Source organism: Papaver somniferum, unplaced genomic scaffold (assembly GCF_003573695.1).
Source record: "Papaver somniferum cultivar HN1 unplaced genomic scaffold, ASM357369v1 unplaced-scaffold_132, whole genome shotgun sequence".
Taxonomy (NCBI): Eukaryota; Viridiplantae; Streptophyta; class Magnoliopsida; order Ranunculales; family Papaveraceae; genus Papaver; species Papaver somniferum.
The window spans coordinates 3,423,334-3,495,422 of NW_020622381.1; the positions used below are offsets into that span (position 1 = coordinate 3,423,334).

The window sequence follows — 72,089 nt, forward strand, 5'->3', positions numbered from 1 at the left end:
GTCTTATTAATCGAATATGTAGTCATTTCAAAATTGTTCATTTTGGGACATGTATTGGTACTCCATCTCCCTCATGTCAGACGGACATAAACAATATGAAGAAACCTGCCAATCCTGAAGTTACTCTTATTCAACAAATAATTGAGTGCATGGATAGGCAGTTGACTTATGCCGTGACGGCTCATCCAAATCTGGTTGAACCAATATCCAAGATTGCTAAGGATTTCTATCGCAATCCGGCTTAGAGTTTTTTCTTTATTGCTTATGTTATGTCTGTTTTTATATTGGTTCTGTTGAACTAAACCGGAACTCCTTCCTAATGGTTGCAATAACTTTGATGTTATTTTTATCTTTGAACGATTTTCTCTTCATTTGTTGTGCTAAATGTGTCAAATTCATATAAAGTTCATAAAACTCCGAAAGATAGAGTTCATTTTGAATTCTCTTAATGTCTAGGAAACTTCTTATGAGAATTTATTCTTATGTTTAAGAATGATAACTAGGGTTTGGTATAGCAATTATTGTGATTACACATAGCTATTTCCAATGTTTGTAATGTTTTTAGATTTATTTATTTAAATTCTAAGTTATTTGGAAGATGAACTTGCAGTATTTAATCTTATTGGTTTTATATATTGCAATTATCTCATATAAGCTCAAAAGTTAAGTCTATTATATCTATTATGTATTTATGCAAATATTGATAAAAGATAGAATGAACTTTGTGAGAAATTCCACAGTATTGATCTTTCCCTGATCCACTATATTGTGAAAGTACTGTATTTACTCTGTAAGTTTTCTTATGTTGAGTGTTTCCGGTTTAATTAATCATCAAGGTTCTCTTTTGATTAGTTTACTCGATGATACTTTAAACATTAACAAATCGCGTCCAAAGAAATCCTTTTTTTCTCGTAAAAGTAAGGTCGCTCATGTTGTTCTCTTGGGAATGATATCAAATGGGGTAGAGTTCTTAATGAACTTGTGCTTAATTGCCATATCTTTGTGGGGAGAGTGGTTGTGGAATTTGAATGGGTTAACTTGTATCTTAATAAACTCCTTGATGAATACACTAAGTTTCGACTATGTGAGATCATCGAAGAAAGTTGATATGTTTCTTTTTAGTCATGAATTATCTTTCGTGAATTCATTATGATCCCTAGTTTTCGTACCTTTGGTAATTTATATTGAAAAAAATGGGGAGAATTATTTAGTAGTTCACACTACATACATAATGGTTTACGGATCATTATGTAAGGGGGAGTGGATTCCATTCTAAGATGGAAGTATTAACTAAGGGGGAGTGATACATATCACCGTAGTATTATTTCAAAGTTGTGATGCAATTGGACTTTTATTCTATATAATAATACTATGACACTGAATATCAATGATTGAGAACTTTCATTTTTATACTGTTATTAATACGGATCTTCAACAACAATGATGCTGAGTTGAACACATTCAGAATCGATGGAGAACTTGAAGTAACGAAAAATTCAAGGAAGTTGAAGATCCAAGGAAATCAAGCATGATGGATCAGAAGCTACAAAGTTTATTTATTTTGTAATCCATATGTATTGATAGTTTTGTCACTAAAATTGACAAAGGGGGAGATTGTTAGAGCACTGCTCGATCGAACTCGCAAGCGTTGCTATCTCAATCTTGTTTGTCAAGTTTAGTTGATTAAAACTATTTACTTGATTTCTAGTATACTTATAGCTATATCTTGGATTAGGATAGAAGTGTGTAGTTGAGCAGTATACTTCACGGTGTTCACCATTTGAAGAAGAAGATCTACTGAAGAGCTTGGAAGAACTTCATCAACAAAAGGTATGTGCAGACTAAAACTTATCTATTACTCAGAAGTCTATTCTGTTCTATGTTCTAAAGAGACTAAGTCGTATAGCTATAAAGACTTTTACATTACACACATTTGAAATTACGAGTCGAGTTTATCTCGTTTATATATTTCTCGAAATACGTGTTGGAAGCTTTTTACCTTTAGCTAAAGTTCATCATTTACTTGACGAGTTTAGTTGTAGATAATTTATTTGTTGGAAAGTAAATATTAAGTCAGGATGATCATGCGAAAATTACGTTGAACATCTTACATGGTTTGTGTGAGACAATCATTTGATGTTAACTTGGGAAGTTTCGTATTGATCGATTAATCACTTGAAAATTACTTGAATCTAGTGGTACGTGTAGGATTACAATTGTTGTCTTCTAAGGATGTTTCAATGAGTAAATGAGATTTTTAGAATTACTACCAATGTCTGGATATAGCACGGAATGCGTACCTTGTATGCGAACTGCGAATACTAGTTCAAGTCCGAAACTCTTGTTTTCGAACTGTGTTTGCGAACGGTGAAAAGGCGAGGGTACTCAAATATATCTCAAGATAAAACTTTTCCTACCTATAAGTCCTTTATCCGAAAGTGATTGTATATGGACTGAGTCGAGACAATGCAACTAATCGGTTCACACTTCGTGTGATCGTCTATGGATACGGGATCGAGACAATACAACAACGAAGTATGTTTACTTGATAAAAAGGTTCAGACTTAACCAAACACAATAGGATTGCTTATCAAGTAAATAGGAATTAACGTTTGTGTAATTTACTTTAATTATAATAAAACAATTATAATGTGGAAATATAAAGTAAATGACACATCAAGATTTTTTTAACGAGGAAACCGCAAATGCAGAACACCCCCGGGACCTTGTCCAGAATTGAATACTCTCAGGATTAAGCCGCTACACAAAATTAAACCAACTTCGTATAGTTGAGACCAAACAACTAAACCTATAGTTCACCTAGTTCCGCCTATATTCCCACGCCTCCAACATATGAATAAGTCACGTACTTGGAGCAATTCCTTTGGTTCGTACTCCAAACAGTAAAGGAACAACAAATCTGTTTGGTATCAACTCTCTTCAACCAAGTGATATGATTCGGACAAAGGCTCTTTTGTTTATCTCAATGAACTCCTTCGTCAGGTTCTTAGATCTATCTTATTATCAACTACCAAAGTAATTGTTAAGATTTTGCAATCAAATACTTTTAATCACAAAGAATTTAATTGATGCCGATCTACACAACTAATCAATTTAATCTACCACAAGGATAAACCGATTATAGTTGGATCCTCTATACCAAAACAAGTATTATGCACACCAAAGATTATGAACCCCAAATCAGAAATCTTCAATATATTTTTTGTCTTCAAATCTTCTTAGATCTTCAATAAACACCTGCACGCAACAACTTGAATCTCTTGTAATCAATCACGCACAGAACGGAGTCTGTAAACAATAGATTATCACAAGATCGTCTTTAGCACTAACAACAGTCTAAAGATCCCTGTCGAAACTTTGATCTAGTTTGAGTGAATCTTATATCAGAAGAGAAGATTCTCAAGCATAAACAAACTAGGTGCAATCAAAGTTCAACCACCGTTAGTCAATCAAATCAATCGAAAACACAAGATAAACCGCAATTATCTAGTTTCCCACCAACGGTACTCGTAGAGCTTCTCAATCCCAAAGAAGACTTTAAACTGAGCGTCTGTAAGAGATTTCGCCTAATTAGGTTACTCTCATATCCGAATAGGCGGCTTCACCAGTAACAATACAACCGAGGAAGTTTGTTGTCACGAACGATTAGTTTGCTAGAAATGCAAACTTCAAGTATTTATAGACAAGGAAGTTTGGACACCAAGGAATTTACAAAACCGAAAATATTCTCAAAGATATTCAATATATTCCAAATTCGGTTCCCATAATTCCTGGAAATGCTCTGTCCAAAATAATGACCGAAAATCTCTTTGGAAAATCTCAACTAGTAAATGCACATTACTAATTCTCATTTTCCTAAAATAAAATTAAGACCTTAATTAAAAGATTCTTAACTTATTTATGTTTCGATCCTGGGATTTTTTTCCTATAGCTATTAAGGAATAACTTTGAACAATAAAAGATAAACAATATTGCATGTGTTCAAAGTGTGTTGACATCCTTACTTTGTAAGTCCTCTTTCATACTTACACACTTCCAAACAAGTTTAGAATTGGTTCATCTGACTTTCAAGAACTATGTGATTGATCAAGAACACTCAATCACAAATCATGGGTTTAACGGTTCTACCAAAACAAGTTTCGGTTCTACCTCCATGTGAGTACTGTGCATAGTCACACTAGCTTTCCAAAATTCAGTTGACTAGGTACTAGGATCGGTTCCCCACATATATATGGTATCTAACTTATATGTGTTGCACATGTCTATAGGATCGGTTCCCCTATGCCTAAAAACGTGTTGCACATGTCCATAGGATCAGTTCCCCTTTCTGCTATAAACCTTGCCGCACCTCATACACGGATCGATTCCCCTTGTGATGTGTTACACCTATTACTGGGATCGGTTCCCCTTTACCCAGATTCGGTCAACCACAAATCACAAACTCGATCATGCCATCTCAAGTGATTACTTAAGATCGGTTTCACTAATAAAAGTCATACCAATACATAAGTCAGGCCTTTGTGAATAGTTTTACCAAGAACACAAACAAGTCGTGAGTGGTTATACTAAATCACACATATTGGATGTTCACAAGATATGCAATGAATAACAATTCCAATAACTCCTGGCGATTTCCTTTTCGATTCATAAACAAGTTTATGAACTTACTTCCTTAAAACACATGTAAAACATTGTTTCCTAGGATGAAATCCTCACCTCATACCCATACATAATCACAATAGCATTTAAACGATTATGTCGATGTCTTATCTACAAAGTTTAATGGTTAAGCAATAAACCTCGTATTGTCTTCCTTAATACTATGTCTATCTAGAGTGCAAACATGCTTCACAGTTTTGTTTTCAATATGCACGACTTGAAAGATACATTAGGGAATGAAATAGTTCAAGTCAAATATCACTAACCTCAAGAGGAATGATGATGTTGTCGTTGTAGCTTCTTACTTCTTCACTTCTTCAAGTCTTCGCAGTACTTGTAATGTCTCATATCCTAATACTTTCAAGCTAATCTATACGAAATTGACTTTAGTACATAATTAAGCGACTCTTAAAATGAGTTTTGATTCACTAAAATATGACAACCAAACTTGACATACCAACGCTTGGTGGGTTCAACCGAGCTATGCTCTAACAATCTCCCCCTTTGTCAATTTTAGTGACAAAACTCTTACAATCATATGGATAAACAAATTAGAAGAATTCATTACACATACTCTTGATTCCCGAATTCAACAACACAATAACCTGCATTCATTCAATCCTTAAATGCCACTGTTGACATTATAATAACAAAGCTAATATTCCCCCTAAAGGTGAGATAGGTAGATTTCATCAATCCGCACGTCTTTGTTATACCAATCAATATGATATGCTACTCCCCCTTAGTATATGCTTCCACTCTTTCGTTAGATAAACGTTTAAGCACAATTGTTCTTTTTCTTAGTGATACCAATCAATATAAAATCAATGTCAGTATCACTTGTTTACTTCATATATTTCTCCCCCTTTTTGTCACAAAATGACAAAGAAACGAAAAATAAAGGACAACATGAAAAGAATCTTACAGATCTCAAAATAGACTTGCAAACCCATAGAGTTAAGCACGAGGGTTCCACACACCATTTTTGATAACCAACATCAAAACCGAAACTATAAAGTAATTTGTTTTGATATGTTATCAAGGAAATAATTGCCTGAAGCAATTTTCCCAATTTAGCTTAGCAAACCAAAAATCAACTAAACACTTTAGTTCCTTTGCTAAACCGATTGTACAAATACAATCGCTTCATTCGATAAGACCAAAATAAAGATAACTCTATTTTTCTCATCAGGTTATAATTATCCACATAACTTAGACCTTTAAATTTTAAACAAGATAAGTACTAGGTTAGTTAACTAGCATTTCTTGTTAAGGCATTCGAGTAGATTTGAATAACCGAAACCTCCACTTTGATAAGTTTGACTCAGATAAACTTAGCTTCTCTTATCCGGAATCGAATTGGACTAAACAATCCATCCCGTAGACTTTTTCTTTCGTTAAGCCATAAATAATTTATACAAACCATATAAATCAACTTGCATAATTGTTCACCTCAATCGGAAGCAATTGAATAGACATAAGCATTAAAACACCGCAATTGCACCGAAATTTTGTAAGCCTAAACAATTGATACCATACAATAAAGCAAGATAACAATAGTTTTTCTTAACCGGAACCAATTGAATCACACACACATCCATACACACATAATGGAATAAAATCATCAATTGTACCGAAATTTTGTTAAGAAAAAGCAAAATATATATGAAATAAAATCAGGCTTTTCTTAAACAGGAAAACAATTAACTAACAAAATTGTTACTTCAAATTTCGCATCCACTTCTCCAAAATGTTTGTATCTTCTTCCATGAAGAATTGATATCGAAATATCATTATGTTATCATCCTCATACAAAACAAAAGAATAACAACAACCAACCTTTACCAGAGAAAGGTTGAAAACCGGTTTTTAACTATTGCAAGCAAAAGTTGAAAACCATCGAAACACATACGCTTTTATGCTAAACCAAAACCGATTCAACATATTGTGACTTTTTCACATATTGTTTCTATCAAAACCCCTCATGATCCTTTGATAAAGCCTACCAACATGGGCTAGAACTTAATCCTGCTAAATCAAAAAGTAACCAAAACCATAAGGGTTCACAACATTATAAGATCGAATATCAAGGTAATAAAACCAAAATCAAACATCCCATAAACATCAATAACAATAATAAAGCATTCAAGCATAGGTTATGTAAATCAAAAACCATCATAAGAAAAATTACAAATCAAATAATTTTATTCATAATAGTTTTATTCATAATATACCTATTACAATCATTGAAAGAAATCAAAAATTGAAGTCTATTTTTCTTGATTAAGCATTACAGCAAATAACTTAATATCTAGTGGTGCCCTTATTGTTAACTGAAGTTTCATCAGTATACATACTATTTAAAGTATGTCTCAAGGATTTTGTTGGCAACCACTTTCTGTTGTCCAAGATTTTCAATTTGAAGCTTCAAATCGGCTAGTTCACTTTTTGCTTCATCCGTTCTATCTTTCAGACTGTCTCGATCTTGTATTAAAGAAAAAAGATTTCCTATGAGTTCTTCAAACCCATGCATAGGTTCATGCATACCATCTGTGGGAAACCACTTGGTAGAATCTGAATCATCGATCGCAAATAGTCTTACTTCATCTTGAGATATATCAGAGTTGTGATCAGGAACGATTCTTGAGACAATTTTCCTGGTTCTTCGTTTTGAGAGAAAACCTGGACAGTTTCTAACTATTCGAGCTTCCCTTTTACTACTCCTGGTAACTCTTCGAGTTATAGGAGACATGATTTAGTTCAAGACCTTTTAGGGAAGATCTAATTCTTATGAGAAGATTTTTCTTATAAGATAAGAATATATTCGGTTTACGAAAATAGGGTTTCCAACAATAGGCTATTTTACAGAACTTTTTTTTTATTCAAGGACAATATCCCTTATTACCGATCAAACAAATCAGTACCCACTTGTGCTCTTGATTTTTATGTGTTTTTCTCATCCAGGGTTACGAGCACAAAACGGATGAGTTAGCACACTCTCCTTTCAACTATGTTGAAAAGGAGTAAGCCTTTTTTGGCTTACTTTGAATACCAGAAACATAGTTCATGTTTTTCTCAGGGAATTTTTGCCCAAAATATTTTCTCTCAAGACGATGATCTTTTCTAGCTCTAGAGATATGATCATGTGGAGAAACTGTACTGACGTGAGAATTTTCGGAGATAGATAAATCTCTCTTAATTCTTTCAATGAGATTTTCATAATATTTTCTCATTCTAAGGACTTCCTTATGATTCACATCAGTGTGATTATCTGAAACAATTATCGGAAACTCCCGATTGTTTCTTTTGGCAGAGATTCTCTCTTTCCCTTTCTTATGGAGTCGTTCTTCATCAAAACAAGGATTGTTTCGATAAGGGTGAGGAGGAACCTTTTTCCAGAAGCGATTATTAACTCTTTCCTATGATTCTTTTGAGTTGATCTTATCAGGTAGTGGTATAATCTGTCTTTCTACTGAGGAATGGTCTTTCAGTTTTTTAAGACAAGAAACTTCCTTCAATATTTTTACCACAGTATGTTCAAGAAGTATAAGTTTCCTGTCAAGTGACTGAAAGTTGTATTCCTTAAGATCACCCTCACGGAATCGGTTCAAAGTTTCCTTTGTACAAGATTTCGTTTGATCATCAGTAGATCTAGAAGCTGGTTTTTCATCCTCTTCTGACTTGATGTAGTTACGAAAACTACCATCATCTTGATCTATCTCAGATGTGACTAAACCGGTTTTATTACAGTCTGTAAAAGTCGAGCAAGGACTTTTAGTTTCCTCAGCATCAGAAGAAATCTGATAAGAATAGAATTCTATCACGGCCAGCAGAAGCGTTTGCTGTTGCAGACAATGAAGAAAGCAAGTAATAACCAAGGTATTATAAATTTCGATAATCAAATACAGGACCTGACCTCTCTTTTTATAGACCTGGAAACAAAGCAATCCTAATAAAACTCTTAAACAGACTCATAAACCTATTGAACTCCCTATGGATTAAAAAACTCAGTGAGAAAAACCTTACAAGGAATTCTAGATAAACCAAAAGACTGAAATTTAAACCTGCAGAAACTCTAACCCAAACAGATGACATCAACTTATGCTTCCATGACTGAATTTGATCCTATCATTCCATCCCCTTTGAAACTGCCTTGTCCTCAAGGCATAGTAAAGATACGTTCATTTCCGCTTCGTCATCGCCTGTTGGCTCCGGTAATTTACTATGAATCTTCACATTAGAGGATAGCGTTTTCTTGAGATAGGAGACATGAAATACTGGGTGTATTCGGGACTCGCTTGGTAATTCTAGCTCATAAGCAACCTTACCAATCCTTTGCAGTACTTTAAATGGCCCACAAAACTTTGGTGCAAGTTTCTGATTACCTCTGCGAGATGTAGATTGTTGTCGGTAGGATTGCAACTTCAGATACACATAGTCTCCAACCTTAAATTCTCGGTAAGTATACCTTGCATCCCCTTTTTGCTTCATCCTATTCTGGGCTATACTTAAATTCTCCTTAAGGGACATCAGGACTTGGTCTCTTCGCTCTAATGCTTCCTCAACTGGCGTACTTCTGGCCTCTCCTGGAGTGTAATGGTGCATAACAGGAGGAGGTATTCCATATAATGCCTCAAAATGAGTCATCCGGGCTGATGTGTGGTACGTTGAGTTATACCAATATTCTGCCCAATGAATCCATCCAGACCAACTTTTTGGTTTATCCCCAACAAAGCAACGCAAATAAGACTCTAGGCACCGGTTCACCACTTCCGTTTGACCGTCCGTTTGAGGGTGATAAGAAGAGCTCATTCTCAGTTCGGTACCTTGTAGTCGAAATAGTTCCTGCCAAAATTTACTAGTGACACAACATCTCGGTCTGATACAATCAATCGTGGCAACCCATGCAGCTTCACAACAAACTCTACAAAAACCCTTGCCACTGACGTTGCTGTGTACAGATGTTTTAACGCCATGAAATGTGCATATTTGGTTAGGCGATCCACAAAAACAAAGATAAATCTTACCATATGAGTTTGGAAGTCCATTAATAAAATCCATGGATATGTCTACCCAAATAGTCTTAGGGATAGGTAACGGTTGCATTAGTCCAGCCGGCGACAATGTCTCATATTTGTTCTTTTGACATGCGTCACAATGTGATATGTAGTCTTTAACGTCTTGTCTCATTCCCTTCCAATAAAATAATTTTGAGAGTCTCTTTACTGTTTTCAAGTAACCTGAATGTCTGGCTGCAGGCGACGAATGAAACTCCTGCAATATCAATTCCTTCCAATGAGACTTAAGATTTAACACCCACTGTTGGTGGTATTTAAGTAACCCATCATGAGTGCGAAAGGCTGTTTTGAGTATGTCTTTATCCACCATGCGAATTTGATGATAACCGGAACGCAAGTCTAACTTGGAAAATAACGAGACCCATGCAATTCGTCAAGAAGTTCATCAATAACAGGAATGGGAAACTTATCTTTAACCGTCACTTGATTAAGAGAACGATAGTCGATGCACATCCGCCACGTTCAGTCTTTCTTCTTGACCAAGAGGACTAGTGATGAGAAGGGGCTTGTGCTTGGTCTAATTATGCCCGCATCCAAAAGTTCCCTGACAAGTCTCTCAATTTCAGACTTTTGACAATGTGCATAAAGATATGGACGTACATTCACCGGTGTAGTTCCTGGAAGTAGTGGAATACTATGGTCGTGAGCTCGTACTGGCGGTAGCTTGGTGGGTGTTGCGAATATTGGAGTATAGCAATCAATTAATTGTTTGATCTCTGTAGGTAGTACTGACGTACCACTTGGCTCCATACCTTGGACCTTCAATATTAAACCTCGTGCTCCTCCTCGATTAGCTTCTTCATAGTGCATATAGATGCTAACTGGGGAAGTTGTGATTGATTTCCAAGCAGATGTATCTTCTGATTGTTAACATTAAATTCCATCGTCAAATTTTTCAAAATCCCACAATATTGTCCCTAGCGTTTCTAGCCATTGAGCCCCTAATACCATGTCGCAGCCACCTAATGCTAGCACATGAAAATCACTAATAAAAGGGGTGCTTTGAACACGAAACTCCAGCTGTATGCAACGCCCTAAACATGGGATTCGACTCCCATTAGCGATCATAACCTCAAACTGTTCATCCTTAACCATATCAATGCCCAGCTGTTTTGGTATGGATGGGTCTAGAAAATTATGAGTACTTCCTGAATCCACAAGAATGGTGACTTTCGCCTTCTTAATCTCACCCATTATACACATAGTTTGTGGCGATGTCGATCCTGCCAATGCATGCATGTAAATTTCAGCTGTGGGTTTTCCTTCTGTATCTTGTGTATCATATTCAACTTCTTCGTTAATGTCTTATTCACCTTCAATAAGGAATAACGTCTTTGACTTACATCGATGACCTCGAAACCATATTTCATCGCAGTTATAACATAACTGTTTCTTCCGCCTTTCCTTCGCCTCTTCCGTAGTAAGTCGTTTGATTTAAGGAGTAAGATTGGGTTTAACTGTTGGTGCTGCAGTTGTAGTATTAGGTCGTACAGCTGGTCTTGAACCTTGTCATCTTAAGTTAACTTTTCATCTTGCAAACGAGCCAACCCTATAGTCTCAACTAAGGAATCCGGACTTAGAGCTTGTACTTCTAATCTGACCTCAGGTTTCAACCCACCAATATAACAACTAACCAAAAAATTCTCTGGAATATCACTTACCAAGTTTGAAAGTCGCTCAAATTCTTCTTGATATTCTCCAATGCAATTAAAACTAGTTTGACTGATCTTGGCTAAGGCTGCAGCCGGGTCATCATATTTTGTGCGTCCAAACCGCTTCAAAAAGGATGCAGAGAACCCTTCCCAATTAGGGTTAGGTGATATTTTCTTCATCCACTTATACCACTGTAACGCCTTCCCATCAAGATTAATACCCGCCAATTGCACCTGTTTTGCAGCCGGTATTTCATAAAATTCAAAGTACAATTCAGCGCATTATAACCAACCTTCAGGATCCGTACCTTCAAATCGCGGAAAAATCACCTTTCCATCGTTTTTAGGTGTGTTACGAGCTCCACTGGTTGATTTTTCTTTCTCCAACAACTTCTCCAATTGTTCAGTCAAACGAAGGCTTGATGTAGCCATGGCGGTAACTTGTGCTATTAACTACTCCATTCTTATCATTGGTATCACGGGTAGCAGAAGCGTTTGCTGTTGCAGACAATGAAGAAAGCAAGTAATAACCAAGGTATTATAAATTTCGATAATCAAATACAGGACCTGACCTCTCTTTTTATAGACCTAGAAACAAAGCAATCCTAATAAAACTCTTAAACAGACTCCTGAACCTATTGAACTCTCCGTGGATTAAAAAACTGTCATGTACTTGACTATTGAGAGAAGGGTGCCCCTTATCAGATTCAGTGTCAGTGTTTAGTATTAGCCTTACTAATAGTAATTAGCTTATTGATGGGTGTGTTTATCATTTGTAATTAGTGGTTTAAATGTAACCAGCTGGGGGACTACTAGCCATAGATTCTAGGTCAGTCTGAGTCAGGCTTATAAGCTGATAAGTCTGTAATGAACATGGGGTTAGTCGTGGGAGAGTTTGAGAGATTTTAATGGAGTTAGCAAATCCTATGTTAGTCGTGAGAGAGTTTGTCAAAATCTTTTAAAATCTCTATTAGTGGTGAGAGATTTATAGGGAGTTTCTAAAACTACCTCAAAATCCCTTAAACTCCCTGTTAGTGGTGAGAGATTTGATTAGAATCTTTTAAACTCCCTATTAGTCGTAAAACACTAGAGTCATAGGGAGTTTATAATTTGGGGGAGTTTGAGGGAGTTTGAGGGAGTTTCATGATGTTTTTGTGCTTGGACAAAATCTCTCAAAAAACAAGAGATTTTTGGGAAGTTTGGGTTAAACCCCCAAATTGCATAGACTTTCTCACACTCCCTCTAAATCCCTAGAGATTTAAATATATTAAAATCTTTCAAACTCTCCCATGACTAACAGCTGGAAATGTTTTTATCAAATTATTAATGTAAGAATCTTTTATTCGATTAGACTGAGCTCGTAAGAACCAGAGAGGTTTGATGCTCACGAATCAAGAGAGGTCTATCCTCAAATTATCCCCAACCTTGTCATCGTACTCAGGTACATGACAATTGTTATCTAGAGCCGTTCGATTCTGCTATTTTCTTCAATGGAGGTTGCAGATATGGACGAAATTTATCCAAGAGAATTCACTGAAATGGAATTCTTATCACAGAAGATTTATTGCTCGGGAAGATATCAAGCTCCAGTAACAGAGAAGCTGGAGGGTGAATTTATTCGACCTCGTAGGCAAGTAACTGCCTGGATGAACTTCGTTTCAACAGAAATAAAAGATATCCTGGCGATGGAGCGAAGGCTTTGTGATGAGAATTCGGAAGAAAGTCTTGGATTACTCCAATCAGTGGTTCAACAAATGAAGACGATGAAGAAATACATCGTTGAACACATGGAACCAAATCCTGTTTATTCAGAGTCAGTAAGTGATTCAACTCAGAAATCCTCAATTCCGTTAGCTGAAGAAGAAGATGAATATCTCGATTGCAAGTTGATTCCGCCGTATTTCTTTGAAGAAAATGAGAATTCAACAGTTCTAGACTCACATGAACAATTTTTTTCCCCTAATTGGAGTATTATGATGGATACTTTCCAAATAAAAAATGTTCCAGGTAAAGCGATCCTGAATTTCTGTGAGTGTTTCTCTATTTTTCTTAATTCTTCTCATTGCATATTTGACCGTGGAAAAGAGTTCGATATTAGGAAGGTTTTTTCTGATTGTGTTGGAGATTATACATTAGGTTCTGTCACAACTATTTTTGGTTCCTTTCTACTTAATGTGTGCTCGATTTTAATAGATAAATATGATCGGAATTTTGTTCAACAGCTGCTTTATAAACATGGGTACTGGTCAGATTCATTACCCAGTGGTGTTACTACTGCTGCTTGGTGTATGTTTGATAAAAAGCTTGAGACTGCAGATTGGAATTCGCGTGGTATTAAAAATTATTCTCTCTCGCAACGTAAAGTAGATAAGGTGAGTTACAAATTGATTGTCGACGAATGTCTCTTCCTTATCTTGGATTCTTTTCGTAGGATATTTGATCGCGGAAAAGAAGGAAAACTCATTAAGGGGTATTTGTTAATTGATAGTGATTATAGATTCTGTTTTGAGGTGTTTGCTTCTGTTTCATTCGTTCTTAATGTGGGTTCAGTTTCGATGGCTTACGACAAAGAAAAATTTGTTCATGAGATTCTCACTAAGCATGGGTTCGAAGCTGATTCATGGTTTAGAGTTTGTATGTTAGCTAATCCAATGGATATTTTATGTTTTGAGCACAAGTTTTTTTTCAACCACACAGTGCCTACTGGGATATTTTGTTGTCATTGTTTGAAGTTTACTGATAAGGTATTTGATCGTCGAAAAGAGTTCGAAGCTATTAACTGGATTTCTTATATTCTTGTTGTTTATGTATTTTTTTTTGACAAAACTACTTCTGGGATGTTGGTATTCTCTGTGTGTTCAATATTAAGGGTTAAATTTCATGGAAATTCAGTTTGTAAGCCAATTCTTAAACATGGGTATGGATTAAATTTGTTGCTTATGCAAATGGTTGGAGTCGTGAAACATGAAAGTGATATGCTGCCCATACATTCGAGGGAATCAGTAGTTAAGTTATGGAGTATGGGGGATGGTTGGATTACTATGTGGCTTTTCATTAAGATACCTGAAGCACCTGTAACTATTGGTTGTGGTCGTTGGTTGTTCGATAGAGGAAAAATACATGAACCCATATTATGGAATTTTCATTGTAAGAGTTTTTGTGGTGCAGAGGATATTATATTCCAGCTTCAACTTGGCTTATCTGCTGCTACAAGGGTCCTTTATGATGAACTGTTGAAGGAAATTGTTGGTTGGCATGAATGTAGAGATGTATCACTAACTTTCTTACTGAAATTTAAACCTCTAATCATGCTTCTTTTGCCTATTCTCACAGTTGTCAGCAGGGTTGTTTATCTTTTGAGATGGGTCTGTCCAAGTACTTTACATGGGTTCTACCAAACTATTCAAGCTCATGTTAGACAAAATTGTACTAACATGCTGTAGTCGATTGTTAGGGGCTTGTACAGGGTAAGAATACTTGGAAAAGACTACATATATTAGAAAGGCTGACGGTGTTGTGCAGATAATTATTTGCTGGAGTCTAACTATATTTTGATACTTGAATTCTCAGTTTTCTTGGTTGTCGTCACTCAGTTTTATCTCTCAAAAATCAGTTCATCAATGCATTTTCTATTAATTACTTCTGAAGTTTATGAAAGACTGACGATTGAAGAGAGGGTTCTAATGACAGTTCAGCATTCCAGGAGGTATTGTCTGCACGCTTTTTACTATACCTGGTATTTAACTTCTTGTTACAATCATGAGGTGGGTGTATATTATTTTCTTTCATCTGGCTACTTACTTCCTGGTTTTGGTTACTTGTGGGGTTCCCGGAGTATGGTTAACATTGGTTTCACCTCAGTGGGGGGTTATGATACGAACTGGCATTCGGGAAACAATCTGTTACTCGAAACTGAAGCCCTTCGACATTTTGCAGTATTTTTCATGAGTAAACACCGTTGGAACTTGTGTCATGCTATTGGAGTTCGCTGTAGAGGTTTGTACTTCTTATCTCCATCTCTCACTAGTACTTCTTTACCACTAAGGGTCTCAAGCACTTTTCCCGAATTTCTGGGGATATCTAGTTCAATTGCTTTTGAAAGAGAGGGAATTATTTTAAGTTTGCAATGGAGCTTGCTGTACCAACCAACAAAAAGTGCTAGCTGGACAAATCTTTGGATCAGTATTCTTGTTCATGGGGTTCTCTACACAGATGACGACATGGAGATTAATATTCCTGCCTCAGCAACCACGACTGATACTTCAAGCGGTGTTTTTATTCGTGCTTACCAAGCTGTGCGTGGTGAAGATAGTGTGTGCCCTGGAGAGTTAACTTTACAGATTGATTTGGAGGGAGGACCTGCGATTTTATATGATCATTGCATCTCTTAGGGAAATGGTCAGATGACTATGGCATCTCAGCATTGTTACCCAGCAATGGCAAAAAGGCATGCGGAAATGTCAGTGGGTGTGATGAGTATCCAGGATGGTATTTTCGAGCAGCTAAAGTTGATACATGTGCCTGATATTGATCCTTGTAAAGGTCTGACATGGGTACTCGGTAGCATAGTGGCGGCTAGTCTTCTTGGCATGTTAGCGAGTAGTACATGATACGGAGGCATCACTACATTCTGACGCCTATGAGTATTCCATCTTCAAGTTACAGGCATATAACAAGGTGGTTAAAGACAACCAGTTCAGACATAATCCCATCCTTGAGGACAAGGATGTTTTTCGAGGGATCCGTAATGTCATGTACCTGACTATTGAGAGAAGGGTGTCCCTTATCAGATTCAGTGTCAGTGTTTAATATTAGCCTTACTAGTAGTAATTAGCTTATTGATGGGTGTGTTTATCATTTGTAATTAGTGGTTTAGATGTAACCAGCTGGGGGTCTACTAGCCGTAGATTCTAGGTCAGTCTGAGTAAGGCTTATAAGCTGGTAAGTCTGTAATGAAATGTTTTTATCAAATTATTAATCTAAGAATCGTTTATTCAATTAGGCTGAGTTCGTAAGAACCAGAGATTACCAGAGAGGCTTGATTCTCACGATTCAAGAGAGGTTTATCCTCAAATTATCCCCCAACCTTGTCACCGTACTCAGCTACATGACAAGCTCAGTGAGAAAAACCTTACAAGGAATTCTAGATAAACCAAAAGACTGAAATTTAAACCTACAGAAACTCTAACCCAAACAGATGACATCAGCTTATGCTTCCATGACAGAATTTGATCCTATCAAAATCACAACAGCGTCATTAGTCAGAGTCATAGGACGTGTCTCTTTATCAGTAAGAGGTTTACCAAGAGCTTCTACTTTGACAATGAGATCCACATTCTCTTTAGACAGACAACTCAGTTGAATGCCTTTATCTCTGATCTCCTGTTTAAGAAGATTTGTCTCTGTCTTTAATAACACTACTTTAGAAGACAGATTTTATAGGCTTTAGGAGTTTTACCAACTCTTTATCAGCATCTTCCTTTCCATCAAAGATGGACACAGATTTTTGCGCAACTCCTGGATCATGAGTCAAGAACATCTTCAACTTTTGAGTATTCAAACTCTTGCATAACTTTAACTGAATCAGACATTGGATTCAATTTCTTATAGGCGCACCAAACACATATTATTAGATCTTTTCGTGTTTGCCTGCTCTGATACCAATTGAAAAGGCGAGGGTACCCAAATATACCTCAAGCTAAAACTTTTCCTACCTATAAGTCCTTTCTCCGAAAGTGATTGTCTATGGACTGAGTCGAGACAATGCAACTAATCGGTTCACACTTCGTGTGATCGTCTATGGATACGAGATCGAGACAATATAACAACGAAGTATGTTTACTTGATAAAAAGGTTCGGACTTAACCAAACACAATAGGATTGCTTATCAAGTAAATAGGAATTAACGTTTGTGTAATTTACTTTAATTATAAAAAAACAATTATAATACGGAAATATAAAGTAAATGACACGACAAATGCAGAAAAACCCCGGAACTTTGATAAGTATAACACTTATCTTCGCAGATATGGCATCGATATAATCTTGTATATACTGTTATGATTATTTGAATGGGTTATGGTGAAGATTTCATCCTAGGAAACAGTGTTTAAATTAGTATAAAGGAAGTACATTCATGAACTTGGTTCGTGAATCGAAAGAGAAATCATTAGGCTTATCGGTTCGGCTATTCATTGCAAATCTTTGGATGACCAATATGTGTGAGATGGTAAAACCGATCGTAACTATGTTACTTATGTATCTTGGTGAGATTTGATATCTCGAATTCTGCTTATTTTTTTTTAATGAATTTAGAGTTAAATAAGAGAAACGCATTATCAATATATTAGCTCCAAATTCGTTGTTGTTTGAATTCTAAACAAACATTATACACAAATCTTATAAGATAGTGCTCATATAATATAAGATTGTCTACAAGTCCTCTCTCAATTTTAATTACTGGACAACTTGGCTAGTACTAAATTAGTAATTTCTTTACGCGTGAAAAAGGCAAACTCAATCTCATCTGATGATATATGGATCAAAAACGATTCAAAGACCTTGAAACTTGTAAATGGGGTCAAACGGAATCTTCTTCAATCCAAAATTTAACCCTTTGGAAGATTCAAAGGAAGCTAGTCCTTTGGAAGTTTCTTTTACTTTGAAAGCAAACAAAGAAAGCACCCAAAGGAACGATTTAAAACCCGCTAATTGAAGTCAAACGGAATCTTTTCTGGTACTACCGTTCACCGATCCTTTTCCTAGAAGCTTAAATTGTCCATTTATAGAAGTCGTCTCGTCCATGTTATATCGTTCAGTGTATAGGTTACATCATGCATAATGGTAATGCGAGAACAGATTTTAGGTACAATCTAAAAAAAGATTTGTCCAGTGAATAGAAATTTCAAACCAAGAATACTTGTTTAAGCAAATACATTACTCCTAATAGGACTGCTATCTAAATAATCCATTGATTCAACATCAACAAAATTAACATTCACAATTATTCCTCCATAGTTTAAGAATATGTTCCGTTTCATGACATTATAGATATATGTAAATGTTTCCTCACTTCAGCCCTCGGGGAGACATTTACTCAACCTGCAACAACATAAAAATCAGAACAAAAATGTAATTCATCAAAAACAAATAGAAGAGTACATTGAAAAAATGAATAAAAGGTTACTGTAATGAGATCTCACAAGGCTATTTCCACCGGAAGTACAAGCGGGTCTTCGAGGGGGAAGCTGCTGGTGCGGTGTCCGCTGTAAATTTATTTTTGTCAAGTGAGAAAACGATCGAAGAACATAACAACCAAACTCTGCATGACATTAAACACATCCGGTTTTGCTTATCTAGCTACCTTTAATTTTGGACGCAGTGGTTCTACAACAGCTTTCGTTTTCTGACCCAATCCTTCTGTTTGCTGTGAATAAAATGAAGTCACACATAAATAAAAAGGAAAAAGGAAGGCAAAACAACCCCTTCAAACTTCACTCATTTCAAATCCATGCAGACGCAAGTGTACCAATATTACCTTCCCTAGAGCCCAATCGGCTGAATCAAAGAACGCCCGCTGATTATCCTGTCAACAAGAGTAGAGATTTTTTTTGGTATACACCAGGTCGAAATTTTAGATAAATAGCACAACGATTTCGAGCTTTTAAAATTTGGATGGATTAGAAATGAAGTGAATGGTACCTTTGAGATCAGTGGCTTCTTCTTTGGTACAAGTGCCCCATATTTCTTCCCCAAATCAGTTGCCTGTAATAAGGTGGACGCAAATAAATTACTGGGTCATTTGCAAACCAGAACAACCGTGCTTGGTAATAACTTAAACCAAGACACTGCTGCCGACAGTTCCATGTGCTAAGAACAAAATGTGTCAATCCCCAAGGACCTTAAATTCTCCAAGTAGGACATTCTACACTGGCTTGTAAATTTTCAAAGGGACCACGTTAACATAGGGATCACTCATTTTCTTGAACCCTAAACAAGATTTTGTTGTCAGTATTGGCTGGAAGCTCCCAAGATTTTTAATGTATACATCGAATCTGTCAGACAACCCATCATGATACCCATATGATAAATCCAATACTGGCCGTTCGATCCGAGATCAACCACTGTTGGCCCCACAAACCATCTAGTCTAGAATCTGCAAGGAATATTTAAGAGAGACTAGTAGAGATTCTGACAAAACTTGTAGATGGGTCAGGCATATGGTGTGGTTGGTGGGACCCACAGTTTGTTAACCATCTGATTCTTATGAATAAAAGAGAAAGGTTGCTCAAGGCTTCAACAAGATAAAACTATCTCCATTGAAGCACAATTTTTCTTAAAATAATTAATGCCTAAATTAATCTTTAGATTTTGATTATGAATAAGTAACAAATGGAAAGATTAGAATTTGTTGTGCAAGAATTCTACTGAATTTCTTGGTTAATCTTTTAGTTAGATAATTACCTGATTTTCTTGGGAATCCATGTAATCTTCTTCACCTTTATTGTTGTAACTCTCCATTTCTTCTCTTTTGTTTCTCCTCCTATTGAGAGAAGTGAAAACAAAATTATAAATAAATAAATTAAGATCAAATTAATTGGTGGTATAGATATTTAGAATTCTATCAAAAAAAAAAAACTATGAAGAGAAAGAAAATGTGGTTAACGCTTACTTGCTAGGGTTTGCAGACACAAGAAGAGAAGAAAGAAGGGATGAGAAGCAAACAAGGGATGTTGTGTGGGAGAACAAGAGAGTGAATGGAAATTGCGTATTTATAAGTATGAAAGAAACTGAAAAAATAAGGGCTGTGTGGGGGAAGGTTAGGAAGTTACAAAAGAGTTGGAGTGAGTTAGTGAGATAAGAATAATATTCATTGCACTTGTTTATTCAAATACATGACTTGGTCCTTGGGTGAGGGAGAAAAACGGGAGAAACTAGTCTCACTCATAAAACTAAAATGAAACAGTAGCCTAAAAGACCAATGATGTATATGAGACAAAAGGTCAATGGGAGAGTGTGGTTTGTTGTTTTCGTTTCTTGAGCATGTACCTTGAAAAGATTTTGACCATCCGGTTCTTTAAAAAGAAAAAATCTAGTGATTTTTTTTCTGCAGTTTATGCTATCACGCAGTCTTATGCATACAGACATTTAAATTGACGAAAGGAGTCCAATTTCACATATGACAAATAGATTTTAATTGGTCGTGATTATTGGATCACTCAAACAATATTCCTATTAATCTTGGTATTTGCACATATAAGTTGTAAGGAATATAATGGATATATATAACGGATATATATTTTTAAACATGATTTTCTATAATAACAAATTTGACGGTTTAAGAATGCGTGTTCGTTATGGATTCGACTATTAGAATGCATGACAACGGTAATCCTTTTTGGTGTCCTACCCCTCTATGGTTGTTGGAGATTTTTTCAATAAGATGTAACTTGTAACAGATGAATTCGCATTTGGAAAATAACAATAACTTGCAATTAATGGTATAAATGTGTCTACCAAGAAAAGTGCATATTAATTTCACATTTGTCATTTTGCTTAAATATGGCATTCACACAGAAATCTAAGTGGATCCTCAATCTTATCCTTTCTCTGTTCCAAATTGGGAGGCTTTTTATATTTTTCAATCTTTCCTCGTTCCAGCAATTGACGCATATGCTGAAATCTTGTGGACTTTTGGAGTTGCCAAGATGGAGTATTAATTCTGAAAAAACAAAGTTGGAATTTGTGTTTACACCTTCAAAAGGATTAGGTGTAGCATAACACACACGAGAGAAAAGTGGAGTAGCGAGAGGCGGATATAAATAAGATATACCAGTAGATGAATGTTGTTAAATTCTCGGTTATAGTTTACATATCAGCATCACCAGCAGTTAATGAAATTAGGTCACCACAAACGGAAAAATGGTTTGCACCTGTCTCGGTTCTGTAACGTCACATACATGTATAATATGTATTGCACCTAACCATCTCACTCAGACCCTTTAAGTGCATGGGCCTTGCTTTTATTAAATACTTCCTACTCTTTCATTTTCTTCTACTCCTTCCGATTCAATTCTTTCTCTCTCGATATACTTCCTTATCCATACATCCTTAAAAATAATCTGATTTTTTGGACATAACACTGTCAAGACTAATCCCCTGCATACCTACATGATTTTTGCACTAGAAAAAAACTTGAGATTTGACTTATTTTATAATTTTCCCATATCAAAATTTTCGTGTTCGGAGATAAGCTTGTTTTGATGAGTCCAGATAATCCACGGGATTGTTGCTGGAAGGATCTTCCAAAGCACTTTGGCCAGTTGCCAACAAGTGTCTAAACCTTTTTTTTTTCTTTTTAAGAGAAACTTAGGCATAGCCTAAAGGAATAGTTTGATAGAAGAACTAGTGGTGTCATCGTTTAGAAAAACATCAGACCCACTGCTAAGGTTTTTACAAGTAATAGCCAAGTTTAGAGCTTGGAGGTTTTGGGTTCTATAAAGAAGTTTAAGACCCAATAAAACAAAAGATACAGGTTTAACATTTAAGACTGTTTCTTCACTCAATGTATGTTTTTCCTTGTGATAGTTCCTGCTGAATCTTCCCTTTATAGCTTTGATGTAGAGAGCATTGAAATGTTCCAGAATTTCATTGGTTTCAGCATGTATTCCAATGTTCATGTGTTGCTTTTCCTCTGCCCACCCAAACGCTAAATTTGCTCCTCCTATGGCTCCTCTTGCTCTTCATTGACCTGTGTCTCCTCTGCTATCAACATAGTTGCCTGCAAAATCTGTGATAGTTAGTGTTGAGAAGAACTGATAAGTGTTAGGATCCTGAATAGTGCAGATTTTGATTAAGAAACCAAAAGTATGCTTTTGAGTAGGAATTCCAACATGAATTCCTGTTGTTGTTATATGGGGATCAGTATCATAAGTATGCCCCTGTGTATTCAGAGCATAGTGGGGCAAATTGTGGATTATGTTATGATCACATATATGTTGTTGTATGCTGAGAGTTGTATTCTTAGCATTTGGAGTAATGTTTGGAATACTAGATCACATCTAGTCTTCCATATAAACCAGCAAGTGGTTGCATAAGTGCAGGTATTGTCACTGCTGCTTCCATTGTGAAACCAACTATTGAACCAATCCATGAAAGAATTTTGATGGCTAAAAAGACCATGATTTCCACCTAACACGTGCTTCCAAACCTCAGTGGAAGCAGGGCAGTTGAGGAACTTATGTGTCATTGTCTCCTCCCCACTATTGCATATTTTGCATATGGTGGAGAATGCTTGCAGTTTTAGTATTAGTTGGGAGAATTTCATGAGCACATTTCCAGAGAAAGATTTTAATGGCTGGTGCCACTTCCAAGTTCCACATAGCTCCCCAGTTTCTTGTTGTATGATCATTTCTATACAGGTTCTCTATTTTGGCTTTGTACAAAGCTTTAACAGAGAATTTTCCTGTGTTGTTAAGATTCCAGTGCATGACGTCTTCTTCTCTGGAGTGGATAACAAGATCAGTGATGACTTGAGCAGTGTCAGGATTGAAGATTTGCTGAATGAGTTGGAAATTCCATTCCTTTTGATCTGTGATTAAGTGAGCTAGCAGCTGTAAATCATTGGGGCAGTTTGCAGGTTTTGTGAGCTTGTCAGTTGAGTCAGGTATCCATAAGTCCTCCCAGATTTTGATTTTGTTACCATTGCCTATTCTCCATACACAGTGTTGTTGAATATTCTGAATTCCTTCTAGAACCCATTTCCAAATCCAGGAGTCTCCATCTTTGGCTTTGGTATTCATGTTTAGAACATTTCTCCCCAATAAGTATTTGGCATCCATCATTTTGTACCAGAGAGAGTCCTTATCCTGTTCTAGCCTCCATCCTATTTTTGTTATCATTGCACTATTGAAAAGTTCCATATTCATGAACCCAAATCCACCAAGATCCTTTGGTTTGCATATAGCTGTCCAAGATTTTGGGTAATATTCAGTGGGGTGTTCCAGATTCCCCCCCCCCCCCAAAAAAAAGAAATCTCTTTGTAAATTGTTCATATCTTGACAGGTTTGCTTTGGTATTATGAAGCAGTTCATTTGATAAATGCTGGATGTGGAAGTGACATATTTTATTATAACTTCTCTTCCAGCTGGATTTAGAGGGGAATTCTTCCAACTTGACAGATTCTCTTCATCTTATCCACTCCTGGTTTGAAAGATTGGATTTTGCTTCTGTGAGTAAATAGAGGAGAGCCTAAGTACTTGTCATTTAGAGGTAGAGCTTGAACTCCTAGTAGATTGCAGATATGAAGCATTAGAGCTGGGTCAGTGTCCTTGCTGAAGAAGATACCAGATTTGTTGAAGTTGATGAGTTGACCAGAAGTATCTCCAAAGATGTTGAGGATGTTCTTGAGGTTTTGGGCTTCAGTAGGATTGGCTTTGCAGAAGACCATACAGTCATCAACAAAAATAAGATGGTTTATAGATAGAGCATTCTTGCAGATTTGTACTCCAGAGATAATGCCCAAGTCTTTAGCATGAGACAAAGTTCTGGACAGAGCTTCCATGCAGAAAAGAAATAAGCATGGCGATAGAGTATCCCCTTGTCTGAGACCTCTAGAAGGATTAAATAATTTATCAGGGGAGCCATTTATCAGGACAGCTGAAGAAGTAGTGGAGATGCACTGCATAATCTTGTTACACCATTCAGAATCAAAGCCAATTTTTGTCATAATGGTATGAAGGAATTTCCAATCCACTCTATCAAATACTTTAGCCATATCAATCTTGATCCTCATGCTTCCTTTATTGCCCTTGAGACCTCCTCTGGTTCTCATGTAGTGAATAATTTTATGGGCAATAGCTATATTATCAGCAATTTGTCTTCCAGATATGAAGGCAGACTGGTAGGGAGATATGATTTTGTTGAGGAGAGGTTTCATTCTTTGAGCTAAAAGTTTTGATATTATTTTGTAGGTGGTGTTGCAGAGACTAATGGGTCTGAAGTGGCTTGGGCAAGTTGGGTTTTCAATTTTTGGTATCAGAGATATAAAAGTGGAATTCATTTCTTTGAGGAGATGCCCAAACTTGAAGAAATGATGTACCATTTTAACTAAGTCTTCTTCTACAATATCCCAGTTTGCTTGGAAGAAATTTGGTGGAAAACCATCTAGACCTGGAGCTATATCTTTGGCCATGCTAAAAAGAATAGCCTTGACCTCATGATCTTCAGGAATTATGTTGAGAATGTTGTTATCAACAGTGGTGATAATTGTAGGGATGAGGTTAATGATTTTAGAGTTCATGTCAGGTGATTCAGCAGTAGCCATCTTAGAAAAATGATTTGTGAAACATTGTTTTATTTCTTGGTAATCCTCAATCCAATTTCCAGCACTGTCTTGTATAAAATCTATCTTGTTTCTTCTTATTCTGCATTTTGTAGTTCTATGGAAATAACTTGTATTCTTATCCCCCAATTTGATGAATTGATATCTGCTTTTGGTCTTCCAGAATTTTTCCTCAATGTCTTTCCATTCTCTGAGAACTTGATTTGCAGTTTTTATAGCTTCACCTCTGTTGTGTTTGAAGTAGTTTTCTTGTAACCAATGTAGATGTTGCTTACTTTCTTAAATATTTGACTTTATGTTGCCATACACTTGTTTGTTCCGAACTTTAAGTTTCAGCTTAATGTCTTTGAGCTTTCTAGCAATGAGGAAAGCACTAGAACCAGACAGATTTCTCTGCCAGCATTCAAGAATAATATCCTTACAGTCCTTATGGTCCAACCAGGGACCAAAGAACTTGAAAGGAATTTTACCAGTACACCAATGAGGATTAGTGTTAAGAAGAATGGGTTGGTGATCAGATCCAGATGATAGAAGATTAGTGATAGTAGAGTTTGGATATAAGAGAATCCAGGATTTAGTGGCAAGTCCTCTATCCAATCTCTGCTCAGTGAGAGCAGGACCATTTCTCTTATTAGACCAAGTGAAAGGGAAGCCTGTACTTCCTAAGTCATTTAGATCTAAGTCCACAATTTTGTTACTAAAAATATTAGCTTCTACACTATCCAATGGTTGAGTACTGTATTTTTCATTATCATGCAAGATGAAATTGAAATCTCCAATAACCAACCAAGGGAGTGAGTGATTGGTAGATGTTGTCTCCAAGGCTTTCCAAGAGTGAAGTTTACTTGGAGTATCATATGGGCTGCCATAAAAACCAGTAAAAAGCCAAGAAGGGCCACTAGTAGGCTTGAATGTAGCATTGATATGGTGAATGGAATAGTCCATAATTTCAACATCAAGATTTTCTTCCATATCATTACTCCTCCAGCAGTACCACTAGCCCCTCCAGGATTGACATGCCAATAATTCTGAATATTAAGCTGTTGCATGGAATTTAAAAGTTTTCCATGTTTCTGCTTTGTTTCAGAGATGAAACAGATGTCAGGGTTGAATTTGGTCAACATATCATTTAGGTATTTCTTGGTATTTTTTTCCCTAGCCCTTGACAGTTCCAGGCTATGGAGATAAAAAATTGCCAAAAGTAGGATACAGGGGATATTTTGAGGTTGGTCTCCTAGCTATAGGATCATAAGAATATAATGCAACATATAAGTGCACATGGTAATGGTGCAAGTGATTTAGACTAAGATAAAGAATAAAGAGATGTACCTCAGAGGTTGATGTTGATGAGCCAGAAGCACCATTAGTCATTGGGGAATGCTTGAGTCCAGAGGTTCAGCATAGTTGTCAGAATAGTCCTTGAATCTTTTGATGTTATCAGTTCACTAGTTTCCATGGTACTGCACATGTGTGATTGTTTCCTCTTTGGCATGGTTTTTGCTTGTCAGAATCTTTAGAGAAGAGGATCAGTTGGTGAGTTTGCTTCAGAAGACATGAAGTGTCTTTCTAGCCCCAGCCTTCTTTTTGAATGTTCAGATTCAGCATCCATCCTTTCTTTGATTTGAGAAAGGGTTGGTAAATTTGGGTGGGGATAGCTGGGAAGATACCAGTAGTGTCTTGAGCTTGATTGACATTGGTGTTTGTGGGTAGGGTGTTTGGTTCTAGCTGCTTCCTTGATCTTTAACTTAGCTTGATGGTTCTTGTAGTTGGTGGAGATTTTCTTAGATAGCTCAAGTTTCCTGTTCCTTATTTGGTTAGCAATTACATCTGGGTGTGGAGTTGGGATCAGCTCTGTAGAAGCTCCAAAAGTGAGGTGTTAGAGGATGAAGGAGCAATTTTTGCTATTGTCTTTTCAAGTTCTTCTGTCTTGCATTTCTCATTTTCATTTCAAAGACTTGGGTGCATCAGCATCAGTGTAACCTCTGTGAATGACATTTCTACCTTCTTGGACAGATTTTTGATAAACAGTTTGGGGTGGTGGTAGGTTGAGGTGTTGGCAGTTTTTGTAGTTAGAATAGTGGGATTTTGAGGGAGTAGGTGGGATGGGAAGGTGGGATGGGTGATCTAGAATTCTACAAACTTTAGAATTTGATACCATTGAGAGCATAAGCAAATTCAAGCCAGTGAGAGATGGTTGGGGTTTCAAAGGCTTCAATACCAAACTTTAATGGCTTAGTAACATCAATGGTGAGCTTGACTTCTAAGTTTTTCTCAAAATGTCCCTTCCATAAGGTTTCTTGGCAGTTTGATATTCTCCAACAGGTTGCAGAATGTTGTTGATATCTGGTATGATATGAGTTGGGATTCTTTTGATGAGAAGCCAAATCATAACCTTAGAGAATTGTTCTTCATGAATTAAGTCTGGACCTCCCAAGGGTACACCAACTAGTACCATAAGTTTATCAAATACTCCTCTAGTTCCTCCATTCCTGAGAGTGAATAATCTTCTTCATGGTGAGTCTGAGAATAAAGTAGTTCCTTCTCCTGTTCCATATATCCAATTCAACTCTGCCATTGAATTCCCAGTTATTGTTGATGAAATTGCTGACTCTTGATGTTTCAAAACATATGTTGCTGCAGAGTTTTCCAATAAAACACCATTTCCAGTCTAAGCTTGCTTGGTTCTGATGTTTTCAGGGTTTAAGAAAACCTTGGGATATAAGTCTGCTTCAGGCATTTTGAGGTTTTGTTCATCTGAGCAACAAGGTTTTCAATGGATGGGTTGGGGGATTTTGAGGAATAAGCCATTTGTGGGTGGAAGAGGGGGTAGTAAACAGAGAAAACCAGTAAGTATATTGACCAATGTGTATTGTGGTGTAATAAGACCAGTAAAGATGTTGAGGGGAATCAAACCAAACTTTAATTTGAAAAAGATTCTTGACAGTGTCAGTAATGCAGGGTTTTTGTAAGTAGTTGTGGGTTGTCCTCAAGCTAGTCAAATATGGTTTTGGGAGGTGCTGATCTAAGGATGAGGGAATCTCATTGTAATTATACTTGTGATAGATGTTGTTGATGTAGATGACTAATGGAATTTGGCTCAAGTATCTGCACCCAGAAGATGTTACATTGTTATCTAAAATGTTGAGAGTCTTACCTTATCCTTCCCATTGGGGTAATAGATGATAATTGCATAACCTTCAGAGAGACTGAAAGTGATGTGACTAACTTTAATTTGAAAGTTTGGCACGGGTTGGTTCTGGTTTTGGTCATCAAGGAATGAGTTGATTTTGAAGTGGTCCTTATACTTGCAGTTGTGGCGGATAGAGATAGAGTTGTTGACTCTTGCCAGAAGTTTTAGGAGTATAGTCATCCAGGATTTGTACATAACAATCCAAACTAGAAAGACTTTACCTTGGGTTGTTGGCATGGGTTCAGATCCCCGGTAGGCCCTTTGTATTTTATGAGATCCTACAAGAAAAGAGGTTGATATCCACCAGACCTTAGTTGGCCTTTTGGAGTCTGACTGTGTTTGCATCTGGGCTGTAGAAGTTATTTGAGTCAGATTGACTAAGTGATTCAGCCCGATTGACTGGGAGGTGTAGCCGGGTCGGTTTTGATGGGTATGTTCCATATTCTTTCGCTCATGATCTGACCCGATGTAGGGAAAAGAATTTTCTTGCCAAGTGTTGTTTGCTGCTTCCCATGAACCAATGGTGGCTCATTGCTTGTACTAGGTCAAATAAAGATGCCAGTAGGCATAATTATACACATCAAGTTGCAAGACCAATCTTTAATAATGTGAGTCTGGTTGCCCAGTTTCTAAACCTTCATCCCTAGATAACAAGATGAATTGGGCATAACCCATTTTACGTTCGTATAAGAAAGAAAATATTCGCGTATGCTAGAAGACACGGAGCAACATAAAAGTATGTGCGTTGCAGATTTCCCCGTTTTCTGGAGTAGGGATGTGACTTGGGTTGGGTTCATCCACTCAACCCGTGCCCAACCCGAACGTTGGGCGGACATGGGCAATGTATTTTAAAATTTTGGGCAAGCTCGGACACAATTTTAATAAACCCGAGTTAAACTTGGGCAAGCATAGGCACAAATATTTCTAACCCGAGCAACCCACCCAACCCGAGGAACTATAATATAATTATATAAACTATTTTTATAATTGCTGGTATTATCTGTTAAGAGCAATATTAGATATTACCTTCAAACCTAATAATGAAAATATAAATCATATCTATCTCATTATTAATTCAATATGAAAAAGATTTATATTATTGTAAATAATCATAAGTTATTCGGAAATTTAAGCTAAATACAATAATTAAATCTTATAATTACTAACAGAAAATTATTATCACATTAATAAAAAATAATTTTTCAGACTTAAATTAAGGTCAACCTGAGGAATATAACTTGGGCAGGATTTGAGCAGCACCTCCATGAGTTTCACGGGTTTTATGGGCAATTTGGGCAAAGAGTTTTTATCTCGGATCTGTCTCGGTCAAGCCTTCTAACCCGACCAACCAACCCAAGTCCCACTGCTATTGTGGAACTGAGAAGAGAGTAAATATTTTTCCAATCGGCGCAAGTGTGAAGATGTTTTAGTTTTTTTTGTTTCTCCATCAAATTGCCAGAAGTTGTACTTCGAATGATAACATTCCTACATAATGCATATTTTTTCCTTGTTAAAGGACATTAGGTCTTTATTCATGCTTTTCTGATATTCGAGGCCAAGATCCCCTTTTTTAGCCGGCGTACAACAGATTTTCCAAGCCACATAATGGCGACTTTCGGTTTCCGAAGAGTCCCAAATGAAATTACAAATAACTTTTTCTAAAGTTGTGATGACCTTTGGAGGGGCAATTAAAAGAGAGAGCAGATACTATATTAGAATGCCGGATAAGACACTCTTTACTAAAGTTACTTACGTGCTTTGCTCATGGTAAATCTTATCCAAAAACGAAGTTTACTTTTGCATTTCCGAATGACTTCTTCCCAAAATTGTTAGTTCCTCGAGTTGTCCACTAAAGGTAGACCCAGATAACCAGAATGAAGATTTTTTATTTTTTACTTTTGGCATCCAATCATCGCAGACATGACTTCTAGATTAGTTGCTTCGACACCCCAAACAGATTACACTTTGCAAATTTAATCTGAAGACTAGATACTGCATGAAATCCTATAATATAACATCTAAGTTAATTAATTTACTTAATGAATTCATCTAAGAAGACTAAAGTGTCGTATGCATATTGCAGATGGCTTACTTTTATTTATTCCATTATGACTCAAATCGAAACCCCCAAGTGCCTAAAATCATGACCAGATTGAAATAAGAGATTCAAGGCTTCCTACCGCATGAGAAATAGGATTGGAGACCTTGTCCGAGGCCTTTATCAGTAGTGACTTAGAATGAGCATATGAAAATTAGGCTCACGTCCAATCCAAGGATAACCCATAATATGAGGCCCTTCATTAAAAAATGTTTAAATCTAGACCCGAAATTATTAAAAGACATTCATACCCTTTTATATATTGTCAAGCCCATAATTAAATAAAATTTAAATCTAGGCCCCAAATTATTTAAATATTATGTGATGATGTTCCAACCACCTGGACCACCACCAACCACCTCCGACAACCACCGCCATCAACCACCTCCGACTACCACCGTCAAATCACCTCCGACCACCACTGTCAGCCACCTCCGACCACCTCCAACCACCAACCGCCGCCGTCGACCACCGCCTCCCACCACCACCATCTCCCAACACATCCATATGGAATGCGTAACTAGAAGTTACACATCCGTATGGCATGTGCAACTAGAAGTTACACATCTGTATGGCATGTGTACGCAATAGTTACACATTCATACGTCACGAAACAGTTAACATGGGCATATGGCATGTGTAACTCATGTGTATTTTGAAGTTACACATCCATAATAAATGTGTATCTAGAAGTTACACACCTATATTCAGTAATTGAAACAATAATTCCATTTATAAAAACTTCTCTATTTATCAATTGTTGTTGAACACAGTAAACAAGCTAAAATACGAAATACGTAAAATGAAATTCTAGAAATAAGCTACGAGATCTTCAAATAAAAATTTCATTTTCCCTTCTTATCTTGCTCAATTCCAAAATGCTTACGTATCTGCAACAAAATAAACATCCACGAGTTAGGTTGGATGAAAAAAAAATCCATAGAAGCAAAACTATAGAACAATTACAAGGTGAACAACAAAGATCATAGAAAGACACTTAATGACTTATCTAAGCAAGTGTAGTTAGGAGTTACACATACTCTGTGTAGTGTAACTGGGAGTTACACATGCATCTTCTAGATAAAATATGACGTGTACTCAACAGTTACACACCAGCTCACTTGTGTAACTGAGAGTTACACATGCATATAGCATGTGTAAGTAGGAGATACACATGCATCTGGCTTGTGTAAATTTCAGTTACACATGCATATGACTACTGTAACTAGGAGTTACACCTGCATATGGAATATACCATTTATTATGAACTTGCAAGCTTTAGTGTATTTTGGATCAATCAAAAGCAAAATACACTAAGAAAGGATAAATGAGTATTCATGGATAAAGTTAATTTTGCCAAGTGTATCGTGTATTCATAATAAACGTTCCACAAAACAGATGTATTTATAGGAAGATAACACACAAAAAAATGAAGTTACCTGGCGCTCAGCAATTTCCCCTCTAACCAGTGAAATCAACTCCAAAAAGAGCTAATGGAATCAACAGTCTGTCAGAAATGCAGTTTCAGTCATTAGTTAGAGAAACATAATATGCTAATGGACTGACCACAACCTTTATACAAAATCATATAGTCAATCAAAACTAGATTTCAATCAATTACATCAAATTATTAAGAAGAATATTGCACAAAGAGTGAAAATAGTATAATTTAACAATACACAAATACATGAACTATCAATATGAAACAATACACAAATACGAACTATGAATATAAAACAGTATAATTCTGCTGCTATTACATCTATCAATCTAAAGGAAATTCACTAACTAAACACTCCTAAAACTAAAACAAGCATGTATAATCATCTAGTACACATAAAAAGGCATGTGTAATTTGGAGTTACACATGCATATGAAATGTGTGATTGGAAGTTAAACATGTGGGTATTTAGCATTTATTCTCATACTAACCATCAAAGTTGCAATTAGATGAATTAAAATTTTGATAATACCACGACATTCTCAAAAACTCAAGATTCAAAATCAGAAAGTGGGGTTTACCTTCTTGGTACGCATCGTCAATCCATTGCAGGTGTAGATTCCTGCATCTTGAAGCTTATTAATGTCTCTAGCGTTGATTCCTTGAGTGATTGCTGTAAAAGATTAAGAAAATATGTTCCTGATATTATGCTTCATGCCAAGCTGAACTTTTAGTGACATCCCTGCTACAATCAACCAACATGATGACCAGTCACTCTAACTATCATAGTGAAAAGTACACTAGAAGTTGCAACATAAAAGGTTCAATAAAATCAATTACTACAACAATTAAGCTTAGCAGAAATCACTAATTATTGCCAATTCTAAACCACTTCCAAGTGCAATTCCTCATACACCATTACAGGTTATAATTGAAAATTCACAATTCAATAATCAAAACTGTCCAATCTCTTCTACAAAAACTAATCTCAACAATCCAATGAAAACACAAAACAACATACAAAACAGACCACAAATCATTTCAATTCAATCACTAAAACCAGAAGTTACATATTCAAACAAGATGTGTAAGTAAAATTTACACATCTAATTATCATGTGTAACTAGAAATTACACATCTATTTAGCTTATGTAACTAGAAGTTACACATCTGGAAGTTACATACCCTTATTGCCTCCTAGCACCATAACTTGTTTATCTGGCTCCAACAAGGCCACTACAGCAAAACCACATACTATCTCTAACCTGTAAACAGAATAAAACATATTCATCAATCTTGCAAATGGAAATCAAAACATATATGCAACACACAATGCGCATCTGAACCCTTGGCGGCATAATATCCATCAAAACTTAACTGCAAAAGTATATAACAAAGGCATATCCTCACCTCAAGAGTGGCTACAGAGTTACAGACTCAACAAAGTAGATTCAACACTCAACAATACAACAACATCACCAGTTACATATGCATTTCTCTGCTGTAACTAAGAATTACACATGCATTCTCCTAATGTAACTAAGAGTTACACATATCAAACCTAAACCTGAAGTGTGAGGAAAAAAAGCTCGGCTGCAATACTTCATGTATGATTTCAGGTTCAAGCTTCCATTCAATCAACTTCAAACCATTAACTCAAAAACTCAGTTTCACAATCAAACCATGAATCACATGATGCACAATGACAGTAAGTAGCATTGTTGTAGTAATTTCAACCATAATTGAAAACCAACAGTCTTTGACCTCATAGGAAAACATCATACTCCTAAATAAATCTATACACACCTGATTTATAAAATTGAATCCACATACTCCTTAATTTTTCTTCAATCCAACTGAAAATCACCTAATCTAAATGAACAAAACAAAATTAAATGATCAAAAACAGATCAAGATTGGTTTTCATAGGAAATCAAATTTGCGATAAAACTGAATCAAAATTGAAATAGAGAATGAAATTAAAATTGAATCGAGAAATTACAAACAATAACAACAACTAAAAATCAAAATGTACCTTGATTCTGTTGCTATTCTTCCGAAACAGTGATGATTCTTCTTGATTTCCGAAATTAAAAGAAACGACAACTTCAAATCAGAAAACCTTACATGGAGTAGATTTGAAACAACAAACTAGAATCGATTAAGAGTTCGTACATAGATGATCAGTTGTTAAATAAATTGGAATCGAATCATTCAGATCTATAAATTGATTAATTTTTCAAATCAACTGAAAAATCTTAAATCATTCAGATCTATAAATTTGAATCAATACATTTCACATCTTCGAATCAACTAAAAAATCCAGACGCGGATCAAATCTATTAAGTTCAATCGATTATTTGATTGACATCATCGTCATCATCGTCAAAGATCCATAAACATCATCTTCTTCTTCGTAAAACAGAGGTGTTCGAACTAAGTTTAACAAATCCATAAACATCATCAGCAAAATCTCCAGATCTTCAGTGACGAATGATTTTACGAAATTTCTATTGAATCAAATTGATTCGAAAAGTGAAAAATGAATCTGAGAAAACCCCAGAAATGGTTTTCTCTACAGACGAGAGAGAGAGGCAAGAGAGAGAAAGAAAATTGAGAAATGAAAGTGTATCTACTGATTTTATGCTTGTATATATAGAAAAGGGTAATACTGTCATTACGAAAATGTCACTTTATTATCAAGCCCTTAAAATAAAAGTTCTGGGCCTACAAATATGCAAATGTGAAAGAATAGAGTTAATAGTGTAGGATCCATTTAGTGGGGCTTTTATATATTGAACCCATATAATAGGGGATTCTAGTATTTTTCACTATTCATTAATTAAGACTGATGTTGGTGCGTTGGTGATGCATCCTTGAATCCATTTTCCCCATAACTCCCCATTATTTCGTTCACAAATTACCACAAGATGTGATAAAAAAAGGTTTCTCAAAGTCATTTTTCCAAATAATTCCATGAATTTGGCTTTTGATTGAGTCAATACATTTGTTACCTATTAACACGTTTCCCAAAATTTCTCACCCCTTGAGGAAAGCGGATTGCTGCTAAGATATTAAGGAGGGAAAGATCAGGTTCAAACGCACCGTTAACACTTTAAAGATCATCTTTTATATACTATTTAAAATCCCACTTGGTCTGAAATATTTTACTTCTTTTACTGTTGTTTTTTTTCTTCTCAAATCTTTTTATTTTTTTAGTATGTATAAGACAATTCATAGAGTTAACCTGTATTTGGGAACTACAACGATATCGTTAGAGCACTGTTTGGTCGAAATCGCAAGTTTTTCTATCTCAAGCGTGTTGCCAATATTAGATGTACAATACTATATCTTGAATTCTATATACTAAAGTCAAGTCTTGGACTATAATTAAAGGTTAGCAGTTGAGTATCAGACATCACTGAATAACCCTCAAAGATTGAAGAATAAAGATCAAGCGAATACATTTGAAGGATTTGATCAGCAAAGAGGTATGTGGAGATTGAACCATTTTTTTTTATAGGAAAATAATTTGTTGCTAGCGAGTTCCGAACTTAGGTTACTGGTATCATCACCCAATGAGTTTACCTGCATACTGCAGTGACACCGAAAATCATTATATTTACTCATAATATTACCATTCTATTTATATGATACTATGTCGTATGATTTCTAGTAGATTTAATAATGCAAAGAAGAAATTCCGAGTCAAGCGTGTCTTGTTAAACATCTCGAAATATGATTCAAACAACGGATGCTCATAGATCCTTAGCAACCTTAGTTCAAAACAATTTATTTTTCAAGAACTAATTTTGTTAAATGGATCACTTGGAAATTGCGCAAGCAATGGTATCTTATATTTATGGTAATTGGGAATGTTTCAAAACATCAAAACAGAGTTTTCTGAATTACTGAAACCGAACTAAGGGTAGTTACGGTACCATGGATATCTAAGGTTCCGGAACATAGGTAGGTACGCATAACCAATACGCGTACCATGGTGTCCTGAATTCGTGAGTAAAGGAGGTAAGCGTACCCAGTCCGCGAACCTCAAGGGCATGAGTTCGTGAATATCCTAAGGGTATGCATACCCAGCACACGTACCTTGGATATCTGAATTCACAAACTGGTTCACGGGTATGCGTACCTTTTCACATATCTACCCAGTACGAATTAAATAGATGCTCATGAACTATTTTCACAAATATATTTGGCTTTGCTATAACTCTCATAAACACTTCTAAGACATCTTTGATCACTAAATCACTTTGTGGTTGTGTATCATGATTTAAATATCAAGTGTTAAATGAACACGATGTTGCTTATACGTTCATATGACATACTTTCCATGAACTATCATTTTACATGGTTCAGGTACTCTAGAGCATAGTGTATATTCTTCTAAGTAATTTCAAGACAAACTTCTGATCACATGCTTACATGAACTCCTAATAAGAGTTTTGAAAGTCTTGAAAGTTTATAAATAACGTGTAACGACACGACCTTCCACCGGTACTATCCCCATTTAGCCACCGCGGTTATCCGACAGTGTGGGGTTTTCAACGGGCGTCACTGCGGTTATCCATTAGAAACTTCCCGGGATGTCACTTATCACTGGATTGCTCCCTCCTAAGCACGCTTAACTATAGAGATTTTTGCTAACTCTTGAGCCAACTGAGATGAAAAAGCCTCGGTATTAGGAAATGACTAAAAATTACCTATATTCCGTTCGGCGAACCTTACGTACCGAAACAGGGTATTACTAATACCATCACCTTAAATTGGAGTTGTCCTCGGCTCCGCAATATATTCAAGCCCAGTTCTCCGATGTTCCCTACCCCTCATGAGACCAGTACGACACTTATCCCGTCCAAAATATTCTCGCACCCTCGATAGGTAACCTGTTGTCGGCGCCACTACGGTTATCCGGTAGTGTGGAGTTTTCAGTTGGCCCTCATGCAGTTATTTAGAAGTGTCTTCCCAGGAATTCAATCATCTATAAATTTCTCCTGCCGGAGCAAGCTTAACTGTAGAGCTTTTTGCTAACTCCGGAGCCAACTGTGCTGAAAAGGCCTCGGTGTTTAGGAAAGGGAAAACTATTACCTATATTTCATTCGACGAACCTTACCTACCGAATCAGGGTATTACATTGAGAGACTCAAATAACTGGGAATTTAAATTTCTGATACTTATGTGTCCTAGTTGTATATATGCTAGATTCGTCCTCTATTAACCTAGGTTTCCTTTAAGAAATATAATTAGGTTTACGACTTAAAGACTTCACTTAGGGATTCGTGAATCCAAGTACGACTATATTTACCTTGATAGTTAGTATATCCCGATCTTGTTCTTTCTGTAATTGAGGTTTTCGTCAATCTCCTTCAAGAATGAGATAGATAGAAACCGAAACGTCCTCTTCGTCTCCGACTTTGTGATTCCTCAAGATAGATATCTAGAACTCTTCTTAATTGATCGGCTTAAGATTGTTCTTGCGAGATGTTTAATAATCCAGGCTTCTCGGCTAACTGAGTGTAAGTGTTCCGGATTTGTGCGCCGTATTTCCACTGAGGTTGAAGCAACTCTTAGGCAGTAAAATACGTCAACTAAGGGAATCAATTGCATAGAGTCTTGTGAGGTTCAAGAGATATACGAAGCACGAATACAATTGAATTTTTTGGAGGTTTAATTCGGTCTCAGCTACATTCCAGTCTGAATCTGATAATAGGATAGTGTCTGTAGCGGCTTAATACTATTTGGTGTTCACATCTGGACGAAGTCCCGGAGTTTTTCTACAAATAAAATTTTCTTTATTACAAAATTTATGGTGTTTGTGTTTTTCCTTTTCGGCACTATATTATTTATTTTTCTTTATAATAGGATTATCAAAACTAGTAATTAATCAATCTTAATAGATAAGTCCATATTAATTTTGATCAATTACGAGACTTTTTCTTGTAGAATTCGTATCTTGAAAAATAGATAACAAGTTTCAATACTTGGCAGAAATCAAATCATATTATTTGGATACAACTAGGGCTGCACAAGAACTGGTCCGTAGTCCCTGAATCGGACTGGAACCGAAAGAACCGGACCGGAACCGCACCGGTACTGGAGTAAACGGAACAGGGACCGAGACTGAGAATTAGGAACCGGGGTAAATCGGTACAAGCACCGGTTCTGGGGTGGGGGGGGGGTACTGGCAGGAACCAGACCAAAAGTACCGATTAATATCAACCGCTGGATCTTAATTATTTTTTAATCCTATCCCTCCATCCTAGGTTTAGAGAATCCTATTATCTAATCTCCGAGTCTCTTTCACTCTTATTTTTCTTCTTCGTTTTTTTTTCTCTGCAGAGCAGCGGCTGCTGCCCTTCACTCTTCATCTAATTTCTCTGAACTACGCTCACCAATCACCGATTCACGTTCACCATCATCATCAAGTCTTACTAGTTACTTAGTTAGTAGTTACATAAAAGGTAAATGATTCTCTAATCTTTTCGATTTCCTTTTTGTTTCTGTTTTAAAACCAAACCCTAGAAATTGACATTGCTTGATTAATCAACTAAACCTAGTGTTTATACTTTATACTGAAGTAGGAGAAGTGATAGGTGCCAAATATTGCATAATTTTTTATCATTTTATTGGCACTTATCTCATTTTGTGTGCTTTAAATTCCCATTTTATGTCGAATCCTGTATTTTATAGTCTTCAAGAATAATTACTTAATACTAATTATTTTTGTGTTTTTAGGTAGTAAATAAAGCTTGGAGCCTTAGAAGAGGAGATAAGGAGCAGAGAAATGGTGGCGAGAGACAACCAGGAACAAATTGGCATGGAGAGTGAAGGAAAAGTATCACACAAAAGTTGCGCAATCCGCTTGGCTGAACCAAATGGTGGGCTTGGAAGAAAAATTATCGAAAGACCCAATAACTTAGCCCACTTCCATCTCCAAACATCAAGCTTGATGCTCCTGCGCAACACCCAGCAACACTTCCACACGGTACACCAATAATCGATGCAACTGCTCGACACCGAATCACCTCATCTTTTCTATTCAATTTCACTAATCGACCAGAAACCTAACTCCATCTTCCCCATATCTGTGTACTCAACCACCACCATTCTCACCCTCTCCATGTACTTCATCTCCCATCTGAAGCAAACCCCTCTTTGTACATGATCTGCCTTCACCATCAATACCAATTAAACCATTTCTCTCCCTCATCCTATTTTATCTCAAACAGTAACCCTAGCTAGGGAAATTCATAGGTTGAGTAAAATTGTACCATTCAAGGAAGAGAAGAAATCTGAAATTGTCAAAGTAAAAGAAGATTGTCGTATGATTTCATCTCTGAAACTCCCTCAATTGCAGCATGCTATGTGACGTCAATGGAGTGGTTGAAGACAGTGGAGTGTATCTCAGTTGTGTTTGGTGAGTAATTGACAAACCCTAAATTTCAGTTGTGCTGTTGAGAAATTAGAACCCAATTTTGGGTGAAATTGGTGTATAAATAGAGAGGGGTTTGTGATGTAAAAGACATGCCCGGAGTAGCCAGTGCACCAAGCTCTAGTAGTAATTTAGGTTTTCTATCTTCAACACTTTCATTGTTTTAATTTTCTCTTTGGGTTTAGATGAAACCCCTAAATAAATAGATTATCTTTGTTTGATTTTACTTGTTCTCCATGGATTTTTATTGAAAAGTATGATTAATCTCTGATTGCATATCAAATTACTTTCACCTTGTATGTCTTGCATCCTTGGTAGTTTGATCAATTCTTTGTTATGTTTTCAAGCTCTATGTAAATTGATTTAGTTCAATTTGTTATTACCTATGCCTTAAACAGATAGGTAATTCTAGGAATTGACATCTTTTGCTGAGATTAAATCATCATATTTGTTAGTGATTATATCACATCTTCAAGGTAGTTTGAGGCTAGAATTTCTATAGCTCCTTGATTGAAGGGAGAGCTAGTATATCAAATTAGGGATTTATATGTGTATAGGAGGTGGATTTGAAGCCCTAGTTTACCATCTATTGCTCTGTAATCTTATTTCTTTTGTATAATAATCCATCACTTTGTCGTATCGACGCAAACAAAACCCCTTTTTGCCACTGTTTGGATTGAATCCATTGTAGTAAGGCCATAGTTTCAACTCTATACCCACCTTGTCCCTGTGGATCGACCTGTATTTGCACTATACACAATAAGGCACTGTGCACTTGCAGTTTATTGTAGGCTTGTTTAAAGTCCTACCAAGTTTTTGGCGCCGCTGCCGGGGACTTGGTAGCGGTGTTGTTGATGTTATTGGTTCCACTTTACTGATTTCCAGTTAATATTGTAAATATGTGCTAGATTTTCTTTTGTTGTAGTTGTGGCTTGTTCTTTAGCATATTAGCTGTAGTTTAATTTCAATCATTTTGTTCACTTGCATTCTCATATCATTTCATTCTTAAAAAAAAGAAAAAAAAAATCGAAACATGTAGCTGTGTTGTTGTAATGTAGTTTAGTCAGTCCATTTGTTCACATATTTTGCATCATCTTAAATATTTTTATCTTTACATTATGTAACACATTTGCATCTTGCGATCTGTATCTGACTAATAGTTGCATCACATGATATTTTCGTGCCTGTAGCTTCTAAATCAGCCTGTTGTATCTTTGTAGTATTCTTCCATTTGTTATTTGTAGCGTAACTCTGTAGCATCTTAGTGATAGTTGTGTTCTGTAGCTTAGTTTGTGCATTTGTCTGTAATTCGTAGTTTAAAAGCAAATACCAACTGTCTTTATCCATCGATAAGTTCAGGGTATTGTAGGATTGCATTGTTTAGCTGATCATTGTCACAACGTCAACACATGCTATGTCATTTCAGTAATAGACTTAGTACAATTGTTAGAATTCAGTTGACAACATTCGAGCCTGAAAACGAAAAACCTGATCTGTCCATATCTCAGCTGCATTGTAACATCCATGATTTGAATGCTAAAACCCTTATCTGTGCTAGATGACCCTTGTGTAGTGGTAGGTGTTACTTAAGTCTGCATTAATTCAATTCTTTTTGTTAAGCTAGGGAATTTTGCATCATTATCTTGTAGTGTAACTTAGTATATCATGTGCCATTTCAGGCCTTCTGTCATCATCATTTGTAGCCGTATCTGTAATTTTAAATCTCAATCATTCTCATCATCTGCATCTCATAGTAGTTCGCATCTAGTCGTATTCTGAACTTGTATCCTGCTATTATAGTTTAGTCTAGACATAGTAAACCATTTGTTAGATACCCTGCATCGTGTTTCATCTGCAATCTGTAGCTTGGTTTGTACATTAGTTAATTCTCTTGGTTTTGTAGGCTTCAGCATACTGTCATCTGAAAATTTCAATTTAATTGTGTTTCTGTGATTTGTAATCTGCATCTTGTCACTTTGTACATAACTTAGTATAAGCATTCTTGCATTCTCGCATCCCATCCCCTGTCCATCAGTGCACCGCTTGTTAGCTTCATCTTACATAATAAACATTCACCTTTTTGCCTGCCTGCAACATATCATTTCAGGTTCAGTGTGTAGTAACAGTTTCATATTTGTTGTGTGTTTAGATTTCTGGGTACTGAAACTCTTTCTGAGTAACCAGGTACCTGCAAGGCTGAAATTCACAAGCAAAGGAGAAGAACAAAAAGGAGCAGCACAATCTGTGGAATTTCCTAAATCCAGTTTATACTGGCGGTATCATTCTCGAACCTTAAAGTTATTATCTCTGATAATTTCCATGATCGCTTGTTGAACTGTAACCCCATGGTTTAACGTTAAACCTCTGAACTTTTGATGATTTTGTCTCGAATGATAAACCATGTTCACCCGATAAACTAGGTGCCTGAAAGTGCAGTATCCATAATCCTGGAAAGTTGAATAACCTGTCGGAATACGTGTTGAACTTGTTCTTTTGCTGTGCGCCCCCTTAATCTCAGCAGAACTCGTGCCTGTGTGCGTTTAGCCCTGAATCTTGTTGTCATTACTATAAGCATTACTTTCCTGGTTTGCGTACTACTGCTTGTATGAAGTGCATCATTGCAAAGCTATATACACAAATTCTAGGGCTAGCCTTTCAATTCTCACGAGCATTGTCTTCCTGTATTGCTTGGTTATCTGATTGTTATTTGTTGAACCAATCTCCTTGGTACCTTTGTGCATGAATCCATGATACTTGAAAGCATGCTACCTGCTAAATCTGTTGTGTTCTGTGTGAATAATTTTGAAAACTAGCTTTTGGTTCATATGAGCTTAGCTTCCCTTTTTTGAAAAAATCGTTGGTTGTCTGAGTGTTGCAACATGCTTGATGTATGCTAGTCTAAGATTGTTGCTTTTTGTGACCAAACTGATGGTCTAGATAGTCTTCATCAAGACTGCCTACTTCCAACCCCATTTCCCATTATTGACACACCTGTCCAAGTTGAGAAAATGGGTGATGATATCAGTCGGCCCCGTACTCTCCATGAGTACATGTATCCCACAAGAACAAGTCAGTTATCATGCATTGTCTTACCCCAGACTGATGATCCATTTGAATTGGATGCAAGCATGATACAAATGCTTCCAATATTTCGAGGGGTTGAATTTGAAAACCCCTATCATCATGTTAGAGAGTTTGAGAAAATCTGTCGGACTATGCAGTTTGAAAATATGTTCGAGGACTCTCTAAAGTTGCGTTTGTTTACGTTTTCGTTAAAAGAAAGTGCCAAATCATGGTTTTACAGTCTGAGACCGCAGTCAATCACCACTTGGGACCAACTCACAACAAAAAATTTCAAAAAGTTCTTTCCATATCATAGAATCATCAGCATTCGTCAAAGTATTAATTGTTTTGTCCAGTTAGATGGAGAGACACTTTTTCATTACTTTGAACGGTTTAATGATTTGTTGTTTGAGTGTCCTCACCATGGCTTTGAGAAGTGGAGACTGGTCGCAATTCTTTATGAAGGATTAGACTTTAATTCTCAAGTCATGGTTGAGTCTATGTGTAATGGCGAATTCATTGATAAAACTGTGGATGATGCATGGTCATTTTTAGCTGAAATAGCAGAACAAACCCATCAATGGGAACCCATTAGGGAAACCAGGATACTATCACATGATATGAGTAACTCCCATGAGTTAGAGTCTGATTTTGACTCTAATACAAACATGAATTGCATGACTAGGAGAGTCGGAGCTCTAGAAAATGTAGAAAATCAAATGTTGTTGTCCCTAGGTCCTGTACCCAAACTGAACTCCATGTTTGTATGTCGTGTAATAGCTTAGATCATTTGATTAAAAACTGCCCTGAATTGCATGGCATGAGGCAATCTAGAACACATCATGTTGATGCTCTCTATGACACACAAGACACCCACTCACATACTTGCACTCCAGAATGGAAAAATCCCTGTTACAATGATGATGATGATTAAATTTTGAAAATAGTGTGTCCAGTTCTACTCGTGCAACTAATAATGAATATGAACCTCATGTAGAGAAAAATGAGTGGACTAAGGACACCAAAGCTGTTAATAGGGAAGAGTATGTGTATTACTCTGATGATGATATGAGGTTGGAGGATCTAGTTCTGCATGAAGATTCAATTTTGGGGTCATGTGACTCTGAATTGTTAGACTATAGTGTAGAGACCTCCATTGATAATGTCTCTTCTAATGTTGATATTCATCGCAATCAATATCCTGATGATTTTGGTACTGATTTGGGTCTTGTGCAATTGTTTTGTGAAAGTGAGCATGCTACACAACTTGTTTGTCACTTAGGGAAAGATGAATTTTCTGTCGACACCAATGATAATATGCATGAAAAAAACTTTGATGTGTCTGATTCCCTACCTAGGTTACAACATGATGTTTCTTCTGGTTTCCTTATGCATGAGACTGAAATTTTTGATGATGATGATTCTGAGTTGGGATTTGTTGATTTGTTCAATGAACATGAGCATGATATTGCACTTGTTTCTGACTTAGGGAATGTTGAATCGTGTAATGATACAGATGAAAATAACCTAGACAGATCTGATTCCCTGCTTAAGTCACAACATGATTGCCTTAATGTCGGCCGAGAGCTTATTAAACCCACTTTGTGGACAGTTCCAAGCCTTGGGTTAGATTTGTGTGCTTCACAAGTCCTCTTGGACAATTTTTCGGCAAAATATGATACCTTTGAGGAGCCACAGTTGGAATGTGTATCTCTGCCCGTCCCTTCCAATGTCCACTATGAGTTAGACCTTGTGCATAATGCACCCCTGAAATTGGTAAATTTTGCGTCTAAAAGTATCTCTGTTGAAAAATCCAGGTTTGGGGGTGGCACATTTGGTTTTGCAGTCTTACTTGCACTTTCATGTTACATATGTGTAAGATTGTTGATGTTTATCCATGTCATTGTTTGGGTTGATCCTCAACTTTTTAGGTTGTATATATATGGTGAATTTTCTTTGTATATAATCCAGTAGGTATATGTTCAATTTCTCTATCTCGAGTCAGTCGAGTCTTATTTTTATTTTCTTGTATATATTGTGCTAATCCAATATGCTATCAACTGAGCTCTTTTTGGATTCTAGCATTGAATAATGGAGTTCAAAACTTGCTTTCGTCGACATCCGGTAATATCTTTCCTTTTCTCTACTTAGCATGGTTCTCATGGTATGTTGCAGTTATAATTTTGTTTATCTTTAGAAACATTGAGGACAATGTTTAGTTTAGGTTTGGGGGTGAAGAGTAGATACCATGTTACTGTCACTGTCTTATAATTGAATCTGAACTCTGCCCTAAAAAAAAGAAGAAAAAATTGAATAAATAGTTGAGCTCATCTATATTGATCTGTGATGCCTGCACATATCTACTATATTAGGGTTCTCGATCTAGATGATGAGGCACTCGTTTGATAACTTTCTGATTCTAGTACTACAACATGTGAGTTCGATTTATATTTTTTGAAAACTTTTTGAACATGTGATCTGAAAATGCACTTGCACGTTCTATCAAGCATGCATAGCGTCTGATTTGCATAATCCGGTAGACTGCCAGTCATCTAGAATACCGATGTTGCCTCTTGTTATAATGTTATTGTAATGTATCCTTTTGTTTTATGAAAAGTCGTATCGTCGTTGTATCATCTTGTCTTCGTGACTCCTTATTACAAAAAAAATTCCAAAAAAAAAAAATGAAAATGAAAATGAAATGAAAAGAAAAGAAAAAGAAGAAAAAGATTTGTAAAGAAAACTTGTTATCTTTTGTTCCATAAAGTTAGTAGTTGTTTACTTCTTGTTTCAATGTTGTCAAAAGTCAGTCAATGCGTGTGTTGTAATTAGTTTTTGTGTCTGCATTGTAAATAGTCATGTAATAAACAAAGTGGGGTGTATCTAGCTTGCCTTTGAATCGGTTCAACTATCTCTTAGTATTGGCAGTCATGACTTAGGTTGATAAATCAGTTTCTATGCATGCTCATGATAGAATTACACTTTACACTCTTATCACATGTTAACTATTCGAACTCTTGGATTTCAAAATACTTTTTGTGCTGGAATCAGTGTGTGTCACTTGTACCCTTGAAAGCTAGATTGACATATCCATTTTGTTGTGAACTAATCTCAGAATTGCAGGTGACACAGTTCATACAAAGCGAGCTCTCTTTTGACCTAGAACTTTGTGGGTATGTTCTAAGCAAACCCTCACGAGACTTCAACTCGTCCACTAGGGACATTTAGTGGTTTAAAAGGCTTATTGCATTCGCTAAATGCAATCGAGAGACCAGCGACAGTGGTATAGGTAGGATTTCTTAGTTTTTGTTTTACTTGAGGACGAGTAAAATTCAGGTTTTTGGGTATTTGATGGGTGCCAAATATTGCATAATTCTTTATCATTTTATTGGCACTTATCTCATTTTGTATGCTTTAAATTCCCATTTTATGACGAATCCTGTATTTTACAGTCTTCAAGAATAATTACTTAATACTAATTAATTTTGTGTTTTTAAGTAGTAAATAAAGCTGGGATCCTTAGAAGAGGAGATAAGGAGCAGAGAAATGGTGGCCAGTGACAACCAGGAACAAATTGGCATGGAGAGTGAAGGAAAAGTATCACACAAAAGTTGCGCAATCCGCTTGGCTGAACCAAATGGTGGGCTTGGAAGAAAAATTATCGAAAGACCCAATAACTTAGCCCACTTCCATCTCCAAACATCAAGCTTGATGCTCCTGCGCAACACCCAGCAACACTTCCACACGGTACACCAATAATCGATGCAACTGCTCGACACCGAATCACCTCATCTTTTCTATTCAATTTCACTAATCGACCATAAACCTAACTCCATCTTCCCCGTATCTGTGTACTCAACCACCACCATTCTCACCCTCTCCATGTACTCCATCTCCCATCTGAAGCCAACCCCTCTTTGTACATGATCTTCCTTCACCATCAATACCAACTAAACCATTTATCTCCCTCATCCTATTTTATCTCAAACAGTAACCCTAGCTAGGGAAATTCGTAGGTTGAGTAAAATTGTACCATTCAAGGAAGAGAAGAAATCTGAAATTGTCAAAGTAAGTGAAGATTGTCGTATGATTTCATCTCTGAAACTCCCTCAATTGCAGCATGTTATGTGACGTCAATGGAGTGGTTGAAGACAGTGGAGTGTATCTCAGTTGTGTTTGGTGAGTAATTGACAAACCCTAAATTTCAGTTGTGCTGTTGAGAAATTAGAACCCAATTTTGGGTGAAATTGGTGTATAAATAGAGAGGGGTTTGTGATGTAAAAGACATGCCCGGAGTAGCCGGTGCACCAAGCTCTAGTAGTAATTTAGGTTTTCTATCTTCAACACTTTCAATGTTTTAATTTTCTCTTTGGGTTTAGATGAAACCCCTAAATAAATAGATTATCTTTGTTTGATTTTACTTGTTCTCCATGGATTTTTATTGAAAAATATGATTAATCTCTGATTGCATATCAAATCACTTTCACCTTGTATGTCTTGCATCCTTGGTAGTTTGATCAATTCTTTGTTATGTTTTCAAGCTCTATGTAAATTGATTTAGTTCAATTTGTGATTACCTATGCCTTAAACAGATAAGTAATTCTAGGAATTGACATCTTTTGCTGAGATTAAATCATCATATTTGTTAGTGATTATATCACATCTCCAAGGTAGTTTGAGGCTAGAACTTCTATAGCTCCTTGATTGAAGGGAGAGCTAGTATATCAAATTAGGGATTTCTATGCGTAAAAGAGGTGAATTTGAAGCCCTAGTTTACCATTTATTGCTCTGTAATCTTATTTCTTTTGTATAATCATCCATCACTTTTTCGTATCGACGCAAACAAAACCCCTTTTTGTCACTGTTTGGATTGAATCAGTTGTAATAAGGCCATAGTTTCAACTCTACACCTACCTTGTCCCTGTGGATCGACCTGTATTTGCAATATACACAATAAGGCACTGTGCACTTGCAGTTTATTGTAGGCTTGTTTAAAGTCCTACCAAGAAGTGATGACGCTACCAAATTATTCTTCGTCTATCAATCTATCACATATACTTCGATTTGTTCGTCTCTCAATCAATATGTCACCGGTAATTTACTTATTCTTCTTCTTCGTTTGTCTCATGGATGATTATAGATTTGATTATTGGAGTTCTCAGATTATGGGTATGATTTGATTTAAAATTTCAATTACCAAGTTGTTTTGAAGGGGTGAAAGTAATGGAACGTAGGTTGTTTCTGTAATGGTTTGATTAGAAGCTTAGCTAGTTGGACTTACTTTAGAATCATTGATCTGTAACAATAGACCATTCAATTTGGTATATAACTTCTGTTGCTAATAGTGTTTGTAAATGTAATACAGTGGATATTAATGTGATTGATCCACCCAATAGACCAACTTAGGTATTCCTTAAATGTGATGATCCACCCTGTGCCTTATGTGTCCAGTATTAGAGCTGAAAAGGAGAGGGTACCCAAATATACCTCAAGCTTAAACTTTTGATCACAACCTATACAAGACCCACTGTGTATAAACCTCTTGGAGCAACAATAACTCAAGGAATATTTCAACACAGTGTCCACTTGGAATAGGGTTAGTCCGGACTCGCCTAACACGTGAATAATTATATCAGACAAGTGGTGTAATACCCTGTATTTTTATTTACTGTTTCGGTTCGGTTTTCCCGAGTTAGCTAACATTTCGTTTAGGTTGTTGCTTCATTTTCCTTAGCATAATTGGGTTGTTTGAACTTCAAGAGCTACAAGTTATGGTGGAAATAAAGTCACCTAATTTATTTTAACAAATAAATAAATTTAGATAAAATGAAAAGACAAATAAAATAGTTAAGAAAAAACAATAAATATATTTATGTGTATAAAGAGAAATAACTTTAGATGTTAGAAATCCAAAAGTTAGAGAGAATGGGGATGAGAAGGAGAAGAAGAGAGAGATAGAGATTTTAGAGAAGAAGGATAAAGAAAATTAGGAGGAGCTTGTAGAAATTGAGAGGTAGAATGTGAAACCCTTTCTCTTTTGGTGTTTATCTTTGGTGTTTATTTCGTATGCATTTGTATTGTTAGGTTTCTGAAATTTAATCGAATAAATATACATCTCTTATTGATGATCAGGCTTCTCCTATTGATTTATAACATGATTATGCATCTCTTGTTAAAATTTGAGAATTTTCCTACGCAATTTCACCGTTGAATGTTCCTCGTAATTTGGATTGTGATTTCTGAAATTCTGGACAGTTTCGTTTTGCTGTGGTTTTGATGTTCTTAGGCAGTCTTAATGATGTTAAAATAATTTTAGGCCTTAACAAAAGTCGTAGATAAATGTATTATATTACTATGATTTGGGTTTGCTAAATTTGATACTAAAATGAATTTATGGTGAATAATTTGGTAAAATGATGTTATCTGCCCAGATTTTGTAATGCGTTTGTAAAATCAATATCTTTTGATTGAGCCGTTAGTTTGATGTGAAATTTGGATATGTGATATATATATATATATATATATATATATATGCTAGTAATGTTTACCTAAAATTTGAAGACGATCGGATCACGTTATCATTATGAAACCTATACAATATAATTCTGCAACTAGTGTGTTTGCTTAAATGCTTAAAAGAACTACATCATTAGTTGGAGTTGTGAACTTATAAACTTGTTGATGAAATAGTTTGGAATATCAAGATGTATATTGTATTATAAATTCATTTTGTAAATAATTGGGTATGCTTGTTTGGACGGCGGTGCCCGTACCGAGGATATACGGATAGGTGGTGCACGACCCAAGGATACTCGTGCAACGGTAATATGAGTTTATAAATGAATGGATATACTTGTTTGAATGTTGGTGCCCGTACCGAGGATACACAGATAGGTGGGGCACGGCCCAAGGATACTCATGCTACGGTAGATGAATGAATATATTTGTTTGAATGGCGATGCCCGTACCGAGGATACACGGATAGGTGGGGCACGACCCAAGGATGCTCGTGCAAGTGAGGTTGGCTGTCCCGTGTCGAGGATACATGGATAGGCGGGGCACGAACCGAAGATACTCGTGCATTTAAGAGTATTTGGTAGATTGTGAGTTTAATTGATGATTATATACATAATTAAATCCTTGAAGTTACACCATATATTCTTGTTGTGTGTATTCTCTTTGATAGGTTGACATGTTTGCTTATATTTGAGAAAGGGAATGCATTCTATCGAGCTGTCATCTCACCCCAATTGACATTCCTTGCAGATTTATGGAAGTTGGAAATGGCTAGCTAGAAATGAGTAGCTTAGTGATTGCATTGTTTTCTTGTATTGCTTGAAGTGTAAACTGAATTAAAAAAAAATTTAGTTGAAAATGTTTTGAACGATGTTTAATGTATTCATATGCTTCAATTCATGAATAAAAGTTTCAATTATGTTTGGTATAAAAGGAAATTATCAAGATTAATAATATGCATAAGTCTCGTTCAGACCCGTAACGCCTTGAGTTCGGGTCTCCATGTGGGTTTGACCCTGGCCCGGAACTCGGGGTGTTACAAGTGGAGAAATCCAATACACTTTGTGTGATCGTCTATGGATACAGGATCGAGACAATACAACAATAAAGTGTTCACTTGATAAAGGTACGATAATAACCGAAACCAATAGGATTTTATATCAAGTGCCTTGTTAAAGTACTGTTAGAGCATTGCTCGGTCTAACTCGCATGCGTTGCTATCTCAAGCATGTTTGTCAATGTTAGTGATAAAAACTATAAGTCTTGATTTCTAGCCTACATAGCTAAAGGTCTCGGACTAGGATAGCAAGTGTAGTTGAGCTCAAGAACTCCATGGAAATCATCATACAAGACAAAGGACTACTCAAGGAACTGGTGGATCTTCATCGACTAAAAGGTATGTGGGACTGGAACTTATCTGTCACTCAAAAATCTATCTATTCAATCTTCTACTCTTGAGACAAAATTCGTTTTGGTATATAGACTTTCATTATGCACATTTGATATTTCGAGCCGAGTTTATCTCGCCTATCTATTTATCGAAATATGTGTTGGTAAGATTTCGCTTTAGCCGAATTCATCTTTACCTAGTGACGAAAGTCATGTTATGTTTCAATCACTTTGAAAATTTCTCTGGCGAAAAATGGTATGTGAATAACGGCTATATCCGTCCTTTGAGAATGTTTCAATGATTGAAATGAGAGTTTAGATTACATAACCATTGGTAGGATATAAGCATTGTTGTGGAAACACATATATGTTTAAGTCCTTATTCCTTGAACCAAAGTTTGCGAACTTTGTTGATTAAGAGAAATGGAAGTGGCGTGAGCCAAGTCTGCGAACTCAGTCCGCGAACTGGCGAAATTTCTCGACCCGAGAATTTCTTTTGGAGTTTGTGAACTCCTTCCATGAGCTTAAGTCCGCGAACCCAGTCCAAGAACTTGAGCAGGTTATATCTAAAACCGGTTGTTCTTGAACTCATGTTTATTCAAACTAAGGAATGCTTTTGCAAACCGTGGCTATAAAGTTCATGAACCGATTCGAGTGAATCAAACCGTTTTTGCTTCGATTGTGTCTTGTGTAGTTACATAAGATCTAAGCAATTGAATAACTCTCTAACTAGTTCATTTGAGTCATTTGAACTAGTTACGGTGAAGAAAAATATGGTTGATATGAAAGTAATCATATGGATAACCATTTGGTTAACTATTGTTGAACCAACAAATGTTAATGTTCGGGAACGGTTCGTAAACCCAAAATTGGATATTTCATTTGTGTGTAACAAGCTAAGTTTTCGATCCAACGGTTGAGAAATATTAGCTAGAATCTAATCAGGTTTTCATCTAACGGTGAATATTGAATGCTTTGTTACCAAGCTAACATTGATTGCAAACCCTGATTTGAAAACAATATAAGGGAGAACTCTATCAACTGGGAAACCTAATCCCCACACCTTACGTGTGATATTATGCATAGATAGAGTCGATTCTCCTTTAACCTTTGGTTTCTTCTTCTAAAACCAGGTTAACGACTTAAAGACTTCATTGGGATTGTGAAGCCAGACCGATACTACTTTTCTTGTAGTTGTGGGATCTGATCTTGCATCTTCTATCGTTATGAGTACGATTGTAATAATTGGCTTGAGATTTTATATCTCCGATAGGCAATATAGAAAAGTAATCACAAACACTTTGTCTCATCGTTTGTGATTCCACAATATCTTTTCGCTGCGTCGATTAGGATTATTATGAGGTGATTGATAATACTAGGCTGTTCTTCAGGAATATAAGACCGGTTTATTGATTGGTTCATGTTCACCTTGATTTATCAAAAGACAGAACAAAACTCGTAGGTATATTCGTGGGAGACGGATTTATCTATTACCGTAGACTTTTCTGTATGATACAAATTTGTTTATTAAAGTCTTCGACTTTGGGTTGTAACAACTCTTAGTTGTGGGTGAGATCAGCTAAGGGAATCAAGTACGTAGCATCCTGCTGGGATCATAGGCATAGGAGCATAACTGTACCTAGGATCAGTGTGTGATTGATTGGGGTTCAACTACAGTCCAGACCGAAGTTAATTTGGAGTAGGCTAGTGTCTGTAGCGGCTTAATAAAGTGTGTGTTCAATCTGGACTAGGTCCCGAGGTTTTTCTGCAGTTGCGGTTTCCTCGTTAACAAAATTCTGGTGTCTATGTTATTTCTTTTCCGCATTATATTTTGTTATATAATTGAAATATCATAGGTTGTGCGTTGTTCAATCAATTAGAATATCCGACCTTTTGGTTGTTGATTTAAATTGATTGACACTTGGATATTGGTCTTTGGTACCATCCAAGTTATCTCTCTAGTATTTGATAGAGACTCGCAGATTTCTATTTGCTTAAGTATATATCAAATCGAGAGATTGAGATATAAACTCTTTGATATACTTTTTTTATCTAGATTGAGTCTGACTGTCTAGTTGATTCTCTATAAAGTATATTGGAGTTTGTCCATACAGATTGCTAAGAAAAATATTGGGTGTGGTTGTTGTACCCCCACTTTTTCAATTGGTATCAGAGCAGGCAAACACGTTCAAGACCTTACAAGTCTGTGTTTGTAGCGATTGGACTCTATGGACAGTAGTGCTATCTCAATAAATGCACCACCATATCTAGGGATTTTAGAATTCTTTTCCATAACTGATTTAATAAAATCTGTAGAAGAAATTATATCTAAACCTCCACCAGGTTTAAAATATCTTGAAGTGTTTTCAGGGCTTGAAAAGAAGCTTAAGAGCTTATCTCTTGATGTTGAGTTATACCTCCAGAAAGAGGAAGAATCTCTTGACAGGATAAATCAAGTTATGATGAATAATATTCATGTTGAGGTTGATATTGATTTACTAATCAGTGAGAGAAATGCTCCTCCTCTGGTAATCCAATTAGTTGTGATAAACTAAACGAATTACAAGAGGAGTTTAAATCTCAATTATCTGAGTGTATCACCTCAAAGCATGAATTGATTCTTTGCTCAATTCCTGATACTTCCTATCAAGATAGTGGTATTGTCTTCTTTTATGAAGAATCTAGGACGTCTCTTTTTATTAAAATAGTTTCCCTTCGCAGTACTAAAAACTATCTGCAGAAATTATTTATTATAAGTTGGAAAACAAGAAATCAGAAACACAAATCTTTTTGGATTCTCTTGAAGTTCTTTGATACTTATAAAGACAGTTCCTTGGGTGTTTCTCAACACTACAAGATTTAAGAGTTGTTGGAAAGTAACTCTTTCTTGGTGCCATGGTGAGCAAGACATTGTTCACCTCAACACAACTTGTTTGTGTTGAAAGTGCATCCTCACCAAGAAATGCCCTGCTATGTATACGGTGAGGGAAGCACAACAACTGGGGCGCACAGATTATATTCGGTAAGGATGTAGAATTCAACTGGACTTTTCTAAAAAGGTATGTCTATAAACTTGAGAAAGTTTTATGTTTTTATTACTTTTTTGAGTACTAATAATGATCCATGTACCTTGCTTATCGTTCATTTCTACCTAACTTGATTTGTGTTTAAGGTTCTTAAATGTTTAGGTTTGAAAACATTAGTTCGGGATGTTTGGACTTCATGGTACACATACCAAGTATGCATAACATCATTTAAAACCAAAATACAAGGGTTTAAGTTCGCAAACCCCGTCTGCATACTGCTCCAGGATACGAAAATTCGTTTGCAAACCCGTATGCATACTTGACGTCGATATTCGGTAAACTTGTTTGGTCGTAACTTCTTCGTCCGAACTCGGATTGACCTAATTATTTTTGAACTCTCTTCCTCTTTGGATTCTCTTCAAAATGAGATGAGAAAACTTGAATTTGGATGAGTTAAGATTGGTATTTGTCACGTCTCTTGTTTTTGATTATTTGCTCCGTTTCGTTGCATTTGTTCCACTTCTCTTGAACTTGGGCACTTGGATTCTTGGAGTACTACTCTTCTAAGCTAATTTGTAGCTTTTAAAAGAATGTTGTTGGTGAATCACAAAGAAGGAAATTCAAGAATGGAAAGTAGTACGCAGTGCTATGGAATTCTTGAATGTTCACAATCATCCTTTGTGGACTATGGTGCATAGTCGTTATTGACTTTGTATGTTCTTCTTTTTTAAGAAAATATTTTTATACGCCTTTGGCAGATATTGTTGGTGTAAATCCATGTGAAAAAGATTGATTCTACCCTATAAGGACAAATCATCTTGTATGTGAATTACGAGTTTGTCTTGTTGCCTAGGAAACTTCTTATGAGAATTTATTATTATTTTTGAAGGATTACTAGAGTTTGGAATAGCCATTATTGTGACTACACATTGCTATGTCCAACGGTTTCATCTTCATGTTTTTATATTTATTGGTTTAAATTCTAAACTTGTTTGGAAGATGATTTTTGCAGTATTAATCTTTATGGTTTTATATATTGCAAATTTGTTATGGGATATGTGTGTTTACGTCCGTGAACTATGATTGTCCCATACCTTGTCAAAAGTAAAGTCTTTCGTATGTCGATATGCATGTATTGATAAAAGAATGAATAGACTTTTGACAAATACAAAAGTTAAGCCTATTATGTCAATTATTGATGGAAGATAGGTTAAAATCTTTTGTTTGCAAGGATTATGTCTATTGTATGTTATTGTGCAAATAGTGATGGAAAATAGAATGAATCCTTGTGTATTCCGCAGTAATTGATCTTCCCTGATCCATATTTTATGTATTACTGTGAGGCTCCGTAAAGTGTTTTATGTTGAGCATTAAACAACCAAGTTGGTTATTTTTGATTAGCTATGTTTTTGTTCCGTAAGGTACTTTATGTCGAGCATTTTCAACCAAGTTAATCGTCTTGTTTGGTTATTTAGTTGTTGCTCCGTAAGTTTTCTTATGTCGAGCATGACCAATTAAATTGATTACTTTTGTGATTAATTTGGTTGTGTATTTCAATTAGATTAATTATGGGTTCTCTTGTGATTAATCTAATTGTATCTTTTAAGTCTCCATAAGTTCACTTATGTTTGAGGATTTGTCGAATAAATTAATCATGGGTTCTCTTGTGGTTAATTTAATTGAACTTTTTGGATTCAAATTCATACTTGTATGTGATTTGTTATGTCCAAAGAAATCCTTATTTTCTTTCGAAATTAAGGTCGCTCTTGTTGTTCTTTCGGGAATGACATTTAATGGGGGAGAGTTCTTTTGAACTTGCTCTTAATTGCCATATCTTTGTGGGGAGTGCGGCTGTGGAATATTATAGGGTTTATCTTGTATCTTTATAAACTCCTTGATGAATGCATTTAGCTTCGGCTTTATGATTGCATCTAAAGAACAAGTTGATATTTTTGCTTTCTTTTGGTCAAGAAATATCTCTTTCGGAAATTTCATTAGGATCCCGTTCTTGTACCTTTGCAAATTTTATTGACAAAAGGGGGGAGAATTAATATGTAGTTCACACTACAAATACATATGGTTTTCGGATCATTATGTAAGGGGGAGTGGTTTCCATGTGATATGGAGTATTGACTAATGGGGAGTGATACATATCACCATAGTATTGTTGTTGAAGTTGTGATACAATTGGACTTTGACGATGTGTAATGATACTATGACACTGTATAACAATGATTGAGAACTATTGTTTTCTTGTTGTTATAGCTATGGATTTTCAACAACGATGATGCTAAACTTACAACCTTTGGGATCATTGGAGTACTTGGAAGTGACGAAGATTTCGAGGAATGTTGAAGATTAGGCATGTGGAATAGGAGCTACAAAAGTTTATTTATTTATTTTTTGTATTACATATGTATTAATAGTTTTGCCACTAAAATTGACAAGGGGGGGATTGTTAGAGCATTGCTCGGTCGAACTCGCATGCGTTGCTGTCTCAAGCATGTTTGTCAATGTTAGTGATCAAAACTATAAGTCTTGATTTCTAGCCTACATAGCTAAAGGTCTCGGACTAGGATAGAAAGTGTAGTTGAGCTCAAGAACTCCATGGCAATCATCATATAAGACGAAGGACTACTCAAGGAACTGGTGGATCTTCATCGACTAAAAGGTATGTGGAGACTTGAACTTATCTGTTACTCAAAAGTCTATCTATTCTATCTCCTACTCTTGAGACAAAAGTCGTTTTGATATATAGACTTTCATTATGCACATTTGCTATTTCGAGCCGAGTTTATCTCGCCTATCTATTTCTCAAAATATGTGTTGGTAAGATTTCGCTTTAGCCTAATTCATCTTTACCTAGTGACAAAATTCATGTTATGTTTCAATCACTTTGAAAATTGCTCTGACGAAAATGGTATGTGAATAACGGCTATATCCGTCCAATGAGAATATTTCAATGATTGAAATGAGAGTTTAGATTACATAACCATTGGTAGGATATAAGCATTATTGTGGAAACACATATATGTATAACTCCTTATTCTTCGAACCAAAGTTTGCGAACTTTGTTAATCAAGAGAAATGGAAGTGGCGTGAGCCAAGTCCGTGAACTCAGTCCGCGAACTGGCGGAAGTTCTCGACCCGAAAATTTCTGCTGGAGTTTGTGAACTCCTTCCATGAGCTTAAGTCCGCGAACCCATTCCGCGAACTTGAGAAGGTTATGTATAAAACCGGTTGTTCTTGAACTCATGTTTATTCAAACTAAGGAATGCTTTGCAAATCGTGGCTATAAAGTTCATGAACCGATTCGAGTGAATCAAACCGTTTTTGCTTCGATTGTGTCTTATGTAGTTACATAAGATTTAAGCAATTGAACAACTCTCTAACTAGTTCATTTGAGTCATTTGAACTAGTTATGGTGAAGAAGAATATGGTTGATATGGAAGTAATATGGCTAACCATTTAGTTAACTATTGTTGATCAACCAAATGTTAATGTTTGGGAACGGTTCGTAAACCCAAAATTGGACATTTCATTTGTGTGTAACAAGCTAAGTTTTCGATCCAACAATTGAGAAATATTAGCTTGAATCTAATCAGGTTTTCATCTAACAGTGAATATTGAATGCTTTGTTACCAAGCTAACATTGATTGCAAACCCTGATTTGAAAACTATATAAGGGAGAACTCTAGCAACTGGGAAACCTAATCCCCACACCTTATGTGTGATACTAGTTGCATAACTAGAGTCGATTCTCCTTTAACCTTTGGTTTCTTCTTCTTCTAAAACCAGGTTAACGACTTAAAGACTTCATTGGGATTGTGAAGCCAGACCGATACTACTTTTCTTGTAGTTGTGTGATCTGATCTTGCATCTTCTATCGTTACGAGTACGATTGTAATAATTGGCTTGAGATTTTATATCTCTGATTGGCAAGATAAAAAAGTAATCACAAACACTTCGTCTCATCGTTTGTGATTCCACAATATCTTTTTTCGCTGCGTCGATTAGGATTATTGTGAGGTGATTGATAATACTAGGCTGTTCTTCAGGAATATAAGACCGATTTATTGATTGGTTCCTGTTCACCTTGATTTATCAAAAGACAACAAAACTCATAGGTATATTCGTGGAAGACGGATTTATCTATTACCTAGACTTTTTTTTGTGATACAGATTTGTTTATTAAAGTCTTCGACTTTGGGTCGTAGCAACTCTTAGTTGTGGGTGAGATCAGCTAAGGGAATCAAGTACGTAGCATCCTGCTGGGATCAGAGGCGTATGAGCATAACTGTACCTTGGATCAGAGTGAGATTGATTGGGGTTCAACTACAGTCCAGACCGAAGTTAATTTGGAGTAGGCTAGTGTCTGTAGCGGCTTAATACAGTGTGTGTTCAATCTGGACTAGGTCGCGGGGTTTTTCTGCATTTGCGGTTTCCTCGTTAACAAAATTCTGGTGTCTATGTTATTTCTTTTCCGCGTTATATTTTGTTATATAATTCAAATATCAAGGTTGAGCGTTGTTCAATCAATTAGAATATCCGACCTTTTGGTTGTTGATTTAAATTGATTGACACTTGGATATTGGTCTTTGGTACCATCCAAGTTATCTCTCTAGTATTTGATAAAGACTCGCAGATTTCTATTTGCTTGAGTATATATCAAATCGAGAGATTGAGATATAAACTCTTTGATATACTTTTTATCTAGATTGAGTCTGACTGTCTAGTTGATTCTCTAGAAAGTATATTGGAGTTTGTCCATACAGATTGCTAAGCGAAATATTGGGTGTGGTTTTTGTACCCCCACTTTTTCACGTACAAAGTGCAATTTACTTTAATTATAATAAAACAATTACAATGCGGAAATATAAAGTAAATGACACAGCTAGATTTTGTTAACGAGGAAACCGCAAATGCAGAAAAACCCTGGGACCTTGTCAAGAATTGAATACTCTCAGGATTAAGCCGCTATACAAAATCAAACCAATTTCGTATAGTTGAGACCAAGCAACTAAACCTATAGTTCACCTAGTTCAGTCTGTATTCCCACGCCTCCAACTTATGAATAAGTCACGTACTTGGAACAATTCCTTTGGTTCGTATTCCAAACAGTAAAGGAACAACAAATCTATTTGGTAGCAACTCTTTTCAACCAAGTGATGTGAGTTCGATAAAGGCTCTTCTGTTTATCTCAATAAACTCCTCCGCCAGGCTCTTAGATCTATCTTATGATCAACTATCAAAGGTAATTGTTAAGATTTTGCAATCAATACTTTTAATCACAAGGAATTGTATTGATGCCGATCTACACAACTAATCAATCTAATCTACCACAAGGATAAACCGATTATAGTTGGATCCTCTATACCGAAACAAGTATTGTGCACACCAAAGATTATGAACCCCAAATTTGATATCTTCAATATCTTCTTTGTCTTCAAATCTTCTTAGATCTTCAATAAACGCCTGCACACAACAACTTGAATCTCTTGTGATCAATCACGCACAAAACAGAGTTTGTTAAAAATGGATTATCACAAGACGTCTTTAGATCTACAAATAATCTAAAGATCCCTGTCGAAACTTCGATCTAGTTTGAGTGAATCTTATATTAGAAGAGAAGATTATCAAGCATAAACAAACTAGATGCAATCAAAGTTCAACCGCCGTTAGTCAATAAAATCAATCGAAAACACAAGATAAACTGCAATTATCTAGTTTCCCACCAACGGTACTAATAGAGCTTCTCAATCCCAAAGAAGACTTTAAACTGAGAGGCCATAAGAGATTTCTGCTAATTTGGTTTTTCTCCTCTCCGAATAGGAGGCTTCACCAGTAATAACACAACCGAGGAAGTTTGCTGTCACGAAGGATTAGTTTGCTAGAAATGCAAACTTCAAGTATTTATAGGCAAGGAAGTTTGGATACCAAGGAATTTTCAGAACCGAAAATATTCTCATGATATCCAATATATTCCAAATTCGGTTTCCATAATTCATGGAAATTCTCTGTCCAAAAATAATGACCGAAAATATCTTTGGAAAATCTTCAACTAGTAAAGGCACATTACTAATTCTCATTTTCCTAAAATAAAACTAAAAACCTTAAATAAAATATTCTTAACTTATTTATGTTTCGATCCTGGGATTTTCTTCCTTTAGCTATTAAGGAATAACTTTGAACAATCAAATATAAGCATTACTGCACATGTTCAAAGTATGTCGACATCCTTACTCTGTAAGTCCTCTTTCATACTTACAATCTTGAAACCGATTTTCCACACTTCCAAACAAGTTTATAATTGGTTCATCTGACTTTCAAGTACTATGTGATTGATCAAGAACACTCAATCACCAATCATGGGTTTAACGGTTCTACCAAAACAAGTTTCAGTTCTACCTCCATGTGAGTACTGCGCATAGTCACAATAGCTTTCCAAAATTCGGTTGACTAGGTACTAGGATCGGTTCCCCACATATATATGGTATCTAACTTTAATGTGTTCCACATGTCCATAGGATCGGTTCCCCTTTGCCTAAAAACGTGTTGCACATGTCCATAGGATCGGTTCCCCTTTCTACTAAAACATGATGCACCTCATACAAGGATCAATTCCCCTTTGTGATGTGTTTCACCTCTTACTAGGATCGGTTCCCCTTTTACCCAGAGTCGGTCATGCACAAATCACAAACTCGATCATACCATCTCAGTTGATTACTTAAGATCGGTTTCACAAATAAAAGTTATACCAATACAAAAGTCAGGCCTTTGTGAATAGTTTTACCAAGAACACAAACAAGTCATGAGCGGTTATACGAATCACACATATTGGTTGTTCACAAGATATGCAATGAATAAAAATACCAATAGCGCTTGGCGATTTCCTTTCCGATTCACAAAACAAGTTCATGAATTTACTTCCTTAAAACACATGTAAAACATTGTTTCCTATGATGAAATCCTCACCTCATACCCATACATAATCACAATATCATTTAAACGATTATGTCGATGTATTATCTACAAAGTTTAATGGTTAAGCAATAAACCTCGTATTGTATTCCTTAATACTATGTGTATCTAGAGTGTTCATGCTTCGCAGTTTTGTTTTCAATATGCATGACTTGAAAGATACGTTAGGGAATGAAACAATTCAAGTCAAATATCACTAACCTCATGTGGAGATGATGTTATCGTTGTAGCTTCTTACTTCTTCACTTCTTCAAGTCTTCGCAATACTTGTAATGTCTCATACCCTAATACTTTCAAGCCAACCTATACGAAGTTAACTCTAGTACATAATCAAGCGACTCTTTGAATGAGTTTTGATTCACTAAAATATGACAACCAATCTTGACATACCAACGCTTGGTGGGTTCAACCGAGCTATGCTCTAACAATCTCCCCCTTTGTCAATTTTAGTGAAAAAACTCTTACATCATATGGATAAACAAATTACAAGAATTCATTAAACATACGCTTGATTCCTGAATTCAACATCAGAATAACTTGCATACATTCAATCCTTAAATGCCGCTGTTGACATTATAATAACAAAGAATATTACTCCCCCTAAAGGTAAGATAGGTAGATTTTATCAATCCGCACGTCTTTGTTATTCCTTTGTAATGATATGTTACTCCCCTTTAGTCTATGTTTTCACTCTTTCGTCAGATAAACGTTTAAGCACAATTGTCCTTTCCTTAGTGATACCAATTAATATAAAATCAATGCCAGTATCACTTGTTTACTCCATATATTTCTCTCCATTTTTGTCACAAAATGATAAAGAAACAAAAAAATAAAGGACAAACCGAAAAGAATCTTACAAATCTCAAAATAGACATGCAACTTATAGAGTTACGCACGAGGGTTCCACACACCATTTTTGATAACCAATATCAAAACTGAAACTATAAAGTAATTATGTTTTGATATGTTATCAAGGAAACAATTTTCCGAAGCAATTTTCCCTAATAGTTTAGCAAACCAAAAATCAACTAAGCACCTTAGTTCCTTTGCTAAAACCGATTGTACAAATACAATCGCTTGTTCGATAAGACCAAAATAAAGATAACTCTATTTTTCTCATCAGGTTCTAAATATCCATATAACTTAGACCTTTAATTTTTAAACAAGACAAGTACTAGGTTAGTTAACTAGAATTTCTTGTTAAGGCATTCGATTAGACTTGAATAACCGAAACCTCTACTTTGATAAGTCTAACTAAGATCAGAATTAACTTAGTTTCTCTTATCCGGAATCGAATTGGACTAAACAATTCATCCGGTAAATCTTTTCTTTCGTTAAGTCATAAACAATTCATACAAACCAAAGTAAATCAACTTGCATAATTATTCACCTCAATCGGAAGCAATTGAAACAACATAGACATTAAAGCACCGCAATTGCGCCGAAATTTTGTAAGCCTAAACAATTGATACCACACAATAAAGCAAGATAACAATAGTTTTTATCAATCGGAAACAATTGAATCACACACACATCCATACACACATAATGGAATAAAACATCATTTATACCGAAAACAATTGATGTTTTTGTTAAACAAAAGCAATAAATATATGAAATAAAATCAGGCTTTTCTCAAACAGGAAAACAATTAACTAACAAGATTGTTACCTCAAATTTTGCATCCTCTTCTCCAATATGTTTGCATTTTCTTCCAACGAGAATTGATATCGAAATATCATTATGTTGTCATCCTTATGCAAAAAAAAAAAACAGAATAACAACAACCAACCTTTACCAGAGAAAGGTTGAAAACCGGTTTTTAACTATTGCAAGCAAAAGTTGAAAACCCCCGAAACACATATGCTTTTATGCTAAACCAAAACCGATTCAACATATTGTGACTTTTCACATATTGTTTCTATGAGAACCCCTCATGATTCTTTGATAAAGCCTACCAACATGGGCTAGAACTTAATCCTGCTAAATCAAAAAGTCACCCAAACCATAAGGGTTCACAACATTATGAGATCGAATATCAAGGTAATAAAACCGAAATCAAACATCCCATAAACATACATAGCAATAAGATAAAGCATTCAAGCACAGGCTATGTGAATCAAAAACTATCACAAGAAAAATTATAAATCAAATAATTTTATTCATCATAGTTTTATTCATAATGGACCTAATACAATCATTGAAAGAAATCAAAAATTGATGTCTATTTTCCTGGATTAAGTATTATAGCATATAACTTAATCTCTAGTGGTGCTCTTGTTGTTCATTGAGGTTTCTTCAGTGTTCAAACTTTTAAAGCATGTCTCAAGGGACTTGTCTGCAACCACTTCCGGTTTCTCAAGCTTTTCAACTTGAACATTCATGTCAGCAATATTAGCTTTTGTTTCCTCAATCTTATCCTTGAGCCGGTCCTGATTTCGAACCTGTTGATGGTGGTTTTTAGCTTAGGGTTAAAATCGTAAAACCTTGAATCAGATGTGATGTCACTCTGCAAGGAAACGGTGCTGCGAGTACTAACCTCTCCACCGACACATTTATTAAGCCGCTCAATATACTTTTATCCATAACACTCTGTAAATTTCGGCACCTCGCCAATACGAGACTCACTGAGTACTTTCTTGTGTTATGTTCCCCAACAGAACCCTTAATCGGTATGGCATGACGGATTTATGTTCACTCGCAGCGGAGTAGCATGAACCTCCAAGTACCAAAGTTAAGGCCATTACACGAAATTCTCAGACAAAAAGCACACTGCATTCTGTAGATAAAGATTTTGTGTGGCAGCATACAAAATCCAGCTAATTATTGTGGTAACTCGCAAAAAACTCATAAACCCAACTAATTTGAAAATTAGGGTTTCCCTCCCCGCGCAGTATACTGGACCCCGTTGGTTGAAAGCATACTTAAACAAGCTAGGCAACCAAATACGCCACAACGCGCTAAAAGTGCGGCCGCGCCCTAGCATGCCGACCCTCTTCCCGTCGACCAATCAGGTCGCTTCAAGCCTTCCACGACCTCAAAAAGTTCGCCATGCTAAGTTGGCTTCCCAAAACACGCCAGATTCCCAAAAACGCGCTAGCTTCCCAAAAAACGCCAGCATGCCGCACGCGCATGCCGCACATGCCAGACGCGCATGCCAGACACGCTTGCCAGACGCGCATGCCAGACACGCTTGCCATACACGCATGCCAGGCGCGCTTACCAGACGCACATGCCAGACGCGCTTACCAGACGCGCATGCCAGGCGCACATGCCAGACGCACTTACTAGACACGCTTCCCAGATGCGCATGTCAGCGACACTTACAACACCACGGCTACTGGCAGACCATCATTCCACGGCTACTAGCACGTCGCTATGCCACGACCACTGGCATGCCACCGTGCCACAGATACTAGCACATCGCTATGCCACGACCATTGGCATGCCACCATGCTACAGCTACTAGAACATCGCTATGCCACGGCCACTGGCATGCCACCATGCCACAAATACTAGCACGTCGCTATGCCACGGTCAATGGCATGCCACCATGACACAACTACTAGCCAAAACGATCCTGGCATCAAATATGTTATTTACCTACGACAAGCCTCTCAATGTTAACTTGCCACACGTAGAAAAGTGCTACATGTTTTCCACGAAAACTCTCGAGACATCAAAACATGTCACAAACTGGGGGATGCTCATCAGGGTATTGGTCTGGCGGTTTACAGTGTGCGGCGTGCAATACGCCCGTTACAAGAAAGTGTCATAAGAGTGAGGCGGTTAGTAATGGCAAGAAATAAGTGGTGAAACACATCTTCATTATGGAAACATCAATTCCAGGCGTTACCCGTTACCACTTTTCCACCACTCAACTGTTTCCACTTCTTACGAGGCCAGGGTACGTTTCATTACGACTTGTATAAATAGGTTTCACCTATTTCCACCAAACAACAAGTTTTGGTCAGGTGAACAATACAACATCTAGAAATCATGTGATAGCTTTTCATCCATCTAGACAGTTCAACTTTCTGATACAAGTCACGAAACACCCACACTTCCAGAAGCAACTATTCTGGTCTCAACACTTTCTTCGCTTCCCTCCCTAAGACCAACCCTTCTCCTTTACTTTGTGACCGAAGCAAGCCTGGAACGGCCATTTCTTGGTTTAGGCCAGGATTGTACAGATTGATCTCTCAAATCAAAAGTACTCCCGTGCAGTACATTGTTTTGGGTTTAGATTTGTTTCTCGCCCACACACACAAGATTACCAAAATCGGCAGAAGCAGTTTTCACCCACATACAGAACCGTTATTATGAGATTGGTTCTTAGTTCTTCAAAACCTTGGATATAGTCAATCATACTATCAGAACGAATCCACTTGTTTTAACCTTTGTTTATTTAAGAACAATCAGTTTTATATTTTGATAATTTTGTTGGTCGAATTGTATGTTAATGTGTGCCTGAAAATTCAGAAAAGTTATGGAAATGTTGTTTTAGTATTTAGTAATATTTTTCAGGTAAAAAACCGGTACCGGGGGTACAGGTACAACTCCAGGTACAAGTACAGGTACCAGTCTTCAAAATGAGGTACCGGTCAACACCAAGTATATGGACCGGTTCCATAAGAGAACCGGGTCGTACCAGACCATGTGAATCCCTAGATACAACTATATTGATCTAGGATATTGATTTTTGAGATTGTCCAAGTGCTCTTCTGTGCAATTAGGTTCATACACTTTATTTTCTTGATTTTATGATTGTGAAAAGAAATGGATATAAAATCTATATACATATTGTTCAAGGATCTTTAAGTAGGTTCGCTTGCAATTATATTAAGTTTAGTCCATTCAGGTTTCCAAAAGAAAAAGTTGGTGGTGTACTTGGTACCTTCTCCTTTTCAATTAGTATTAGAGAAGGTAAACACCTTAGGCCTAATAAATCTTTGTTTATGGCTATATGAATATACGGACAACAGTTCAATATCTATTAATGTACCACCATCCTTCTATGGCACAAATTTCTTATGGAGGAAACTAGATATGCGCTCCTTCTTACAAGCTCGTGCTTTCAAAACATGACTTCTTATCGTAAAGGTGTATAATCCTCAAACGATTGCACGGGGTAAAAACTGCTATTGCAAAAGACATAGTTACATAAAACGATGACAAAATCAGTAATCCTAAGTATAACTCTGATGGACTGAGGCTATTTTCCATGCCATAACCCAAGATCTTCAAAGCCATATGTCTACGCGCACTACGATGAAGCAAGCTTGGGATATCTTAGAAACCATTGTTCGTTGGAAAAATGACTCGATGGTTTTTGGATAAAAATGGTGGAGGTGGCAAGTGCTCGATAAAGCCAATCATTTAAGCTTTTGAACAAATGTACTTCACGGGAGTACTTTGAGTTCGAGAAACTAATCTGTAGGACTCTAGCCTAAACTCGATCACAAGGAAGGGGAAATATTAGTCTGTATGGAGGGATACTAAGAATGTTTGGAGATCAATAGAGATTGATCGATTGTGAGTGATGTGTTGGAGTTAACTTCTCTGTGTAAGACGAGAAAATTTATGCAATTTCTTGATAATTGACTGATATAGATTTGCTTACATTGAGTCTTATTTGGTTCAGTTGTCTTATCAATTCATAGGTTGGGGGACTATTTATTTCAAAAGTAGTTAGCACATCGATCTCCTAAAGTGGTGATGGTTTAAGAAACTTGAAGAATGTGAAAGTGGAAAATCATGTGTAAACCAATTCCACTTTGCGTGAGATAGTTGGTTGATTGACCTTCTACAATCCCATTTAATCCTTCAACTGCTATCATGACTTACTCACATTTCTCATCGTGGATGTATATTACACATCGCATGTGTTGTAGGCCGCCCGACCAAAACCCTAGTGATATCCCTTCATGTGACATGAATTGATGTTTCATGTGAAAGTATGCCTTGCAGACGTATTTTATGTGGTCAATCATTAACCTACTCCGACCATGAGTCTTAGCTGATGAATTGAACATGATTCGTCATTCCAGGTTATGATGGATGAAGCATGTAGTATTTTCTAGAATAACAATAGGTTTTGTGGACCATAAATATTGAGTCAGATGGGTTACTGATGATTGTGACATATCATTGTACTAGCTGAAGCAGCAATGATAGTCGAATGACTTAGATTGGTAAGCATAGGTTTGATGAGATTGTTGGATCGATCATAAACCATTATGTTGATACGTCAAGTATTTGACAAGATTCATACGAGGATGATCATTGTTGAATGATCATGAAAGGTTCATATCGATCCACATGTCATGAGTAAGTCAAATGACAAGCGGGGAGATTATGACATTAAAATAATTATCGACTGACGAACTAGGTTGGTGGACCAAATGAGTGTTGATTGATGGACCAATGAAATACTGATAGCTGGATCAACATGAAATATTGCTTTGCAGAGCAATTGATAATTAAATCAATAAAATATTAACTAAAATATTAATAAAATATTGGTAGCTAGCCGAATATTAAATTATTAATTAAAATATTGATTGCTGGATCAATATAAAAAATTATTGGTGTTTGAACCTGCTCAAAATTATGCTTTGCAGAGCATTCAAAACCCTAATTTTGATCGATGGATGATCGACCAGTGGTTGAATGAAGGTCAACCAATGGGTGAGAGGTAACAGTCGTTGGTGGTGGTGGGACGACCATGTGGCGCCCAGGTGCTTGGTTCAGCATTCACCAAAGTCAATTGTAAAGCATTTGGTGAAAGGATGATTAATTGACGTTTAATCATAATTAAAAATAGTGCTCTGTTGGGTATTATGTATTAAAACCTAACTATATACGGAAAAGGGAGGACCGACCAAGAGTGTAGGAACCGGCTATTGGTGGTCGTGGGACCAACTGGTGGTACATGGATGATGGTCCAAGTTGTTGGATAGTGTTTGAACCAAATATGAACCCAGAAGATTAATTAGGTTATATTAATCAACGATGGAGGTGGGACTGGATTTTGTAAGCCAAGGGACTTACCATGGCCAACCATGGTGGTGTGCCTGTGTCGTCATGTCGTTCACAGACCATTCTTGAGAATTTTGGTGTTTTCTGATGGTACATCGAGCATTATTTCATCATTTTATGAAGAATGTGAGTTTGATTGAAGCTCTTAATTTTGCTTGAAAGACCAATAGCTGGAAATATTAATATAATATTTTTTATGGTAGAAAGTCATAATGGTTGCAGGACCACTAGCTTTGCAAACCATATGGTCCATGAAACAAGATTTGTAAAGATATGGAAATAAGGAGTGTTGATCAAAGAAGAAGTCATTGAAAACCCACGTAATAATAAAGTAATATTATTAATTTTAAATAAAAAGGGAAAATGAGTAGGGGATCGGCCAAAACCGTCTCATGGCCAGTCGGCCGACCGTGTGGTCCCAACCCCACGGTTTCCTTATTTTTTTTATCATTATTCTTCTTCCTTCATTTTTCTTATTTGATGCAACTTTTATATCCTAGTTCTTCCATGTTTTTTGATGCTCCTTTGAGAATTATTACTAAATACAACCGTGCTTTTTACTCGAGGATTACTCGCGGGGTTCCCCTTATGCCCGATTAGCTAGACTTTGTCTATTGCTATCGATTTCCGTACCACCTTGATCAAAATCCCGTCTTTGATCGTAAAGAAAATCACTTATATAGGATTAATCTGTGGGAGGCAGATTGGTTTAAAGTCTTCAATTGAGTTGAAGCAAGTTTTAGTTGGTGTGACGTCATCTAAGGGAATCAATTGCGCGGAATCCTGCTGGGATTCAAGAGGCTGAAGGAGCGCGACTGTACCTGAATCAGTGTGAGACTGAGTTCGGGCTCAACTACATTAAAGTTAATTGGTAATAGGATAGTGTATGTAGCGGCTTAATATAGTTTGGTGTTCAATCTGGACTAGGTCCTGGGTTTTTCTGCATTTGCGGTTTCCTCGTTAACATACTTGTGGTGTCTGTGTAATTTCTTTTTCCGCATTAAATTGTTTATCTTTATAATTAAAATATCACAGGTTGTGCGTTAACCAATCATAGTAGATACATCCGACCTTTTTTGTTGTATACGACTTGATTGATTCTTGGGCATTGGTCTTTGGTACCGTCCAAGTTATCTATTTGTTATTAGGTTCATGGATTTGGTTTTGTAAACGTTCTAATTTCAAGAGAGAGAGATATAACTCTAGACACTATTCCTTGATTGAGTTTAGCTCTTGGAGTTGTGTTGAGTTTGTCCATACATATTTCCTACGAAAAAGTTGGTGGTGTATTTTGGTACACTAGTGTTTTCAATGGTTATCAGAGCAGGCAAACACACTAATACTTAATAAGTCTGTGTTTCAACCAGTCAGACTATATGAACAAGAGTAAAATCTCTGATAAACGTTGTACCAATTTAAAAGAAACTGTTTCTATGGATTCTATAGAAGAGTCTGACTTGTCAAACTCTCTTAGAGACGAACATTGTGGTTCCATAAAACAGTTGGATATTGAGTCTGACTCAGGAGTAGAACGAGAAGCAGCCAAGGAAAGTTCTGAAATATTCAAGCGTATAGAATTTCGGACTTCTGAGGTCATTAGGATGAAATACAAAGTCAATACTCTTATTGTTATTATTCATGAACATGATTCCAAAACAAGGATTTTTCTTGAAGAACATGCACAAGTGAAATCGAGAATTCTTTCACTCGAAGCTAAACTTAAAGATAAATCCTTGAAGATCGATCAACTGACGAGTAAGAATACTACTCCATGTTGTGATAGTGAATCCAAAGAAACTACTACGAAGATAGCTTCTGAACAAGGCGTTGATTTAGAAAAAGTAAGGACAATTTTTGTTCATGATTTACTAACAAAATCGCAGTCAGAAACTGATAAAACAAAGTACCATTACTTTGATAGGAGATAACCGGTTAAAATTCTATGACCAAGATAAAACTATGTCTCCAAGGTGGAAAAGTTTTTTACAAGACGATTATAATAAAACTACCAATTTTGATTTCATTGAAAACTTAGAAAATGTGTCTTTACTGCAACACTAAAGGACATATTCAAATAGAGTGTAAACTGAGGTTAAAAAACCATCAGTTTGACCGTCTAGGTGAAATCACATTCAAGCAAATTTGCTTCTAGAAATGTCAGTACTTCATGGTCCATGAATATTCGAACAAGTCAAAAGGGTAGCGTGCAAAATCGGTTTAAGAAGAACTCGGTGAAACCATCTCAAATATGGGTTCAAAATGATACCTATATACCTTTTAAAAGAGTTGATGTTTTTGTTAATGAAACAGCTCAACAAGCTAACTTGAATTTCATCAATACATGATATAAGGATCTTATTGATAAACTGTCTTTTTCATCAAGGCAAAAAATCTCAGGTAAGGGTTCTGATCGTGAATCTTATTTTGATGACAACAAATTCTATTGTCATTTTTCACGTTCCAGAAAGATTTTCTTAGAAAAAGAAAGAGGTAAAAACAAAAGCAAACGACAGCATGATTCATGTAGTGAGCATATGGCTCACCCTTGTGCATACTAGGCACAAGTTTTGGAACCTTATCCATAAAAATCCTGCTGGATAAGGATTACTGCATGTTGCAGGTGTACTATTTGATCCAAGTAGTACATGGATATGATGAGCTATAATCTCGTTCATATTGTAACCTTTTCATACACTCTATGATAATTTTAATCAGACACGAATGTTAAAAATTCTTGTTGAGACAAGCTCCAAAAAGGTAAAGCATACTCAAATAAAAAAAATCTTTACATGAATAATAATTGTTTTGTACTCTAAATTCACGTTGAGCTAAGAATGCATTGGTATTCAAAGAAGAAGAGTTGTCATAGAAAAGGAAGAAAATTGCAGTGTTGAATAATTGTTATGTGCTCTCTAAGAATTTTTTTTACTCTCAGAAGGTTGTGTCTGAAAATATATTATGAACTCCGGGTCCCTGTTGATGGTGGTTTTTAGTTTAGGGTTAAAATCGTAAAACCTTAGTCAAACAGTGACGTCACACTTGAGTAATAATGTCGCCACTAGCACATTTATTAAATCATTCAACATGTCTGCGTAAAATTACCGGGGCACATTTTTTTTTATGTAAATGCCATGCTCCATGGAAGAGCCCTCGGTATTGACTGGCATCATCTCTACACATGCCAGCCGCACCACCGTGCCAATGGCATGCCATGCTAGCCACAACTTCGCGCCGAAGGCATTCCAACCATGCCAGCCGCACCACCGTGCTAATGGCATGCCATGCCAGCCACATCTCCGCGCCAAAGTGTAGATGGTGGATTTTCGACAAGGGCTAAAATCGTAAACTCATAATTATACGAAGCTCTGATCCAACAATCAGACGTGAGTATTGAGACACGGGTCTCTCATCGAATTCTCAACGGAGAGTACTTTCTCTCAGAGTACATGTAGATATGTAGTCTCACGACTGGACAACGGCATATCTCATGAATACTGAACACTTTCAGTGATTATTTCTATATAGTATCACGAGATGGACGGCTCCTAGACAGCTTGCTCTGCTAGTATATAGCGATAACGTCTTCAGGAACAAACAACGAGTTTACCATGACTATATAAAGGATATGACTTATCGACAAGCTCATATCGGGATAATTAATGCTCCTAGACAGCTTGCTCTGCTAGTATAGAGCCACAAAGTTAATTATTCCTAATTAAGATTAATTCTGCCGTGACATTCACTACTGAATTCCTAGAATAATCTATTATTGCTCCTATTCCATGGTCGAATCCACGACTGGTCCCATGGAATGGCAATAAACAATTTTTCTGATTCTATGATCAAATCCACGGCTTGATCTCATAGAATAACAATAACTATATTATCTCATTACTCCGATTTCATGATCGAATCCACAGCTGGTCTCATAAATGGTAATAGATAAATCTTAATTACTCCGATTCTATGGTCGAATCTACGATCCCGTGGAATGGTAATGCTCACTTTATTATTCTGAATTCGTAGTCGAATCCTCAGCTGATCCTATGAATTAATAATAAACATCTTATTACTCAGTTTTGTGAATTATTCTCCACTGAATTCCACAATTAGTAATAAATAATCAACAACCGGGAGTCTGAGCTACCTCTAAGTAAGCCCCGATCCAAATGGTGAAAGTGTGTTCAACGACGATGCACTAACAGTCACCGCACGAACGAGTATTTCAAAATACAACGAAACGATGAACCTATGCAAAATATGGAAGAAAATAATAAATAATTAAAAATATTGACCAAGGTGCTGGGAACACGGACACACGACCAACCGACTGTGTCGTGGTTAGTCCTACGCCAGTTTTTATATTTTTAATACATTATTTTCCATGATTTGATTAAAATTCTCTCATTTGATCAAATCTCCTTCGTCTCGAGGAAACTCCTCGGTTTTATGGTATTGTCAAAAATTCATAAAAAATAATATAAAATTAAGGAAATGAGTGTGGGGCGTGACCATGGGCCAACCGACCGTGCCTTGGTCCCAGCCGGCCCCACTCCTCACGGTTCCTCATTATTTTATTATTATTATTTCTATAATTTCATGAAAAACTCCTTGATTTCATGGTATTTTGCACAAATCACCAAATAATAATAAAATAAATTATGAAAACTTGTGGGACCGGGCCCTGACCAGCCGGCCATGCTCTAGCCGGTCCCACACGCCCCTTTGTTTTATTTTTATTTTTATTTTCCTTGAATTCATCAAATTCCTTGATTTCATGGTATTTCTCTCAAATTAGGAAAAATTCCCTCAAATCATGAAAAAATACCTAAAAAAATATTAAAAATTATGAAAACTCGTGGGACCGAGCCCCTAGCCGGCCGGCCACGCCCCCACGGTCCCAAACGCCCGTGTTTTTATTATTTTAATATTTTTTGCTTCCTTGAACTCATAAAAACTCATTCAATTCATGAAAACTCCCTAAATTCATCAAATTTCTTAAAATTCATGAATTCTTAATAAAATCATCAAAAATATTATAAAATTAAGGAAAATGGCACCACGGGACCGTGGTCACGACCGGCCAACCATGCCTTGGCCTCGGCGGTCCCACGCCTCCTTATTCCTTATTTTATAATTATTTTC

At 36.3% G+C, this 72,089-nt stretch overlaps 4 protein-coding genes across 4 annotated transcripts; 1 reads left to right on the top strand and 3 right to left on the bottom strand.

Moving 5' to 3' along the window:
- The first annotated feature begins 13,277 nt into the window (after window positions 1-13,277).
- Window positions 13,278-16,408, top strand: LOC113333056. Its single transcript, XM_026579547.1, has 2 exons — window positions 13,278-13,417; window positions 13,633-16,408. Exons 1-2 carry the CDS (start codon window positions 13,409-13,411, stop codon window positions 14,851-14,853), a joined length of 1,230 nt encoding a protein of 409 aa, XP_026435332.1. The 5' UTR covers window positions 13,278-13,408; the 3' UTR covers window positions 14,854-16,408.
- Window positions 16,409-18,254: 1,846 nt separating this feature from the next.
- On the bottom strand, window positions 18,255-20,264 carry LOC113332726. Its single transcript, XM_026579236.1, has 7 exons — window positions 20,082-20,264; window positions 19,874-19,952; window positions 19,112-19,174; window positions 18,948-18,995; window positions 18,774-18,836; window positions 18,613-18,675; window positions 18,255-18,511 (listed from the first exon to the last, which is right to left on the bottom strand). Exons 2-7 carry the CDS (start codon window positions 19,928-19,930, stop codon window positions 18,503-18,505), a joined length of 303 nt encoding a protein of 100 aa, XP_026435021.1. The 5' UTR covers window positions 19,931-19,952; window positions 20,082-20,264; the 3' UTR covers window positions 18,255-18,502.
- A 3,297-nt stretch (window positions 20,265-23,561) lies between these two features.
- LOC113333230 lies at window positions 23,562-24,734 on the bottom strand. The gene is made up of 2 exons (XM_026579740.1): window positions 24,510-24,734; window positions 23,562-24,308 (listed from the first exon to the last, which is right to left on the bottom strand). The coding sequence occupies exons 1-2, from the start codon at window positions 24,732-24,734 to the stop codon at window positions 23,562-23,564; spliced, it is 972 nt and encodes a 323-aa protein (XP_026435525.1).
- Window positions 24,735-25,031: 297 nt separating this feature from the next.
- LOC113333231 lies at window positions 25,032-25,724 on the bottom strand. The gene has a single exon (XM_026579742.1). It carries the CDS (start codon window positions 25,722-25,724, stop codon window positions 25,032-25,034), a length of 693 nt encoding a protein of 230 aa, XP_026435527.1.
- Between the last annotated feature and the right edge of the window lie 46,365 nt (window positions 25,725-72,089).

Bases quoted from the DNA above. Each gene is read 5' to 3' on its own strand.
- LOC113332726 (XM_026579236.1), bottom strand. From the start codon at position 19,930: ATGGAGAGTTACAACAATAAAGGTGAAGAAGATTACATGGATTCCCAA. The intron at 18,996-19,111 runs GTACCATTCACT...TCTTGTTGACAG, and splicing joins AGAAGCCACTGATCTCAAAG to GATAATCAGCGGGCGTTCTT. The intron at 18,676-18,773 runs GTAGCTAGATAA...ATAAATTTACAG, and splicing joins CACTGCGTCCAAAATTAAAG to CGGACACCGCACCAGCAGCT.
- LOC113333230 (XM_026579740.1), bottom strand. From the start codon at position 24,734: ATGGCTACTGCTGAATCACCTGACATGAACTCTAAAATCATTAACCTC. The intron at 24,309-24,509 runs GTACATCATTTC...TCTCCCTACCAG, and splicing joins AAGAAGACTTAGTTAAAATG to TCTGCCTTCATATCTGGAAG.
- LOC113333231 (XM_026579742.1), bottom strand. From the start codon at position 25,724: ATGGAAGAAAATCTTGATGTTGAAATTATGGACTATTCCATTCACCAT.